Raw genomic sequence first — 71,582 nt, forward strand, 5'->3', positions numbered from 1 at the left:
AAATTTAACATACTGACTCAGTTGTCCTGCCTGTTAAGCAGGGAGACGCCCAGCAGCCACTGTGTTAAAATGACAGGAAGCGGATTTTACCACTCAGCCACAATCCAGTATCGTCAAGTTTTTAACAATCTCAAAACAAAACCGGAAGTTTAACTCTAAAATAAAAGCTGAATATTTTTGTAGGCTAGCCTTTATGGGTTTCAAAGGCTCGTCACCACTGGAGCCCCAATGATGGGCATTAGTACCGCAAGTACTGTACTTTATTCACAAAAATATCTGGTTGAAACTGAATAGTTGTGTTAGGATTTTATTTGGCACCCACAAAATGTCAACACCATACCGGGACCCCCACAAAAAAAAACTAAATCCAGTTTTCATAAATGTTCCAAATCATTACATTTTGTTCTTTTGCTACTCTTCAGTTGTAATTTTAATTGAGCAATTGTTTGGAAAAAGCTTGATTTATATTTTTGACTGTTTAGTAAAAAATAAAATCCCCTACACCAGGGGTCTTCAACGTCTTTTAGGCCAGGGACCCCTAAACTGAACGAGAGACCAAGTAGGGACCCCCTACCACATATAGCGTATACAATTGAGTTGCATATTAAATTGTGCAGAATGGATAAAAAGAAATAGATATTATATATGCATCATGTTTTTATGTTAAACATAGCCTACATCTGGAAAGCACAGTGACTCCTTGAGCTTAACTGTATGGCTACCAGAGACTAGCTTATAGTAAGCTTATCTTCAATGTTTAAATACATTTTTATCTTTGCTATTAAAATTTTGCATTTGTATTAATGTATATTTTCAGACTTATTTTAATTTTTGAAATTCAAACATTCAAATTTTTTTTTACATAATTTGGTGGCCCCCCTGAACTAACTCTGGGGAACACCATGGGATCCCGGACCCCCTGTTGAAGATCTCTGCCCTACACTGTTCATCAGTGATGCTTTTATTTTGATCATCGTACCGGAAACTCTATATCTTAAATCCGGGTTACTTGACGTGGCGTCGCTGCTGGCCGGCCGACCTGGGCAGAAATAGAAAGCCACGGCTGTTGCTTGGTTAGTTTGGTGCGGGAGACGGCTGCTTCTTCTCTGCATTTACAGGATTTAAGCCCTTAACAGTTAACTTTAGCGTAAATACTTCGCTGAGTAACTCACAAGACAATGAATGGTAAGTCAACGAACGGTTCGTTGGGGGGAATGGCCTGTATCGAGGGTCTGCCCCCCCTGCCGAAGAGTCTGAGCGGCTTGCTGAACTCGAGCGGCGGCTCCTGGAGAGACATGGAGAGGATGTACGTAAAGAAAACCATGATCCAGGACGATCTGAGCCGAGGCAGGAACAACGCCGACAACCTGCTGGCCAACAAGCCGGCCAACCTCGACGCTGCTCTGGCTCTCCTGCGGAAAGAAATGGTAACATTTCAGCGAGTATTCATTTGATTTGATTTGACGAAGGGAAAGTGCTCTGTTTTTCACCCCTGGTTTGTCGAACGCCGCCTTATCCTTCTGCGATGCACATTCGTATTCAGCCAAATTCCCCAAAGAAACTAGTAGTTTGATTTAGTCTGGCTATTGTACAAACTTACACGCCTCTTAGCACACCATTTCAGGCATTTCACAAATGATTAGAGTCTCCTGGTAAATTCGGCATACATACCATTTACCATACACTACATTACATAAATACAATAAGCTTCCAGGTATCATGGATCTCGCTTTTTGCAGCCGCCCACCTAGATCTTAGAGATAGACTCTGAACTGAACAAGCCCAAAATGACTAGCTTTTTGTGCATTGTTAGGACATTGTTTGCCGAGGTTATGAAAAAAAGCACTGGTTCCTAAAGTGTTTCTTTTTATATGCTTATCTACTCCGTATACAAAGTCGTTTAGCATAATAAGATAAAACGCCATTTTTTTTTTTTTTTTTTTTTTTTTTTATAAATAAATGGAGTCTGGCATTAAGAATACCAGATACAAGAGAAACCAAGATCAGGACAAGCTTTGCAGTGGATGAGACAAATTTAAGCCATTAGTCTTTTATACTAAGCTCAATTTAATACCTTTTTTAGCTTCAATGTAAAAGTTTTTTTTTTCTTGAGCTAGCATCACATCCTGTAGTGAGTTAGTGATTACATTTATTCAGGTGTAAACAGAGTGAGACACTTATTACACTCTTTTACACTCCCTTGCCAGCAGCAGGGATTTTCATAACAGATTTCCTTATCAAGGTAGACTCCATGGCTGTTGGTCAATACATAACAATAGCCTTTTCCTAATAGCCAGCAGGCTATTTTAGATGGAAAAAGGTCAAACTGCTGGTGAAACTCTATCCCTTTGCCATTTCGATTTTTGTTAAAGGCTTACTAAATACTATTTCTGCTTGACCTGCTCCTTAATAACTCTGCAGCACGTTCCTACTCGAGGCTTACTGCTCTGTTGTTGTTAATGTATTACTTTGAGTTTCAGTTTGTCTGATAAGTAGTTCATGTTCTATATGTTAGAATCTGTAAGCCGCACCCCAGTTTATGGAGCTTCGGTGCTCCGTTTCAGCGGTTTGACCTGAGTCTGGCTTACATGTCTGCCCATGGAAGACAATGCAGTGACCCTGCACTGTCAGCTGAGTGGTATGCGATAGAAATGCTCTTTTCAACCCTGCCAGTAGAGTTAGTTTTTCAGCCTTAAAGTCCCAATGTCAGATAGGGGTGCAGCTAAGGATTATTTTCATCTCCTCTTTTTTTTATTATTTTTTTTTATTATTATTTTTTTTTTTAAATGACATAAAATAGTTTTAAAGAAATTATCCTCAGGCCTCACTTGTTTTTGTCTGAGCAACAGTCAAAAAATCCAAACATAATCAATTTACAAATTTATATAACAATACTGCCAATTCTCACATTTTAGATGCTGCCACCAGTCAATGTTTTTCGGCATTTTTTTTGTAAAATAACTTTTTAATTAATCGATAATCAACATTTTGTTGATAATTTGTCCTCTGATCAAATAGTCAATGAATTGACTAATTGTTTTAGCTCTGGTATCAGTTTGTCAACGTAATTCGCCCGATTGCGGTCCGTAGAGCTGAAATGATAAGTTGATTTATTTCTTTATTGACAGAAAATGAATCGTCAGTCGTTTTTGATAATCGGATAATTAAAAGGCCAAAACTTGTTAGTTGCAGTTTCTTAAGTCTGAGGATTTGCTGCATTGGTACTAAACAAAATGTAGTTTTGTGTTTTGGACTGGTGGTCAGACAAAATAATGAAAATAGTCATTAGGCCTAGTTGCAGCTCTAGTTGTCTTGAGGCTGTATATCTAGAGTCTGGAGAACATATAGTGTAGTAGTACCAATCACAGATGATCTCAAAAAGGTCTTGTATGACTTTTACTTTTTTTTGAGATTGTCGCGGCCCAAAATGTCTGATTTTTGCGGGAGCTTTTTGCTTTTTGTACATACTGACGCGGAGTCTGGGACACGTGGGACTGCTGGGATTGGTTGAAGTCGCGGGAAACTCCGGTTATTGGTCAAATTTGCGGAATAGTTGCTGTGATTGGTCGAAATTTGCGAGATGCGCCAAAGTCACGGTGATAGGTTGAATCCGCGTGAATTGTTGCCATCGCGAAATCCTGGAGGGACTGAAATATACGTACATACAGTAAACATAGACACCTTCACCCCAATCACCAATATATATATAATATAATATATAATGCAGGTCTTAATACCACTATCTCCAGGTGGGTTTGCGTCAGCAGGACATGTCCCTGCTGTGCCAGCTGTGGTCGCTCCACGAGTCGATCCAGGAGTACAAGGGCAGCTGCCAGGACCTGAGCGCCGCCTCCAGCCTCAGCATGATGGAGAACGGCTACTTCGACGAGGATGACGAGTATTACCCGGAGCCTGGCGCCACTCCCACCGGGGAACAGCCGGATGGAGAGCTTGGAGATGGGATGGCAACAATGGCAGCGGACAAGAACGGGAGCATCATCGGCAAAGACGACAGCTGGGACTCCTTTCACATTACCATCTGAGGCCTCATTCTCAACTTTTTTTTTTTTTTTTTTTTTTTTCTGCAGATGGATACATATTTTGGGGGTGAAAGACTTGAGTTGCTCAGAAAGCCTTTTGGCCTCCAAGAAGGAACTGGTTGAGTAGGGGGTAGCAGTTTGGGCTATGGAATTACCATAATAGACTCCAGTTTAACTTCAGCTCCTCCTCAGATGAAACACACCTCTGCTTATGCTGCAGAAGGTTTATTATTTTAAATTTTTTTTGCAGCGTGACCAGGAGCTTCATCAGACTGCAGAGACGAGAGGTTTTGACAAGCAGCTTGCTGACACTCTCTCAAACTCAGGAGTTGAGATGGATTGTATTCCAAGACTCTATATACTCAAAATATAGGCAATATATATTAGTTCTTTTTATGAACAGCTCTGCTGCTGCTGCTTCTATATCAAGTGGTTTTGCTAGCCAGTCACCCTTTTTTGGCAGAACCTTTTTTACATATATAAAAATATATGAACAAAGTTGTATTTATTATATAATATAAATAACAAAATTTCCTGTTACTCTCTACTGATGTTTTGTACGGCAACTCTAAGTACAAGGGTGCAGCATTTACAGGTTGGGAATCCCAGAAATTGGATGGGACTTCTGAACTGGTGAAAAAAGACGATTGGCTGTGTGGACATGCCGATGGGAGACGGTGGTGTGTTTGTGTGTGTGTGTGTGTGTGTGTGTGTTACTTTTAAATGGTGAAATAATTCATTTATAAATCCAGAAGGTCGGGACAGATGTTGTCAGACCTGAAGAACGGAGAAAAGTCTTCATACCTGGCTCACAGTGAAAACATGCTTGAAAACCGAGTGAGGTTTGGTACAGGAGCGAGGGCTACACTTTCTGCCTTTTTCAAAATGCTCTAAAATGTAAAATCTTCAAAATGCTGAAGACGGATTTAACCTGAACTTTCAAAGCAGTTGGTGCTTGGACTCATTACGGGCAACTTTGACGCGTCACTGTTTTATGACTGGTTGGTGTAAAAGGCCCAGATGGTTTCGATCTGGCAAATTATGTTTTCTACTCTGCTGTGGGTAATCCCTTTCAAGATGCATTAGCTGAGCATAAGCCCAGTAATTACAACTTGGGTCTTGTTTTCATAGTTATGGCCATCGTTGCTATATAACAAGTTAATTGCTCCGAGATCTGAAAGTCAGACAGGGGAAGTAACATGAGCAGTTAAGTTGCCATGGGCAATATCATCATAACTGACAGAAACGATTATGGAAATTGTAATCAACATACAACAACAGCCATGTGTAGCAAGTGCTTACTAGCCAGCATCGGTTGAAAATAATTAGGAAAAAACAGGATCAAATGAGTTATTCAGCCATTTCCCACATAACCAGGTTTGAGACTTTTCTTCTTAATATACTATGCATATAATATATATGCATATCCATTGACCAATGAATGAAAGAACATACATCTGATTGGCTCGTAATGGTCAGTATAGTTTTTTTGTCCGAACAGAATTGTTCTCTGGTCATTGTGGCTTTCAGTGTTGCTCGCAGCGTAAACCGCTTTCAGGTCTTAACTTGGTAGCAACTATCAGCTGAATACAGGGTACCTTTTATTATACTTTGTATCCTACATAAAACTAATCTTATCCTAACAACATATACTCAGCAGCATCTAGCAGGTACCTGGAGTTACACTATACTGTACATGGGCTCGACACCAGGCTGAACATTATTTAAGACACGTCCGAGGGATGTCATGGATTTTTATTAACATGTCAACATACCTGGAAAGCTTCTACGTGCTGTTTAAGCCTCATCCTAAAACCGTAGGATGGGAAGTGTAAAAGTAGATGGGAAGTTTCCGTTACTAGACAATACTGGTCACTAACAAGATTGGGTTACACTTTACTTGAAGGTATCCACATAAGAGTGACATGACACTGTCATGAACGTGTCGTAAACATTATAAACAGTCATAAACAGTCATAAACGTTTATGACATAACGTTGGTTCGTTTTTATGGTTAGGGTTAGGGTTCATATGTCATGACAGTGTCATGTGTTCGTGACACTGTCATGTCACTCTTATGTAGATACCTTCAAGTAAAGTGTTACCCAAGACTGTAACAGCAAGGGTTTTTAATTCAAGAGATCCCGGTGGATCTCAGCTCGCTGTTTTGAAGAGTCCACAAAGGCAGCCTTATTTTCAGACTCGTCAGTATGGTTTTTCCGCCGCTGTCCTGCACCGTCTTTTCCTGCGACAGGCGAAGACATTGTGTAAATGTTTCTGCTACACACATGAATGGTCTTCCTTAATATCGACAACTCTACAGCAAAGGGTTTAGCTGTAGCTGTAGCACGCAACGCCACGGCTCAACACGCAGCAGCTGTTCTATCACTCAAACTACAAAAGGACTCGTCGACACCCACCTTCACTTTGAGAAGGTGTGGAGAGTTTCGGTGTTACGTTGTGTCTGTTTAGATCGTATGACGCCATCTGTTTGCAGGCTGGTCCACTGTTTCTGTGCTCGAGGAACACAAACCAAAGAAAGTAGAGCACTCAAAATGAAATGTATTTGGTTAAAGGGGCTGAAGAAGACCACAATGAACTGCTCTTGAATGGTTACATTTTACTTAAAAAAAAAAAGTATAGTACATAATGACATCTGATGTCTTGAAGAATGTCTTTACAGTTATCATAAAAATGTTGTCTCTGTTCTTTAGCAGTGATAGTTAATCTGTCATTGCCATGATAGTTATGCCTGTAGCCCTGTCTTAGAAACACTAATATTTTCAGAAAATGTCAACTTTCTGTCACGTGGGTTTTGTCGCTGACTGACAAGTGAAAGTCTCAGTTGCTTCATGTATTGTAAAACACTTCTGCATTTACACAGCTGAAGAGCCCTGAAGTCAAAAGTATAGTATCTGTGCGTACAAACCCATAATTTAGTGGCACAGACGAGACATTACACACAACCCCACAACACCTCCAACTACCTACTCACTTTTAAATCTTTGCCGTTAAAGGACAATTCCGGCGCAAAACGAACCTAGGGGTTAATAACAGATGTGTACCCACTCTGTCGTTCTCTGGGACATGTTTTCATGCTAATCGAATGTTTGTAGCATGAAGGAAGCTAGCGTGGACCGCTGATTAGCTTACAACGCTAGTATTCGGGGCACAGGGAAAGTAAAAACAAATCGCTATTTATACCACTAAAAAGTCTCACAATATCACCAGACTTCAACGGTAGCATAATGAGGGTCCCTAAATGTTAACCGAAGCATCGAGAACTTTGTAAGTGTACAGACAGTTTATTAAAAAGATATAGATTATAAAGGCCGTCGCGTTCTCGTATACAGGTGGCCGCCGTCTTGGGAGCTACTGTCTTTCTAAACTATCTTTTTAGTTAATTGTCTGTACATTTACAATGTTGTCAATGCTTCGGTTAACATTTATGCACCCTCATGCTACCGTTGAAGTTTGGTGATATTTTGAGCCTTTTTAGTGGTATAAATAACTATGTATTTTTATTTTCTTTGTGCCCCGAATACTAGCGTTGTAAGCTAATCAGCGGTCCGCGCTAGCTTGTTTCAAGCTACAAACCCGTTCGATGAAAACATGTCCCAGAGAAGGACAGTGTTCTGTCTGTTATTAACCCCTAGGATAATTGTCCTTTAATGTCCATAATGCAAGTTTCTGAAGAGAACCAGAAACCTAAAAAGAGTCTGCAATAGCGGACCGACTTCATCCTCTTAATAAGTTGGGTTGAATGTTTGCTCACTTTTACGTGTTACAAATCTTCTCAGTCCGTTTATGAAACTTAACATATTGTCTGTATATTAAACCTGCATATGAATGCTACCAATATTTCCAGTTAAAAATGTGTTTTATCCCAGCAACCTAATCTGAAGCTAATCAAAGCACATTTCGATCAAGCAATGTAAACAATGCAGCTTAAAAAAAAAAAAAAACTTGACCCCAGACGTTTTTATTGGATGTCAAACACAATTAGTGCCTTTGTGAACGTTCAGGTTTTCAGACCTGTGGTTTGCTGTTGAACATTGCAGACTGATCTCAATAATTGGCATATATGACACGCCAATTTGTATGCCATTTTGGCGTGTTATCAAGACGCATAATCGCTTTTTAGCGTGTTTATCAACGCAGTTTGGCCTCCGTTGACTTGCGATTGCTTGTCAATTTACGCCAAGTTCTCCTGAGAAAAGAACGGTAGCTGACCGGGGATTGTGTCACGCTTCCTAAACCCAACCGTCCCGTTCTTCTTATCCTAAACCCAACCGCGCTGTTGTTGTCCTGCGTCCCGTTATTGTTTTTCTAAACCCAACCCGTCCGCTATATACGCCTTGACATGCACGCAGATAGCTCAAAATGTGTATAGATAACACGCCACTTTGGCTTTAGAAAGTGTGTGTGTATGTTTACGCAAAGTTATGATGTCACGTTGAACATTCGGATGAGAATAAACCATTAAACAGTTTTCATTATTTGACTCGCTTGACGTGCACTAGGTTCTCAAAGCTGCTTCGTGTAGAATTTGAAACTTGATGACTTTTGCAACCTTCTAAATCTCCTGCTGGATTTCTATTCCATCAATACAAATCCCAGAAAGAGCTGATTAAAATTGGTTTAGATATTTGGAGCTTTACTCTGGTCTTGTCTAGGCTCTTTCCAAACGTCTGTTTTATTTTGTTTTCTTTTTTTTACTCTTCCGTCAAAGGCTCCTTTTTTTCATTTTATTGACGGGGATGCAGCTGTTGGGAGTGGCGTGTATTTTCTGATGCTTCCTCCCTCTGAAATTTTAGTTGCTGAGGCACTTCTCATCCTGTCTTGGTGGATGTCTTCCAGACATTGTACACATCAAACATGGACCACATCATACATTAACTCAGTTTCTTTCAACGTGTATTCCGTCAAAATCAATTTGAATCTTCTACGTGAAGCACCTTTTAACTTCCAAAACTTGCAACAGCCTTTAAAGTCAGTCACGTCACTTGCAAAATAAACGTCATGGTGCACTACTCACATGTTCGAACAAGCATCCGACTATGATTTTGCAACTGTTTGTGGTTGTTCTGTGCTAAATCTACCCCAAAAGTACAACTACCGGATCCTTTTTGAGTTGGTCTTTATTACACAGGGACACAGTGCTCCTTGTACATTAACTGCACTGCAACTCAGTCCGGCACAAGAGAGTAAAAAAGGTGCTTTAAATTGAACACCAGCAAATTGTACCCAACATTGTACTGTTAGCAGTTGCGTATTGTGTGATTTCTTAATTATACAACCCCCCTTTTTCTTGTGATCATTGGATGTGTAATGTGGCGATGTCATCTCAGGGTAAACTTGTGGCATAATGTTTTTGTTGATGGCTTCTGATAGGAAATTATCAACGTGTCTTTACCTTGGAGGGACAACAAAAAAATCTTAAAACGTTTGAACACGATTGTAAATGTACACGATGTGATGTCTCGCCCACAAACTTAAATAGCAACTAAGATGGGTTTATTTCTACGTCAATGTCTTGGTGCAAGTCTCTAAATCAAACAGCAAGCGCTTCTTTCTAAAGCCGCCATTTTGCACCAACTTTGAACAATCACATGAAGACATCACTTGTTCGAAGAAATGCATTTTTTTCTACTTAAAGTGGCCTCAATAGACCAGAATGCAATGCAACCACAAAGACGTCATGTGTTTTGACTAAAGTGAGGGGTGATCTGTAATCACAGTCACGCCTCAGTGTTCACCTCACACCCCTGCTGCGTTACTAAGCACTCTGGGAAATGTAGGAAGGATGTGGACACACAAAATAACTTGATCAGAGATTGATGATATTTAGTGGGAGTGTCAGAGGAGAGATTTATTCATGAAACAAGCTTATTTACATCGAGATGAGCTGTCAGATGGCCATGTTTCAGTCACCCATAAACGTTTTGATTCTAATGTTTGCTTGGCCACCTGAAAAAAGCCCAAACAAATGCATAAAAACAGGAGATTTTCACTAAAACCCACAACTATTCTCATTTAGCTAACCCGTGTGGAGACCTGGGTTTCATCAGTTGAATTGTAGCATTTAATCCGCCAAGAAAAACACAAGAAAGCCTTAGAGGTATTAAACGTAACATAATGTTTACAGCCGATTATTAGCATTGATGTAACTGAATATCGAGGTTGTTATACATCTTTTCTTATTACTTGTGCTTGTCTGCAGCCGTTAAATTCGTCTGAATCGGAGACCAGAAAAGTGAAATGTCTGACTTCATATTTATACTGTATATCATAATCCTTCATTAAATCACTATAGTGGAAAAAGGTGTTATTGTATTTTGTGATGCTAAACCTTTATGTTGTCTTCACGTCGACCATGAACTTGTTTTCCTTCCGGGGACAAAATTGAAAATGAACTTTTTTTGGCGCTTTTTCCAAAAGGTTTTGTCCCTCTTTTCAACTTTCTTTTTTTTTTTTTTTTTTTTTTTTATTAATGGTCAATAAACCTAATTTAAATGACATACCAAATTTTATGAGCAGATATTAGGAATTATTTTGACTAATAGTTAAGATCAGAGGATGTTGAGTGAATCACAGACTGGTTTATGTCTACATTTAGTCAGGATGCTGTTTTAAAAACAATTTAACATAATTTTTTTTTCAAATGAAAATGAATAAAACAACCAAAATTCAATGGAGGTAATCATTAATTTTACCTGCGAGGAATGTTGTATGGGTTGCATACAACGTACATGCATGCATCCAAGTTATTTTGGGGCATTTTAGTTGAAAGAAACCCATATTTCCGATAAAACAAAAAAATGTTTGACCCGAGGACAACACAAGGGTTAAGCAGAAGTGATAACGCCTGTGTTGTTGTTACCATCCTTCTTTACTCCTGTTCTTTGATCTATGAATGACCATACTACTGTTTCTTTGGACAATTAGTCTCAATGTTGTCATAGTTGTTCGACTCGTATGAATTTAATAAAGTGATTCCATACTTTTCAGGTTTGGCGTGAGCTTTTTTTTTTAAGCTTTCTACATGAAACTGAACCAATGTGCAAGTCTTGGTAGAAAGAGCATCGTCAAAGTCAGTATTCATCATCTGTGGACCAGGAATGTCTCTACAAAATCCCATGGCTATCCATCCAATAGTTAGTTGAGTTATTTCCGCCCGTATCCATTTAGTCTTGCCACTAACATGGCTACAATTATTTTTAAAAATAAAATAAAATATCACCTATTATCTTCATTCCCAAAATCCCTCCGTCTATCTAATAGTTCCATGCCGCTACCATGACTACAAATGAATAAGAAATAATAAAATATCAGCTATCACCTTCATTCCCCAAATCCCTATCAACACTAGTGGTGGAATGTAACTAAGTACATTTACTCAAGTACTGTACTTAAGTGCAAATTTGAGGTACTTTTCTTTTCATGCCTTTTTCTACTTCTACTCGCCTACATTTCAGAGAGAAATATTGTACTTTTTACTCCACTACATTAATCTGACAACTTTAGTTAGGTCTACTAACAGATTAAGATTTTTGCACGCAAAAGGCAAGGCAAGGCAGCTTTATTTGTATAGCACATTTCAGCAACAGGGCAATTCAAAGTGCTTTACATAAAAAACGATTAAAATACAAGACTACAAGTTACAGTGGCAGTATAAGAAATTAAAAATTAAAGAGCAGTTAAAAACAGTTAAAAATATAAAATCAGATAAAATACGAGATTTTATGGTGCTAGTATGGGACAATGTAGAAGCCGTTGCTCTATACACGGAACGGGCCGGACCCACCGGTCTTACTTTTTAATTTCTCTTTACATGCTTATATATAGATTATCATACAGTTTCAACAATGCAACTTCAGTATGAGAAATTAACAATTATACAAAGAAAGGCAACATCAAAAAAGAAAGTTTCTGGGAGTTTGTTCCAGATATGTGGAGCATAAAAACTGAACGCTGCTTCTCCCCGTTTAGTTCTGACTCTGGGGACAACAAGTAGACCTGTCCCAGACCACCTGAGAGGTCTGGGTGGGTCATAGTGTAGTAGACCTGTCCCAGACCACCTGAGAGGTCTGGGTGGGTCATAGTGTAGTAGACCTGTCCCAGACCACCTGAGAGGTCTGGGTGAGTCATAATGTAGTAGCAGATCAGAAATGTATTTTGGACCTAAAACGTTTAGTGATTTATAAACAAGCAAAAGTATTTTGAAATCTATTCTTTGAGGCACTGGAAGCCAGTGTAAAGACTTCAGAACTGGAGTGATGTGATCCACTTCCTTGGTCTTAGTGAGGACACATGTAGTTTATAAAATAGGATGATTTATTATAAATTAAACTACTCAACAATATAACAGCCTACAAGTCCAGCTGTAATGATCATAAAACACAGATCTGTTTGGATCGTTTCCAGTTTCTGAAATACGAGGATCTGTCTGCATTGAGTACTTTTACTTTTGATACATAAAATACATGTCCCTAACATACTTTTTCTTAAGTAACATTTTCATTGCAGGACTTTTACTTGTAACAGAGTATGATTAGAGTGTGGTATTGGTACTTTTACTTAAGTAAAGGATCTTATCAACACCAGTGAAACTCACAGCTCTCTCAGACCAAACCTTTTCCTCTCTCTGCTGCCCTACTTATTTTTTTCTCCTGAATGCATCTCACTCTGACCTGCATTTAAATGCACCCATCTGCATTTTGGTCTCGACTAGCTGTCGTGCCGGAGCAGTTCTGGTTTAATTGATCGTTACTGCAGCAGGATGTGATGGCTTTGAAGTACTGTAGCCAGCTCCTCATGCTGGGAGCTTCAGATGAATTACTGATGATGATAACACTGTTTATGTTTTCGTACTCCGAGAATCTATTTCAATTCCTACAAACCTCCCCGTGAGACAGAAGAAATGGGTCACGCAGCAACTGTTATTGCTGTTGTGTGAATTGTGTCCTTTGAAATCTCAGAGTCAGGCAGTAATAGTCAGAAAGGCGTTTCTTAAAACGTGATCAATCAGTTTAGTTCTCACTAATAGGATTATAAGGGCAGTCAACTCGGTTTTTCACTGAGCATTCTCACAGCTTGTTGTAATAAACCAGTGGTGTAAAGGTCGACTCCACTTCAGGTATCTGACGGCTATAGTTACTGATTACTTTGCAGATTAAGATTAAAACCATATGAAGAGCATACACAATATGAGGCATTCTTATACAGTACATTGAACCACTTAAAAGTATATCAAATAGGTCAAATTAGCTCCAATGCAAAAATGCTGCTTACATGTTAATGATAATCCTTGTTGTATAATATAGATTAATTTGCATGCCTGATGAATATGCTTTTATACTAACGTACACATTGCTTCTTATACTATATGTTTTACTCAAGTAACCCTTTTAATTGTAATAATGGCAATATTGTGATGCTTTGTAATTTTCTTTCTCTCTATTAGACTCTGATGTTAATGCTTTTTTTAAAGTTTCTGGCTTTGCAATACCAGCAAATATATCTTTGATTGATTATTATTTAATTTTTTTGCAAACTATATTAATTTGTGTTTAAATGTAAGCATTTTAATGCAAAATATTGTGCGTACTTAATGTTTCTCCCTCCACTTCCCTTGTCAGTTTGGGACAATAGACATTAAAGCTTTCCATTCAAATTCAAGATACTACGGTTTTACGTCAAGTGAAATGACTAAATATAGCCCAGTATATCAGAAAACAAGTATTCATTTAAAAGCTCTATAAAAGGGCTCTGGTGTATTCTTTGTATAAAGGCCCTCTATACTGACAGTTGTGCAGTGTGCATCATCTGAAGCACATGTAGTCTTTCTCTCTGTCTCTGCTCTGTGCCCTGGTCTCGTGCTGCCTTGTCTGAGCATGGGAGATTAGAGCAGATTAACATAATCTTGATTGAGAGAGCAAATCCAAGGTGCACATCACTCTCTCCCTCTCTCTCTCTCTCTCTCTCTCTCTCTCTCTGGGATGGGACAGATTGCCACATAAGAGCCGGGCTGTGTGAAGGCTTGTCTATCACAATAACACATGCATGAAAAATTTGCTTCTACAAAACACACTGGTGGTGATATTTACAGTTGTCAATTGCTGATTTTTGTTGACAATTCTTGTAAAAAATATATTGTCGGAGAGCATGTATACTTTTCTGCAAAGCTCCCCTTTAAAGCTATAGTGCGTAGCTTCTGTCGCCCCCATGAGGAACTCTAAGTAATGACAACAATTCTGTCGGTGCGTCCACATGATACAAGCCTTCCGTGAACGCGCTTCACCCCCACCCCAACCGCAGTTGCCTGTAGCCAAGGAGGACAAAATCCAAGGAGGATTAAAAAAACATGATGGACTCTTCAGAAGAGGTAATTATCTATCAGTTTCCGCTCGCACAAGTCGCCGGACGACACAATCTTCTGAACGTAGCCGTACTGAGAAATCCAGAGAGAGTTGTGTGGAGCTGATAGTCTTAATTAGCTTTGTAGCAACTCATTTGGCAATAGCTTGAATGTAACAGACGTTCATTAATATAAAAAAGTTACGCACTAAAGCTTTAAAATCTACTTTATACTCTTACTATTTACTATTACTAAACTATTATATTTCACCGTTTAGATCAGATTATGCTGCATATTGACCACCTTCTTTCTTTTTGTGAATAGATAATGAATAATTGGATGAAAAGTTACATCGTCTATGAGCTTCGGTCTGTAGTTATCAGGTAAAATAAAGGATTTTGTACAAGGAGGGTAAATTGACTCGAGGTTGGATTTACCCACAAGTTTCAGCTCCTTGGCTTCCTCACTGGTCCAGACTGGTAAGTGGCTGTGAGGTGACTGCTGTTACCGTAATCTGATTAGTCAGATTAAACCACTGCATGCCACGGTAATTGACCGGCACTTTCCAGATTCCACTTTTAGAAACTCCATCAGGGTTTGTTCACAAAAGACTCCAAACCCTGTGTCAACGAGTGATACAAACACAACATGAGTCCTTTTAAAGCTCAATTCCACTTTTGTGCATCAATTAAATAAAATAAAAAGAAGATCTGAAGAAAAAACAGGTAAGCAAGACAAATTCAAATTTGGTGTCCGTGCCTAATAGACCTCAGGAAAGTCTGCCGTAACCTTTAATTTAATTGATAAAGTGTGCATTTTGCACAGTGTTTTTTAACGTTAGAACTAATACACATAGGTTAATGACATTTTGAATTAAAACGAAAAGACACAGAGCACAAATTGTACAACTGAGCTCCGAACTGGACTGCTCTTTCTGCCGTCATTCTGCTGGGAGGATCTATGACAACACCGGTTCATCTCCTGCAGAATAAGATGTTTCGCTCAAGCTGATTGTGACATTTAAAAGCTTACACACACATTTAAAGCTTAAAAGGATCCAGACTGGGTTGCTCTCCACGGAGACTGGAGCACAGATCCGCCCAGGGTGAGGACACCTAACCAAACATTCCTCAAACGTGTGCTGTCTGCTCAACTATTCACAGGCTTGTAATAACATTTGGCATGTGCAGACGCAATACACACACACATGCACAAAAGCAAATCACGTACACATCTACGATGTTAAATCGCAAATATTTTATTTTGTCTATAGACATACTTTTATATATCACAGTTCCGAGCACATACTGCAGCGTTCATCTTCAGTGTTTCTCTGCAACTCTTCTATCACAGAAGTATAAGTCCCTATCAAACTTCAGGGCTTGTCTATGACAGAAAGCCACAGATATTTTAACATTATTACTTTTGGAACATTGGCAAGACAAATTAAAATTTTGCATAGGACAGAATATTTAGGATATTTTCTGACATGAATCTTCATTTTTTTTACATAGGACTTTTGTGCAACACACTTATTCTAAAGGCCACGACAAAACTTTTCCTCCATGAATAAAATGGCATCTTCAGGTCATTTGAAAAGGTACAGTATTTAATTTAATGGAGCCTAACATAGACTACCATCTTAAAGGGATAGTTTTTTAAACTGGGGTTTCATGAGGTTGTCAGTGTTTAAAGTGCCCATATTATGCTCATTTCAGGTTCCTAATTGTATTTAGAGGTTGTACCAGAATAGGTTTACATGGTTTAATTTTCAAAAAACACCATATTTTTGTTGTACTGCACATTGCTGCGGATCCTCTTTTCACCCTGTGTGTTCAGGTCTCTGTTTTAGCTACAGAGTGAGGCATCTCACTTCTATCCCATCTTTGTTGGGAGGCGCACATGTGCAGTAGCTAGGTAAGGATCACATCAGCTAGTTGTTTGTTTCTACAACTTCAGTCAGTAACAAGGCAGCATTAGCCGGGAGACTTCTTCTAAACGAGGGCCCACTTCCAACTTTGCGTGGAATACCTGCAGAACAGGGACATGGAAGTAGTTCTTTTGTAGATTATGGTGAACTGGTGTGTGTCGTAGCAGTGTTTTGCCATTGGGAACGAGCTAGCATGCTATGGTTAGCCACCTCTTCTCGGCTACTGACGTAGAAAGTCCTGTAGATTTTGAACAGCCCACCCGGAGACTGAAGGCAGAAGACATTCAGAAACCTGTATCTCACTCAAAACAGCATGGATGTTTTTTTCCAAATTTGTATGCGTGTGGAAGTCCAGGAAATCCAGGAAATGTTTTTTTCCTAATATGAGCACTTTAACCTACAGTAGATGGTGGTCGACACGTGCCCAGTTTGGAGAAGCAGGTGGATTTTAGCCACCTAAAACAATCTATATCGGTTTATAAGTACGCTCTATTTATAATATTTTGACCGCTTTATCTTGCCATCAGACAGCCCTTTGCGACGGGGGAATTGAAGCCGTTATATCAATCTGTGCTCTCTTCAAAACCACCAGACTCCTTTGACAAAAACAGTCCTTTTACCTACGCAGAACACGGGAGATGCGGATTTAGCGCTGCCTCAAGTTAGTTTGCGTTATTTTCTGAGTTTAGAGTTTTAAAGGGTTATTTCGGATTTAGATTCAGATATATCAACTAAATGGCTTTTACAGTGTATTTTTTGTGAATTTATAGTATTTAAAGTGCCACTTTACAAAAAAACAACCCATCAGACTTTATAGTAAAAGCGGATGAGTAATGTAATAAAATAAAGTCTGCTTTGGACATTTGCTTTACTGATTGACCGTTGCTCTGTTTACAAATGCATTCCAGTTACAGCGGTGGTTTTGTGAAGTTTACCCACTGCTGCTGGTTTGCATGTTTCACAATAATGACTTAAAATCAGATGTCTGGCGAGATACCTGCTGCAGTTTGGTGTTTGGTGGATTTTACTCAAAGTTCTGTAAGACCTGCAACAAATAAATGGCTGATCCTGACTTAAGAATGTCATTAGTTCCTGTGGTGAGTTGAAGTGCCACATGATGACAAAAGTAAAGAATACAGGAGGAAAATATACACTAGAAACTATTTTGCTAATTCATAATGGGTTTGTCATGAGAATTGTCAGATTTAAAAATGTCTAATGAACAACTAGTGGATTCATTGATTACTTGACTGCCAGAAAATTAATCTGCAAAAGTTTTGATATTCAAATATTAATTTTAAAGGTGCCGTAGGTAGGATTGTGAAGATCCAGGACTAAGCCAAAATATGTGAACATCGATAACTTCTCAGTCCCTCCCCCTTTCCGCTAAAGCCCAAAACATTCTCCTAAGCCCCTCCCCCCACAAGGGAGAATGAATGCGTGTGCAGGAGCAGTGATTGACACGCAGTTAGACACCCCCCCCCCTGGCCCTGATTGGTGCATCTGAACAGGGGGCAGTGGATTTTTGCAAATCTCACTCCAGGCTGTAGGTGGTGCCAGAAGAGCCAGACTTTTTTTTTATTTCTTGCTTGTAGTTCTACTGAACATTGGGTCAGTTTCAGCAAATATGACAGAAAGTTAGTTTTATAAGTCTTACCTACTGCACCTTTAAGTCAATTATTAAGCAAAAGTGCCAAGTATTATCTGGTTCCAACTTCTCAGATGTGAGGATTTGCTGCTTTTATGTGTTTCGTATAATTGTTACATATTAAATTACATATTTTAGGGTTTGGGACTGATGTAACAAAATATTGGTTACTGACAGCAAAAAACCAAACCTGGGCTAACCCGAGCTGTAACATGAGTTGCCCTTCTTCAAACACATTGACACATATAAGCATGGCAATAAATAATGGGATGTCAATTCTGTCTGCTTTATTTATCAACTTATCAACTCATTTTGTTCTCACAAATTACCCTGTGTGTGTGTATTTCTGTATGTGTGTGTGTGTGTGTGTGTGCTTCTGTGTGAGTGTGCATGTGTTCCTGTATGTGTGTGTGCGAGTGTTTCTGTGTGAGTGTGCATGTGTTCCTGTGTGTGTGTGTGTGTGTGTGTGTGTGTGTGTGTGTTTCTGAGTGAGTGTGCATGTGTTCCTGTATGTATGTATGTGTGTGTCTGTGTGCGTGTGAGTTAAGGTAAGCATTTCACCAATGAGCCAAAGAATGTGAAGAGTTTGCCTGGGTCCTGTCCAAACAGAGCAGTAGTTGTTGTGAAATTACAACCTCAGGGTCTGTGTTTGTGTCAATTGTAGAGTGGCTCTGAGAAACAGTGGTTTAGATCAGGAGACGTTCCCATGCGTTAGCTCCTCTCTGTATGTTTGTCTGTCTCAATAAAGTATCCAAGTCAAAATCTCACTTGAATCTTGAGCTTTTTGTCCACTTTAAAACTAAAATGAAAAACAGGAGGGCCAACGCCACCTCCTTGACATCCCTCCAAAATGAAGATTGGTCTTTTTCTCTATAAAGAATGCAGAAAAAAATAATAACAATGTCTCTTCTGCTGCTTTGTGTCTCCGTTTGACAACTGGCTTTGAGCAGCAAAAACACTTCAAAACATGTCCTTCTCCTTCTCCACTCCCATGTGTAGAGGGTTCATTAAAACCTGCCTCTTTCTGGCACAGGTCGGCATCCACGATCGCTTGTTTATCCCTGAGATAACTGACATTTGTCATTCAAATGTCAACATGTCCTGGATGCTCCATGGAAGCTTTCTACAGGCCTGAGCCACGCAGGTCTCTGACAGCAGGCCTAAACACACCGCCATCAATGAAAAACGTCTACTGCTGTTCAGGATCACTGGAGGGGAGAGAGAAGTAAGGAAAATTATGAATACACACTTTTTGTTTTCATGTCAAAGTCAAAGTATATTTATTGTTCCTTACAGGGAAATTAGTTTGCAGCAAGGATTCATACACAATCTGTGCAAATTTGCGGTCTACAGACAACAGTTTGATCCTATCTACCATTTAACATGAGAATGGCAGCAGTAACGAAAGAACCTTCTCTTGGTCCTCATAAGTGGCACTCTGAAACGACGACGAGGGCAACAGTTAAAACTGTTCATTTATGTACATCTTGGGGGGCCTGGGTAGCTCAACTGTACAGAGGCTCAGTCCTTGCTGCAGCGGCCGCAGGTTCAATTCCAACCTTGCGGCCCTTTGCTGCATGTCATTCCCCCTCCCTGTCCCCTTTTCATGTCTAAGCTGTCCTATGAAATAAAGGCCTAAAAAACCACAAACCATCGCCAAGTGTGGTGCAATTTCCGGAAATACCAGTTGGAAATACCAAATTCCCAACATGGCATCATGACTTTGCGTAAACATACACGCCACTTTCCTAAAGCCAAATGGCGTGTTATCTGTACGCATTTTGGGCTATCCATGTGTATGTCTACGCTGTATACAGCGGATGTAAACATACACGTGTTATCGCGAGAACGTACCGTACTATCGTGACAAAAAAAAAGGTTGGGTTTAGGAAAACAGCATTGGGAAAAGCTTTAGTAACACCAAAAAACAACAAAAAAACTACGGTAACCAACGTCACATGCTTAGGAAAACAATAAACGATTGGGTTTAGGAAAGAAACATTGCGGAAGGCTTAAAAAAAAAAATGACAACAAAAAAAACGGTTGAAAAACGCCACACGCGGGACGCGATCCCGGCTCTCCTTGGTAAAAGTCCTGCGTTTTACCCATCCACCACCCCAGCCAGCCTCCCTCCGGACTTACGTCCTTTCATACTACTCGCTATGGTAGTAGTATATATATATATAAAGTATACTCGCTATGGTAGAAGTATATAAAAAGACATTATGCGTCTTGATACGCCACTTTATGAGATCAGTCTGAAATTCCAGTAAGACGAAACAAGGGGAAAACTTGGGCCACTCCCAGGTTAGGGGCTGAGAAGTTCTATTCGGCCATTCTCTATTATGTTCAAGTATGAACTCATGACTGTCTCTACAAGTTGAGGGAGTCGAAGCAGCTGCATGATAAGGAAGTGTGTTTCGGGACCGTCCCCTTGGAAGGTCAACAGAAACAGGCTGAAGGGCCCCACACAAACCTTACAAACACACAACGACATCAACAGATAGACTATTCCCCAGAGAGAGATAGCTTGGACTGAGGTATTTGCAAAAGAACAAGATTTATGTTATGGCGCCATTAAATATTTTTGCATAACCCAAACTTGGCCTTTGCCAACATCATAAATGCCTCTTTGAAAAAAAACAGAGTGCCTCAGAGTTGGGATGGCAAGATGTGACACTACATTATGGTTGAACTGTACTGCCTAATCCGAAATCTCGTCGATTGACAATTCATTAAATGCTGCTGTGTAAGTCATAAAAGTCTCCCGAACCTTCTTCCTGTATCCAAAGTTAAGCTACTCCTGAGTTTTCGCTAACACCAAGCGACGTCCTGCCAACTGGTATGTACAGTAGAAACAAGTGGCAGTATGACATCAAACGGACTCCAAACTAAGCAGTAAAAAGAGTGAATTCTCTATGTGGTTGGACTTGGCATCAGACACATTTGTCGTTTGTTCTTTATGAATATGATGTACAGAATCTCCTCATCAGAGCAGAAGCCCAGAAATCACTGAACAACATCACATTGTTTGCTGCTCACAGGCGAGCTGCCAAATACAATGATCAGATTTATGTTTCCAGAGCTGCTGCTGAAGAAATAATTACACAACATAAGAAAAAAGGACTAAAACCGTTCTGTTATGTAATGTGTTTATTTTCAGTGACTGGGGGAGGGAGGTGGGGGGGGTGTAGTAGTAAGGAGCACCAGCAGCAGAGGGGTTTCAAACAAAGAGAGAGTTAGTTAGTTGCCACCTGCTGGTGTTTTAACCTAATGTCTCACATCGGGCCAACCTATACACCTTCACATCAAAAGGTTACTCCTAATTCCTCTCAAGTTGATGGTATTGGGTCAGTATTGGGTGCATTAGATTAAGAGTGACATTAATCCACTATAGTGATAATGTGTTAATTTTTTTTACAGATGTCGGCCTTTTTAAACAAATATGAGCATCATTGGTCACTCAATATTAGAAATCATCGCAATCTGATGTGGGAGCATTTTATTCCACAGTGTGTACCATCTGCCTAAAAGATGATAATTTCATGCGACTTTTCTTCATTATGGTTTTAATGTCCCAGCTGTTTTAAATGATCCACAGTAATAAGAAAACCATTTATGGAGAAGCTCTAATATACAAGTTTAATATATTGAATATTGGTACAACATATCTAATCTAGATTTGTATCTTCATGTTTAAACAAGATTACATTTTTTTTGTAATTAGTATTATATTGATTTTTTTTCATATAAACATTGTCACATTTTTCAACAAATCAAATAACTACTATATACAAAAAAAAACACACAAATCAAATGTATATTCCTACATTAATATGCACTATGATCAAATTTACGATCAACTAGTTAATAAGAGTCCCTTCAGAGCTGCGGCACTTTCAACAGTCAGCATTGTCCCTGAGTTTAAGCCTGGACAGTCTGGAGGGGGTCCAATTAAAGCGATTGGGAATCTTAAATAGGATTATTCTAATTATAAAAGTCTCTTGATAGGATTAACAGACATTTTGACCAGATGATGGGTGGCTGGGGGGTGGGGGGGGGGTTATGAATGTCTGCACCACATTTCATGGCAAAACATCCAATAACTTTTAAAGTATTTCAATAAAAAAAAAAACTCAGTTTGGTGGAAGAGACAAAGTCAAGAGATCGCCAAAGTCAGTACGTTTTCATCATGCGGGAAACATGAATATCTGCTCAAAATTGTATGGTCGACTGACACCTCTGTAGCCACGCCGAGAGCATGTTTTCATAGAGACTATTTTACAGTCGTTCCAGAGACACCTACTCACAGTGAGTATGTAGATTATCCAGAGAAAAGGGGCCATTGTTATTGGAAACAGATGTTGCTGCTGACTTTAAATATATTTTTTCCAACGCTGTGAGCTAAGTCCAATTCACTTCCACTGCATTGGGTAACAGGCATAAATCTCAGAAGTGTGTATCTAAAAACCAAAACTACCTGCCTGGCTCGATAACACCAGAGGTAAGTGAGGTTAGAGCTGTAACAATTCAAAATGTTGCTGCACAATTAATTGTCTCAGAAACAATTATGATTATATTATGATTCTGATTATCATAAAACATTTTTTTCTAACTGTATCCCCCGTTGTCATTTGTGTTGCTCTGAACGTGTTTCGGGTCAAGTGCCAACAACTAACAATAAAAAAAAAAAAAGAATACAAATATATAGTCCGACCAATAATCACTTATATGATTAGAGTTTGGCATATCTAAACAAAATCTCCACTTACCAGTCATACCCCTTAGGACCTTAGGTAATGTTAGCAATTCATCGCGGTTAGACAAAGAAAACTGTGATTATTTAAAAGAATTGACAATTAGATAATTATGTAATAATTGTTACAGGCCTAAGTGAGGTAATACCTTCCAAACAGATCAGTTCTCCTACCTCTGATAGCCTGCGAGTTTGAGGTGAGCACAAACAGTTTGATGAGGCCCAGACAGAGCGGCGAGTAGTCGTGCTCCCAGATGACAGCAGGGATGAGGAGGACCTTTCCGTAGCAGGAGAGCAGCAGGGCTCTGAGGAGCAGGCTGAGCTCGGGGGTCCCACCCTGCAGACGACCCGCCACCACCCAGAGGAAACACAGCACGCCGCCGCAGAACGCTGACAGCTCTACACCAACAACAGACAGACATGTCACACACAGACAAATTTAATGATGAGTTACTTTTTAAGCACAAAAGGTGTTGGATACTGATGAAACTGTAGTATCAGCAACATTCAGTCTTTAAAGAGCAACATTAGTTGGAAATAGTCAAGTAAAGTACAAGTACTTCAGAATTGTACTTAAATACTGTACATGAGTAAATACTCTGTTACATTCCAGCACCGACTGTAACAATCTATATGTTCCCAGTAGATAGATGGCTGTGGCGCTCCATGTTAACTCTCTAGGGCTGTAACTAACAATTTGTTTCATTGTCAATTAACCCTTGTGTTGACTTCAGGTCACATTGACCCATTTTTGATTTTTTGTTTTATATCAGAAAATATGGGACGTAGAAATAAAAGCTGAAAATGTGTAGAAGAAAAATTTAACAATTTAAAACGTTGGAAAAAGCAAAAACAAACAAAAAGTGTTTTTTTCAAGGTTGACAGGAAGACAACACAAGGGTTAATCTATCGATTACTTCCTTGATTATTCGATTAGTTGTTTGCTCTGTAAAATGTCAGAAAGTGGTTAAAAATGTGGATCAGTGTTTCCCAAAGCCCAAGAGGACGTCTTCAAATGTCTTGTTTTGTCCAGAACTCAAAGATATTCAGTTTACGGTCATTAGGGCTGGGTATCGGTTCAAAAATATTCCATACCAGTAACGATACAATACCGTGATTTTGATATTGGTTCCTAAACGATTTTTTCTATACCAATTTTATAAAACAAAAATAAATTACAACATTACTGCACAAATCTTTTTATTTATTTTTCAGCTCCTACTAAGAGAGCCCCGTCTTTGTGAGTAACGTAGAGTTTTTCCTGCATGCCTCTGCTATGTGTAACCTTAGACAGCCAATCACAGACATTATTAGATCTCGGTAGAAGCATGCTGCATGCTTATTGGCTCACTAACGCTGATAAAATTTACTCCTTAATGGTGTAGTATTGAAATTAGGTATTGCCTGACGAGGAATTTTTCGATACTCGATACTTTAGAGGCAATTTGGTCAGTGCCTAAAAAGTATTGAATTCTGTACCCAGCCCTAACTGTCATAGAGGAGAGAAGAAACTAGAAAATATTTACATTTAAGAAGCTGGAATTTTAAACTCAAACAGATAAATCGATTAATCTTTGCAGTTCTATAACACTCTAGCATACACTAAGGCATTGATACAAACAGTATTGCTCTAACAGATGTATAATGGAGCTCTAGGTTTTATCATCTTACCGAGGGCGGCCAATCCAAACATGCCGTAGAACTCCCATTCTTTGGTGTACCTGATGATGTCAGCGGGGTCGCTGCTCTGCTCGGAGCCATGGAGCAGAGACCACCGGAGGTAAGCCTCACACAGCAGGCAGAACACACACAACTTCCAGTGGATCTGGAGAGGTGGAGAGGAAGATAACACACACACGAAGTATACCTGAGCAACAATGATGGCAATCGTATTCAGATCTTTCATTAAGTAAAAGTACTAATACCACCCTGTGGAAATACTCCACCACAAGTAAAAGTCCAGCATTCAAAACATCACTATCAGTAAAATGTGGTTACATTATCAAAAGTAAAAGTGTAGTAAAGTTTCCCTGTTAGTTATTTACTATTATAAAGGATGCTTTTACTTACTGCTGCATTAATGTGTATGTTGCATTTTCCTGCCGTATACGTAGGTTTAAGGTTGTGCTTAAATATGACAGCATCATTACATGAACAATACCATGCTTGAAGAAAGCAATCTCCTGTAAGTGGAGCATCACACCACTTTTGATAACTTGTGTGTCCATCAGAACAGGCCTGTTATGTTATAATACCACGTTTAGATCTAGTATTGTTTTGAGCACATGTGCAAGGGAGTTCAAATAGTTGGATGTTACTTACATTCAAGCTTGTATTGAACAAAATGTGTCTGAACGCCTGCGTCTTGCACAAAATGGCATCAATCAGGATGATAACTGGGTCATATTCAATGTACTTGTCCACTGGCTTTTGGCACGACTCCTGGACAAAGACACACACACACACACACACACACACACACACACACACACACACACACACACACACACACACACACACACACACACAGTAAGTAAGTAAGTAAACACAGTAAATAATGTGTCAGCCCTGTATAGCTACGCACATACTTAGCTTTAGAAGGGAGTAATAACAGCTCTATGTTAGCTGTGTCATATTTGAGGCAAACCATGTTAGCTAGCATCTTCATCATAAACAGTTACCGAACCATTAAAATGCAAGACGTCAATAGTCAACGCACACATATGGTAATCTTCAGGATCCCGTTAGTGTAATCTCTGTGTAACTCCGATGCTTTTTCGTTACATTCAACACACCTAAAGTCATATTTCCCCATTATTTTCCCTGTACACTGCTAACTACCATAGACAGCTAACTACAAAACTAGCGTGACATTCAATCAAAGCGGAAACCAGACAGTTCCATACAGTTCTGCCTTCAAAATAAAAGTGCAGATTTCTTTGTAGGGTTCAGAAACCGGTTTATTGCCAGCGCGCTTTGGAGGAGGGTCTCGCAAAAAGAGACTAATAAACCTAATAGGTTTTCACATACAATGATTTTTCCTTGGTGTTGATAATAATTATATATAACAATTCCTTTATTTGTCAGGTGCATTTACAGATACGAATATGCGTTTTCTGCATTTAACTCATCCTAACTGATTGGAGCAGCTGGGCAGCCAGAGTGTTATTCCAGTGAATGGTGGTGCCACTGCCTAATCAAGGGCGATGATGGCAGAAGTTACCAGGAAACCGGTGCACCTGGAGGAAACCCACGCGATCATGGAGAGAACATGCAAAAGCCCCACGCGAACATGGAGAGAACATGCAAAAGCCCCACGCGAACATGGAGAGAACATGCAAAAGCCAAGTAGTGCAGTGTTTAAATCAAGCTACCCAACAGTAAAGGAGTTCAAGTACTCAGCATTGCTTACTTGCTGTGAGGCAGCAGCGCTGAGCCACCATGGCGCCGCCGGTCCGTTTTATATTATTTGTCAATGTATCTAATTAATGGTAATTTCTAAACTGAAAGTTTTGTAGTTTGGATTTAATTCGAAAACTATAACGGAATAAGTTCGTGTTTGTTCTGTCTAGCTTGACACTGGAGAAACAGGTTTGACAGCCGCAGACTCTGCTGGGAAATGTAGTTTAATTGTCCTTTCAGGTTGCGGTCTTTTCGCCTCCCGCAGACTCGCGCGTGAAGGGGGGCGTGTTCGTTCGGTTCGGTTTTGATCGAACTGCAGCAGCTTCCGCTCTCTGGCGTCACACACATGTAGCACAACATGGCCCCTGCCAGCCGGTCTGTTGTGGTAGCGCTCTCGCTGCTGTATCTGTGCCGGGCGATCTTATCCTCCGAGTATTTCTCTACTCTCACTTTGTTCAACAATGAGCTCCACAAGCAGGGATGCACCTCGCTGTCCGAGTGGGAAGAGTACGCGGCTGACTGCGGTAAAAGTCTCTCTTTCTCGGTGTTACTTTGCCACGTCCTCTCCGATTTCAACTGTCACTGTGGGACTAGCTTAACCGTCTCTAAGCTAATAACAACAAGCGGTGACAGCCCGGGAGAGATACCGGTAATGCTGAGATAAGCGCTGGCTCTTACTGGCGTAGAGGTTAAATGGGATCCGGAACCAACGATGAAAGAGAGAGTAGTAACGCAGAAGTGAGAGTGTATTGATGTGTACGTAACAGTTAGGAAACTAAACGAAAAACAAACTGCATGTTTTAGCTTAACACCAAACTTCATAAAAAAACAACAACGTTATTTGGGTATTTCCGTGCTCGACAGCAAAGTCACATTATTTAAAAGAGCATAACTGAAACATGTTTGTGATGGCAGTTGGCTTCTGGCGGATTCTGCCTTTAACTGATGCGCCCAGTTTATATTTATTTTATCAAATCTCAGCTTTTATGACTCACCGTTGAGGATTTAGGACAGGTGAACTGGTTGTTCAAGTTGACATTCGGGTGCGATTACTGATGCTTGCTAGGCTTACTGCACATGTGCTGAAATAAAGAGCTATTATTAGGGATTACTTAAATATTTTAAAGCACTATAGCAGTTTTGACCTTTTTATCATTGTTTTTTCCTGCCTCCTAGGCAACCAGCAGGCTCAGGTTAGCTCTCTCACTGTTAAAGTTATGTAATCCTTTTTGTGGTAATGCAATGGATACTTAACAAATAAGTCCCTGTCCATGCTTTAATCCATTTCACCACATACAAATTACGTAACTGATGAAAAAGTAATGTTATCTTTTTGTGGTAATGCAATGGAGACTTAACAAACAAGTCCTTGTCCATGCTTTAGTTTAGACCATATTACCACACACTTATAACATAACTCTGATCAACTCTAAAAGAGACATGGTGTTCACTATGGTTGCCATGAAAAATCCACCAGAAATGGGAAAAAAGTGCTTGTGCTTTCCAGTAAATTGTCTCTATACAACATCATTTTATCTATATCATTTAAATACTCATCGGTAGTTTGCCGTTTGGTCTGCAGAACTACGTGGAGTTATTCAAACCACACACAAACGCATGCCGCATTGAGTGGGGTCAGCTCTGCGTGACATCTGAGACGTTTCTTCTTTGAAATATAAGACTGTTTAAATATAACTTTTGAAAGACTAATGGATTGGCAGGATGGGAGTTTGTGAAAGTTTGAAACCCAAAATGTATTCCCGTACGTACATGTAATGGTCTGAAATACGTGGCTATTGTGCTGAGTGTTTGTTAGAATAATTACATTATCAAATAATAGCCCGAGACCACTGAAGATATATTAAAGTTCATTTTTACTTGTGAGCATAACAAGGAGGCAGTCTCCGCACTACGCAATAATACAGACAATGACCTAACGAAAAGCTCTCTACAGCTGCTTTTTATAATAAATGTAATAAATCATGATACAGAGTAGATGTCGTCAATTATCTTGTCAGAGTCGATGACGTCTCCCCTATCTGGTCTGGGAGGGCATGTGTGCCCTCAGGAACACACCGTGCTTAGACAGGGACATGTTATCTTGTTTAGAGTATTCGGTATGATATTAGTCTATGCAAACAGTTTAATAAGAACAAGAGGGAAAGTATGTATCATAATTTCCATAACAGTGTTTCCCATAATAAATGCTCAGAATATTTGTCTTTTCAGAGTCCTCCATTTTACAGTTGGAAGACCCAGACTGTGAAGAGGGAAGCAACCCGCCTTGCGAGTCAGTCTTCTCACTTAACGCAGAGAAGATCCTGGTGAGATCTTACACACACACACACACACACACACACACACACACACACACACACACACACACACACACACACACACACACACACACACACACACACACATTAATCAGATCCGCAGTCTTTAGCCGTTTCCTTTAGAAAAAAAAAAAAGTGTGGTTTTTAGTCTTAACAGCTTGTTTTTATCTAAATAGCACAACACTGCATGCTACATTTCTTGGTGACAAGCTCTCCAGTCTTTCATTTTTTTTATTTTTATTAAGTGAAAAACCCTATTGTTTGGTATTGATTAATTTACTCTAATGTATTGATGAAACATTACACTATGCTCATGTTTCAGTTTGATACTCATTCCTCCATTCTTGGTTTTGACAATCTGACACGTTGACAAGCATAGTAATTCATTACCAAACTGAAGTTGTGGTCTCTGCACTTGTAGCCACACAGTGGTGTCAGAGTGTACTGATCACACACCTTTACATCACTGCAATGTGCACATCTAAACATTCTGCCTTTATAATGTAGGGATTAGAGAAACAGGCTTAGCTTTTGAACATATGCCATATTGCCGGTGAGCAAGTTTGTTATTTTTTGATGATTTTGCTACTGTTACTTGTTATGTAAGGCTTTTAATTCTGGTGAAATAAAGTAGTCAAGTATTTGTCTTGTCACGTGTATTGTTCCGGCTGTTTTGGCAACCCACAATGCTGCCAGGGCAACATTTGCATTTGCATGCTGTCAAATTTGCTTCCTGTAAAGGTGTGTCATGCTGCCATTCTTCATTTGGGAATACACAGTAAATACAATGGAGCGCTGTGAGAAGGAGGAAAAGATGCAAAACCTGGAATATTTATTACAAAATATTATTAATAATATTTGTTACAAAAGTAAACCGCCTTGACATCTGAAAGGGTTTTTAATGTGTTCTCTGGGGCTTTGTGGATCAGTATAACCTTGGGCGATTGGCCGTTTTATCTTACCAAAATGTTCCTGACAAAGATTTTAATTTACAGCATTTTGTTCCGCATTACACGTTTGTTAAATAGTTTTTTTAGCAAAGTGTCACAAGATTCTTAAACTTTCAAAAGAAAAAAACGGAACAACGCCAGTTTCTAGCTTTTCCACCTCTGAGACTCAGAGTTATATTTATGTGTTTCTGCTCTATCCAGTAACTGGCTTCACACAGGAAACCATTTTTTCTTTTTTCTTAGCTTTGCATGCCACTGCTGCCTCTTGATGTACTCTATGTCTCTCTTTTCACCTATATGTGTTGTTGTTTTTTTTTAATCTTGTTTCCACCTCTCATAGAACCAGGCTAAGTTGTTTATAGAACAGAAAAAAATCCCCTTCCCTGTAGATAACCACAACACCAACGAAGAACTTGGTAAGTTATGATGTTCTAAATACAAACCCTGTTTTTTTGCTGAACGGATGCACATGGTTCTTTAATGTTCTCCCAGTTATTCATCATCATGTGTTCTGTCATTGCAGCTATAGGCTACGTTCTGATAGGCAACGGTCTTTATGATGAAGCCATCAAGCACTTCTCACTCTTATTACAGGTGTGTTTGCAACTGGAGAGGCAGATATTCAATCTCAATACATCTTTCAATATTGCGGCATTTTGCTATTTTGTCACCCTCTACGTCCCTTCAACCTAGAAACACAACTTTCTTTCTATGTGTTTAAGCCACGAATGTTATGCTAACGTGTTGCATGTTTGATTATAGGGCGACCCAGAGCTGGTCAGTGCCATCTATGGGAGAGGGATTGCTTATGGGAAGAAAAGTCTACAGGTGAGTGAAAGATGTGGAATACAGGTGTGCTGTTTTACCTTAATAACACACCATTTGTTTTCCTTTATACTGTTTTATGTTGTTCTTTCTATATTGTCTTTTATTTTGCGCTGTTTGTCCATTCCCTGAGATTCTTGTTGTATTTTTTTACGGTGCTCTAATTTCTGTGCACATGTGAAGAACCTTGTAACTCCTTGTGAAATACTAAGAAAGGTTACTCTCCCACCAATAGGGCTGGGAATTTTTCAATACCTGTACCGATACCAATACCATGACTTCGATACCGGTTCCTGAACGATTCTTTTTTCAATACCAATTTAAAGGTGCAGTAGGTAAGACTTATAAATCTGTCATATTTGCTGAAACTGACCCTATGTTCCAGTAGAACTACATGAAGCAGGTAATTTAAAAAAAAGTCCAGCTCCTCTGGCACCACCTACAGCCTGTAGTGTGATTTGCAAAAATCCACCGCTCCCTGTTCAGATGCACCAATCAGGGCCAGGGGGGGTCTAATTGCGTGTCAATCACTGCTCATGCACAGCATTCTCCCTTTTGGGGGGAGGGGCTTAGGAGATCGTTTTGGGCTTTAGCAGAAAGGGGGGAGGGACTGAGAAGTTGTTGATGTTCAAATTTTTTGCCTAAGGGCCGAGACACATCAGGCCGATTATCGGGCGTGGGACAGTCTGGCGAGGTCAGTGACTCAAATCGGTTCGGTGTGTCCCGTGTCGTCGTCCATCTGGGGGGCTGTCGGCGTTCATTTTGGCCGACCTGATGTGTTCGGTCGGCGGCAGGGCCGTCGGGACTCACCCGGAAATGACGAGCGGAATGAGGTGACTAGAGTCTCTCAAAATCTGATGAAAATCTTTTAAACTGATCTTTGTTGAGCTGAAATGAAGACAGATTCAGCAACTGCACGGCCTATTTCTCCCTTAAAATGTTTTCAGAAACACGTGTCAGTGAACTATTTTAGTACAATATGAGATCATATTCTGAACGGCCGCCATGACAGTCCAGGTCTGAATATCCGGAGAAAACAAACCCATGTGACGCGTTCGTCCAATCAGCTGCCGGTTTTCATTTCTTGGGCGACATTACAGATTAGCTCCGCCTGCTGTGATGGAGGTGTATTACGTCTCGTCTCCTCTCGTCTTTTTGATGTGTCCCGAGGCAGTTTTTTGGACCTCGGGGACGCGACTGATCATATCGACGGGGTTTTCTGTCAACGGTCGGCCATCGGCTATATGTGTCTACACCATAAGTCCTGATATCTTCACAATCCTACCTACAGCACCTTTAATAAAATCCATTTTAATAAAATCCATTTTAACAAGAAGAAATTACAACAGTGCGGCACAACTTATTAGTCTCTGTGCGTAACATAGAGTTTTTCCTGCCGGTCTCTACGACGTATACCGTTAGACAGCCAATCGGCAGCATTGTTAGATCTTGGTAGAAGCATGCTGCATGCTAATTGGCTCACGTACGCTGATGAGATTTACTCCTTAGGAATTGAAATTGGGTATTGAATGACGAGGCATTTTTCGATGATCGATACTAAGGAGGCAATGCGGTCGGATCCTAAAAAGTATTGAATTCCGTACCCAGCTTTTCCTAGCAACAATTAAAATGTACCACATCAATCATGAGCAGCTTTTTCTTGTCAGCCATTAAAGTGTCTTCAGGTCCATAAGAGCATTTACAATGTCATAAACCAAATAATGAAGTTATGGCTAAAGTTAAGTTATCATTATTGCCCTCATTAAGATATAAAAGGTTTCTATCCAAAATAATATGGCAGAAAATGTTGCTGCTCGACTATTTATGAGAAACGCACACCGTACAACACTGTGCTGTAGAAGGCAAGGTCTTCAGATTATTCACAGCAGATAACTCATACTATACTACTTATTAGCATTAAGAGTTGAGTCTGCTGATCAAAAGTTTAATTGGTATACTACTGTTCATGTTTTTATGCCAAAATTTGATTAAAAGCTATTTGGAAGCATAGGGAGTTGTCTGTATCTGTATGCATTTTCTTCCCTTTTTTTTTTTTTTTTTTTTTTTTTGCATGCTGAATTTTGGTGACAGCAGCAGTGTCAGGTAGACTCAGAATGACTCAGTGTGTCATTTAATGAATGCAAATTCAATGTGTGCCCTCCAGAAAGAAGAAGAAGAAGAATAAAAAAAAAAAAGTCTGTACAGCAGTTTTTACTTGTTTTTGGCTCTGCTCCTAGTTGTATACACTACATATTAACATATTAAGGGTTATGTCAACAAAATGTAACTGCCCCCCCTTCCTGTGTCTCCATTCCAGGACATAAAGAATGCTGACTTGGCGTTGTACGAGCTCAACAGAGTCATCACCCTGGAGCCCAACTGGCCAGAGGTCTACGAACAGAGAGCAGAGGTGAAGCCCCGACTCTGTACACAGAGAGTCACTCTTTATTAGGGTTTGACCTCTGACGCTCCTCCAAAAAGTATGATGATGTTATGTTTTTAGAGAAGATTCCAAGTGCTTTTTACACACTTAAAAGACTTCAACTCTTGGCGACAATAGATATCATGTATCGGATTACATTTCCATTCTGATTTCCATACTGTTTATAACTGATCATTAGTCACCACTATATCTGATCAATGTGTCAGCGGAGCAGCATCACTGGCTTCTTGATGACACGTCATATGCAATCAGAAGTTGTAGTGTGGCAAAAAAAGGACAAATGCAGTATGTTCACCATATTTCTAGATTGTGTTCAGATGTGAAAGGAGAAGAGGCAGTCATAGTTTAAGATGATGATTGAGATGTTAAATTACAATTCGGCAAATTAGTGCAGTTGTAAAATTGAGGACTGCAAATGTAGAAGTTGTGAAATGTTATTAGCGTCGGTGGGTGTTTGGTGTTTTAAGCCCCCAACGTCACTAGGATTAGGCAGTGGTTAGGGTTAGGTGCCTTGAAGTCAACGGTCACAGCGCTGCCTTGAAGTCGACGTTGGGGGCTTAAAACACCACCGAGCGCGTCTGTGTTGATTTAACCCTGTGACAGGAGCACAAGAAACAGAAAAACACACATATTGTTATAAAGTTGTAAATATTCAGTTGTGAATTAACGTACACTCTGTAGTTGTGTACGGCACTAGCCAGTAATATTTACACGCAAGTTTATACTTCACCAACAGACTTCACACTGCGAGTTTGAAAAAATGTCTTCTCACTGAGGTTCCACTCTTTTTTATGGGCTGTTTCCTCTTTGTGACCCTTAAGCCACTTGAATACATCTCTTGTGTAATCAGTCTGCATGCAGCTCGCACAAAAGCAGTTACACAACTCTGTCTGTGTCCTGACTGACACTGAATGTCATTTAGCATAGTTACATTTTTTTTTTATTAAGATCAGTTAAGAACAAAGCATCAGCACAATTCAACAACTTTTAAAACCCAAAGGCCAAGTCGATAATCTGATTAGACTTTTGAGTCGGCCTTAAATCCTATTCTTCAAGATCCTACCTGTTATTGTTTTAAACAATAATGTTTAGATTTACTCCCTCCACCTTTTCCTACAAGACAATAGTCTATAGTCCTCTAAGAGGAAATCCTGCACATTGAGTATCAACCAGCTGTACATCAGTGTGATTTGCTAAAAAAAATAAATAAATAAAGGAATGATCCCAAACTTATTTTCAGCTGTAATAATCATTTTTTTGCGTATGCATCCTCAGATCCTGTCTCCTCTGGGTCGTATCAGTGAGGCTCTAGGTGATCTGACCAAAGCCATCCAGCTGCAGCCCTCAGCCCGGCTCTACAGACACAGAGGAACACTGCTCTTCATTTCCGAGGTTTGATTATCAAATGATACTGTACGTGCATGCCTTCACGCCTCCATATGCTGATCCTGTTCCTTGCCTTCCCACCAGGACTATGTGGCAGCTATGGAAGACTTCCAGCAGTCTTTAGAGCTGAAGAAGAATCAGCCTATCGCCATGCTGTATAAAGGCCTCACCTTCTTCCACAGAGGCATGCTCAAGGTAAGTTGATCTCTAGCTCCTAATTGTTGTTGTCTATTTTTTGCCAGCTGACATCTGGTCATTTGGTGTATGTTTTAAAATTCCTTACCTTTGGTAGCACAAACCCCCCAATATTTTTTTTGTTTTACTTTGACTTCTTAAAAGGGACTCTAGTGCAAAATCAGCACTTTATTTGTGCTTTCCATCTCCTTTTGTTACTTCGTGACCTTTCAACATCACAAGAGGCCTTTGTTTAAACTGCTGTAGCCGGTGTCCTCTTGCTGCCAGAAACATGACCTAACATACAACTTTTGGGTGCTTAGGGACATAGATGTGGGTGAAAATAACTTTAAACCAATCCACTTCTTTTAGAAAAGCTGTGTGTTTTGTGGTGGAATAGGGCATTAAAAATGCTTTATTATATTATGTTTACAGAACACATAATTAAGACATATGGAAAAAGTTTAAATGAGATAAAGATTTAGGAGGACATGATATCAACAAGGACATGCACCAGACTGAAGCTCATGGTGTTCCATGCATATTTTATGAGCAAACCTAAGTGCAACTTCCGTTTTTTAATTCATGTTTGAGCAGCTGCAAGTAGTGCCTGGGTTGATTTTAAGTTTTCAGATACCATCCATCCGATCACAAGTGGACAAGAACAGAGGTTTCCCTGAGTGCTGGGCCTGCCATCTAAATTGTTGACAGCTAATCTCTGTCTGGGCATTATATCCTTTGATTAAAACATCTAAACTTTTTTTTTTTTTTTATTCACTGCAGCAGCTCAAATAAATCAAAAGCCATTGCTCCGTGCACCATGAGGACATTCTCTCCGATTCTGCCTTCAAAAGATGAAACCTCTAGATAAAATATTGCTTAACTCTTAACTGTGTTGTTATTTTGTAGTCCGTCTAGGTCTAGTTCAACAGCACATTCAGCGTGTTTCTCACACTTTGACACATTGATGTCAGAGTAAGTGGAGTGCAGAGCAGAGCAGTGTCTGCAGCTGTTTAATCTGCAGGTTTTTAGCTGCAAGGCTAGTCTGCACGGCTCCTTCGGTTGCTGTGTTTTATCCAGTCACACGTTTTTTTTGTTGTTTTTTTAGGTTTTCACTTCTGCTTATCCAATATCCTGGGGGAAACCCTGTACAGCACCTACAGAGACAACCCTCTGAATAAACTGAAAAAAAAAGAGCCCATCGTACATTTGATACTTGGATACAGTTGTTCCTCTCATGATTAAGAGCAGTGTGATGCTCTCTGAATGTGACAGTTGGACTTGAGTTTTGTTTGATGATGGTGGAATCTGCTGCAGCTAATCCTCGTGGAAACAAAGTCAACATTGCACAATCTGCTTTCTATCAGTTAACTGTGACTGTGAGGTATTTTCTGCGAGAAAGGAAAATAGTGTGAATATGCCCTTTGTCTGTTGCCCACTTCCCTGTTCATTGCATGGAAACAAAGGATTACATAAAGAAATGTTATTTTATTTACACTAAAAGTTCTTTGATACTGCTATGTAGAAGGAGTTTGATGAGTATGCAATGTTTGAGTCACACTGTATCCACATCTTCCCTTTTTAAATTTCCTGTTATCTCTAGTGTTGTCACTCTGAAAGGTTGTTGTGTTTTCGGTCACCAGGAAGCCATTGAGACATTCAAAGAGGCGCTGAAGTTAAAGTCTGATTTCATCGATGCTTATAAGAGCCTTGGACAGGCCTACAGGTACTGCCATTCTGTGGTATTCACTGGAAACTTTCTTTTTTTTTACCCTACGGAAATTGGAGTACCTACCTTTCCCTCCGGCCTCTCTAACAACATGTGCACTTTTGCTCTCTTGGTATCTCTTCTTCCTCTTTCCAGAGAGCTGGGTGATTTTGAGTCGGCGATGGAGAGCTTCCAGAAAGCCCTCATGTTGAACCAGAACCACATCCAGTCTCTCCAGCTCCGAGGCATGATGCTGTACCACCACGGCTCGCTGCAGGAGGCCATAGGCAACTTCAAGGTGGGGGGATCCATAGTTGAATTAAACGGCTTGGTCCTCACCTCCTCTCTTAGGCTAGAGCTGGGTGATATGGAGAAAATCAAATCTCACGATCATTTTGACCAAATACATCAATGGCGATATTGAAGGGTTCACTATTGATGCTTTCACAAATATTTACACTGAGAGTTTTGATAAATAATCACCAATAATGTGGATACCATGGCAACTTATAAAACAGTGAGTAAGTCCAGAAAATGACCTCACTTCACTGTAATGCAGCCTTTAAAACCAGGAAAAGACAACACGTGTGTCATATCACGATGTTACGATATCCAAAATGTAAGACGATATCTAGCCTCATATATCGATGTCGATTATAATATCGATATATTGCCCAGCCCTATCTTAGGCTGTGTCATTTCTTACAGTCCTATCTTGTATATTTGTTGCCCTAATACAGCACTGAGATTTAAACTTCCTTTACACCCTGTTAGGGAGTAACGCAAACCAGCTGTGGCATCCACAAGTTCATTAACTAATACTGTATAATACCTTCAACTGTGTACATCCAGAGGTGTCTTCAGTTGGAGCCCTACAACGAGGTGTGTCAGTACATGAAGGGGCTGAGCCACGTGGCGATGGGACAGTTCTACGAGGGCATCAAAGCTCAGACTAAAGTCATGTTGAATGACCCTCTGCTCGGACAGAAGGCCAGCTCCGAATACCTCAAAGTCAAATACCTCAGAGGTGGGTGTCCCTGCATGCACACACATACGAACACATGTAAGATACCATAATAGACATATTTAGGGCTGAACGATTTGGGGGGAAAAAATCGAATAGCGATTTTCCTGCCAGATATTGCGATTAAGATTCGATTAGTGATTTTTTTATTTTTATTTATTACCTACATATTGCACCTTCTACGATCATGTTCAATTAAGTAATAACAAATAAATGAAAGATCCACTGAAAACAGGACATTTCTGTAAACTAGGGGTGTCCCCGACTAAGGATTTACACATTCGAATCAGAATTGACGAATCTTTCTATAGTCGACTGATAGTCGAATCGTGTCTGTCTGTCTGTCTGTGTGGGTGTGTGAGTGTGTGAGTGTGTGAGTGTGTGAGTGAGTGAGTGAGTGAGTGAGTGAGTGAGAGGCACGACACTAGTCAGCAGGAGGGTAACATGTAAACCGCAGGCGCGTATGGACGCGTATTTCGCATCCGCCGCATGCATAACCGTCTCTATTTTGGGAACTGTGTATCCTGGCTCAAGTGTGCGCATTAATTCTTTAAAACCTTCACCGTCCACAACATTCACTGGCCTCATTGTGAAGCGAAATAAACTCTGCAATTTTGTCCGGGATTTCTCTTTTCCTTTTCTCGGGCAATGGCGGTCTCAAATCTAGCTTTCTTTGAGTTAGTTTTGGCGCAGCTCCGGTCCTACTACTACTACTACTACTACTACTACTACTACTACTACTACTACTACTACTAGATGAACTGCTGTCGTCAGTCTGATACTGTGGGTGGAGCTAGAAAAAAAGACATATTTAAAGCAACATATTTTAAGTCCCAACATATGATATTGCTATTCATAAATTAAAAGCGCCATTATATATGAAAAAGTGAAACGTGTTTATTGGTAATAAACTTACCCGTTTTAAGTGGAAAGCCATGTTTGTTGTTGACGAGTGGTAGGACATGAGCTGTTGGCACAAGTTGCATTTTACTTTTTTTGGATCATCTTTTACCATTTGAAAGTGCATCCACACAGAGGATTTTCTTTTTCCAGACATTGTTAAGTAATGTTAATCTCCTCGTCTGATGCTCCTCGTCTGTCACGGATCAGGGAAAGTGAAACTTAAATCTTTCACAGGGGTGGTTGGATTTACACACACACACACACACACACACACACACACGTAAAAAATATTTATTGAACTTTTCTTTCTTTCTTTTCAAGTTTTTTTTTTTACAGCATTATCATAATTAAAGGCTGTATATAACTTAATATAACCCTACAAAACCAGTAGTCCTGTGTGAAATTAGACATTGAGCACCCCCATATTGCCAAAATGGTATGATCCTCGTTTCATAATAACACCCGCGAAGATCCGACTGTGAGATTGGTGGTCGAATCAGGCTCCGCATATCGATGCATTGAATCTTCGACTATTCGGGGTCACCCCTACTGTAAACAATCTGTGATATGTAACATTATTCCAACATTTATCTTATGAAAAAACAACAGTAAATATAATAATGAAAGGAATAAACACGTTAAATCAAATGTTACACCAAATATTCAACTAACTTATTCACATTCGATTAATCGCGGTCTTCGCGATTAGCTAGTCTTTTTCAAATCGCGATTTTGATTTGAAAGCGATTTATCGTTCAACCATAGACACATTCAAATGTTTTTATTGCACGGCTTTCTTCTGCTGAAAGTAGGGCTGGACGATTAATCGAACATTTATCGACATTGAAATTCTGAAGCTGTTATTGAAGTATTTTTCCCATGATGATAATTTTGATTTCTCCTTAAAAACATTCTACCGCGTGTGTAGTCACGTGACTTTGCCCGGACCAGTCAGCTGCATGGAAAGCATAATGGAGGATAACTCAAACACCGAGTCAGAGTCAACTGAGCAACTTGTGCCCCCCAAAAAAAACATTTTGGCTTCAGAAAAGATGATTTTAGTGATCAATTATCGTTAATTTATCGTTATCAAGGTAAAATGTGCACTTAATCGTTTAGGTCTTATCGTGCAGCCCTAACTGAAAGGCTCTGTGTTTACTGTCAGTTTTAAATCATGTGCACGTAAACTATCAAGAACCTCCTGCTCTATTAAAATGCTTTCATAACAACTACTTAAATTACAGTTTGTTTTGAAAAGAAGTTTATTTCCAAAGAGTTTCACCAGAGTTTGTACCACGGGCACTTTTTAATTTTTATTGCCTTTTGATGCATGGGTTTGTTTGCAGTTCCAAATGAACTATTTATACTTCACATACGTAATGACAGCAACAGTGCAGCTTAGCTAAAGATCTTGGAGTTTGAGTTATCTGTTAAAGATAACTCAAACATGCATCTTCTTTTAAAAAGAAGATGCATGTAAATAGCTTCTTAGTGATATTTGCATGGATATCAATATCAATTTAAACTAAGAGAGGGAGGACTTTTATGATATTACAAACGCTTGTTTAACATACTAACAACGCAGAATTGTTCTGAGAGTCATCAATCAATACAACTTTATAGATCAACAGATATACAGTATACACACAGTAGATGGGAAGAAAGAAAAAATGCTGTTAATCACAGTACTAAAAATGGTCAAAAGCTATACGATAAAAAAAGATTTAGCAAGCATACTATGGACAAATTTAATTTTATGTAATTATTTTGTCCATTTGAAAGAGAAAAAAAAAAGATATCCCAAAAGAAAAATTGCGTCACTTATTGTATTTACTTAAGCACTTTTTTTAAGTTTCTTATATAATAATACATTTGTTCTAGAAATAAATCCGTACTAGTCATTTTATATACGATCTTATTCTCTCTTCCTGCTTTGCCAAACCTTGTTTTTCTATCAGAGTACTCTCGCTACCTGCACTCTCACCTTGACATCCCAGTAGCAGAGTACAACGTGGACCAGGACTTACCAGGGAACTTTAAAAACCACTGGGCCAAGAACCTGCCTTTTCTAATAGAAGACTATGAGGAGCAGCCCGGCCTGCAGCCACATATAAAGTAGGTCTGATGGGTCCGTTACGGCTGATTCACACCTGCAAGCTTTAATGATACGTCGTTGTTTATCCTTTATTAACCTTTATTCATAGAGCATGTTACAGCCAATCAAAGGTGTTTCAACTACTAACAGATAACGGTCATACATTTACTTGGCTTTATTTGTGTCCTGCACTTCACCTCAGGTGTGTCGTCATCTCGGATATCACTATCCAACGCCACCCTAATTTCCTGAGCTGAGTGCAGTGTGTAGCAATTTTCACGAGCCCAGAGCTGAGGCAAAGTGTTTTGTGGTTGAAAGCTAACACCTGCCATATGAAAGCTGCAGTGTTCTTCAGGCAGGCAGCTGTTTATACGCCAACATCCGCAAACCGTTTCTTCTGTTTTACAAAGACGTTTCAGATGGTTGACAGGCAGCCACGGTACAGTCCAGAAAAAAACAACCTCACACTTGATGAAAGCTTTGATGAAGTACATCCCCTATGTCTTCCTGTGTTTGTGGTTTGCAGGGACGTGCTGCCGCAGAACTTTGACAGCTACAGCAGTGACGTTCAGAAGCTGATCTGCACAGCCGACCACCTGGGGGCGCTAATGCAATACGACACTCCTGGTTTCTTACCTAACAGAAGAATACACAGAGGTACCACTGACGAAGGCTGTAGTTCATGCAGATACTTTAAGTATTAACAACAGCAGTCCAAAAATTCAAACAAGAGTTGTTTGTGCTTTTTTTCAGCCATGGGTTTAGCGACCCTGGAGGTGATGCAGGCCATGCATCGAACATGGAGCAACTCCAAAGTGCGAGTCAACGGCAAGACCAGGCAAATGCAGTGGAGAGACATGTTCGACATAGCTGTTAAATGGAGGAGGTGAGAACCTTTTTTATTTTTATTTTTTTTTAAGAGCAACTACACACCCCTTTTTACCTTGAGTAAAATTCTAATTGAATTTTACGAATTCAAAAAATGAATTCAAACCTAGATGTACAGTACACAGTATGTCAGGGGTGGGGGGCAACGTGAAGGATTTTTCCCATATTTTGGGAGTCTAGAGCCGGGGTCTTCAAGGATTTTTAAGCCAAACACTCTTTTACTGAAAACGAGACGGAACAGGGACCCCCCTACTGCATATATTGTATAAAATTAAGTTGCATATTAAACTGGGCTTACAATAACGTGTAGGGCGGCCTAAAGCCTTAAGACATATCTTTTTTAGTGCATGGAATACTAAGCTATTAAAATATTAGTTGTTGGTATATTATAAATCATGTTTTAATGTAATAGGCTGATTTATATTTGCTAATAATATGTTGGATTTTAAGGTCATGGATTTTGAATTGCCCCTCCAGCACAAATAAAGTTATTTGAATTGAATTGAATGTTAGGACATTAACAATTAACAATAATTTGGAGGCCCCCCTGCAGTAACCCTGGGGGCCCCGGACCCCCTGTTGAAGATCTCTGGTCTAGAGGACAAAATTCCTGGATGTTCTTTGGAAAAAGACAAACAGTCTGCATAGTACTAAACTCTATAAACAGTGATCAGTTGACGGTACAGTGCAGTGTACGTAGACATCATTTATTAACTCAAAAAGGTGGATTTAGTGTTGAGTCCCTCCTTAAAGCATCCAAATGTTAGTTTAGGTTTGCCAAATGAGGAAAAACAAGAACCCAAACGGCTAAAAATGTATCGTATTCCAAGAGAAATTAAGTGCAGATCAGGAGCAACTGTGGAATCCTAATCATCTCCAGGAAATAACCCTAAAACACGCAGGAATTAAGAAGAAGAAGACCGATGTTGATTCATGATAGCCACCATTTTCTTATGTTTAAATGGTCTTGGAAAAAGTCTAGAAGCTCATATTCAGCTATGTCCTTCTGTGGTCACCAGAAAAGTTAAATGAAAGCACAGAGAGCTGAGACGTCACTAAAATCTCTAAACTGTTACATTTCAATCACTTGTGTGTTTACCATCATGGTTTGCTTATAGCATTACATTTACAGTGGCACTAAGTTTATGAACCCATGCTAAAGTTGACTAAAAAGAGGAATACAAAAATCATCTTTTGGAAATTGATCTTAATGCCTTAATTAAAAAACAAATACCTATAGATTGGCATGGGGTAGATTCCATAAAATCATCTCTCTATCATCTCTTTATCAGGATGTGTAGTATCCAGGATACTATGCATCCTGATAAAGTTCCCTTGGTCTTTGGAATTAAAATAGCCCCACATCATCACATACCCTTCACCATACCTAGAGATTAGCATGGTTTTATTTCATTTTATTTATTATTATTTCATTAGCCTAATAGCTGGTTTGATTTGCATTGAGGGATGATCTTATGTAAAGTACCCCATGCCATCTCTAGGTATGGTGAAGGGTATGTGATGATGGGGGGCTATTTTAATTCCAAAGACCAAGGGAACTTTATCAGGATGCATAGTATCCTGGATCCATGAAATAACTGGCCTTTAAAAATAAAAATCTGCCTGCCTCTATGGGAATTTAACATAGGGGTGTACTTAATTATGCCCCCTGTATTTTAAGGAAGACCATTTATTTATTTACGATACATTATTCATTCACAAAGAAACAGATTTTTCCTCATTTTTTAAATTAAGGCATTAAGATCAATTTCCAAAAGATTTCTTTTATTCCTCTTTTTAGTCAACTGTAGCATGGGTTCATAAAGTTATGAGTGCCACTGTATCAAAGCAAATGCAGACACAGAAGAAAGTACAATTTTCCTATGTCCTTTTACATTACGTTTCCAACAATTAAAGTCTGATTGGATTTCAGTGTTGAGAGACTAAACGGGCTTTTCCTGTGTTGGTAGGATCGCGGATCCAGACCAGCCGGTTCTGTGGTTAGACCAGATGCCCGCCAGGAGTCTGAGTCGAGGCTTCAACAATCACATCAATCTCATCAGGTAACAGCTCGGCCCCCGAAGACGGTGTCAGACGCTCTCATGAGTCCCCCTGGGCGTCTTGAATTTCCACGTGTCCTTGCTTTGGGGGGGTTTCTCAACTTTGTAGTGAGAAAACATGCATTTAAAGTCTTTGTAATCCGACCCAGTTTCTTCAGGTTTTTAATGCACTGTAGCCTCGACTCTGACAAGCTCACTGAAAGCATTTCTTCTTCATACAAAAGCAGCTTTTTTTTTATATGCTTTTTTTCTTTCTTTTTATTACTCAGAGGACAGATTATCAACATCAGATACCTGGCCTACTTTGACAACATCCTCGACTTCATTAAAGACAGAATATTGGTGTATCATGGGTAAATATCACCAAAACATAATCCAGTTTCTATCTTCTGTGACTTTAAAAACATCTCAATATTCTGCACTGTCTGAGTTGCTGCCATATTTGAAATTCTTTCCTCCTTTATATCATTTGCATTCATTGAAAAACTCACTTGAATTGGAGAATTTCAAAATAACTGACTACCATCAGCATGTCCCACCTAAATGATATATTGTTATGTAAATATGCTTTCCTACTGCATTATGAATGAATGATGTTTTCCGTTTTGCATGAGAGTATTTAGGAAGTGTCTTATTATGCAAACATATAAGTTAATATTTATGCTTCATCCGTTTTACTTAATCTTCTGTTTTCTTGCTGCTTCTTTAACTAACGAGTTCCTGTTTTGTGCCTCAGGGCATACAACCCCCGAGGACTGTTAGAGGTCCGCCAGGCTCTTGAAAATGTGAATAAAGTAGAAGATCTGCTTCCTATAATGAAGGTAAGGACGAAAAGTGGGAAGATTAGTCAAGAGTGATGCAAACGGAGAGATGAAGATGATGTGTGCATGTCTAAATTAACTGGATTCAAAAAATTAAGTTAAAATGAAAAGTTTATATATCACACACTCAAGGTCCACTTTCGTATTTCCAATCGTGACAAACGGTCATCATCAGCAGATTGCATAGTTGCCATGGAAATAAGTAAGTGTACCTTGGGTTGAGAGTGTTTTGTCAACTGCTGAACTCTCAAGCTTGACATTCAGCGAGTTCATGTTAAATGTAATCGGCTGATTTTATATTTGCTAATAATATGTTGAATTTAAGGTCATGGATTTTGAATTGCCCCACCAGCACAAATAAAGTTATTTGAATTGAATGTTAAGACATTTTATTAGGGGCCCCGGACCCCCTGTTGAAGATCTCTGGTCTAGAGGACAAAATTCCTGGATGTTCTTTGGAAAAAGACAAACAGTCTGCATAGTACTAAACTCTATAAACAGTGATCAGTTGACGGTACAGTGCAGTGTACGTAGCCATCATTTATTGACTCAAAAGGTGGATTTAGTGTTGAGTCCCTCCTTAAAGCATCCAAATGTTAGTTTAGGTTTGCTAGATGAGGAAAATTCATAAGAGACCTCTGAAGCAGCACAACGTCTCGCCATTTTTTTCATGTTTGTCTTGTAGCCGTTCAGCAGTGAAAACCCCAGGTTGGTTGGTTGTTTGTGTGTTTTATTTCCTGAAGCAGTTCAATAGTAAAACCAGAGATGGCTTCACGGTCAACTCCAAGGTGCCGAGCATGAAGGATCTCGGAAAAGAGTACGACGGTTTTACCATCACCATCACTGGAGACAGGTACGATGAAATGACGCTGTGCCTTTTTGTCCTTTTTTTCTGCTGGGTGATATTGGGAAAAAAAAAAAAAATCAAATAGCATGATTTTTCTTTTCTTTTTTCTTCTTTTTTTTACAAAATTGTATGTAGGGTTGACTATTGGTGCTTTCACAAAATCTCAAAACAATGAGTGTTTAAAGGCAACAACAACCAAAAGCTGGAAAGTCTGGTAAATTCAGAAAATTCATATATCAATGTTGATATAACATTGATATTTTGCCCAGCCCTATGTCAGCCAATCAGTTTTTTTAACAAAGACAAACACCAAGATGGGTTATTATTTAAGTACATTTTACTTAAATTATTTAAGTAAAATCAATTGCTGATATTTTGTCCCCATTTGAAAATAATGTGAGGATAAAATAACTTTTCTCTTTTTCTTGAAAATTGATCAATAATAAAATGAAGTGCGTGGAGTTCCTCAAAGGTACAGCAGAGCTAAAGAACATTTAGATATGTAAATGTTTGCAGGTGTTTTAAAAGTCATTATTACAGCAGGCAATCACAGTTTCCAGTTTGTTCGATGAGAGGAGGAGGAGATTAAAGTGACTTAATTTATAATAATTTATAGATTCCCCCCAATTTCTAAATCCCAAGTGTGAACTTGTTTTCTGTATTTTAGGGTGGGCAACATGTTATTTTCAGTGGAGACTCAGACGACAGAAGAGCGGACGCAGCAGTACCAGTCAGAGATAGAGTCCATCTACAAAGACCTCACCACCAAAGGAAAGGCGTTAATGCTCTCCACTGAGCTAGGGGTAAGATTCATATCCATTACAGTGTCTCCTTTTTAGGATTTTTTTTTTTTTTTTTTTTTTTTTTTTTTTTTTTTAAGTAACCCCCCCTATTGAAGATGTTGCAATATGACATGACATTTTATGAGCAATACATTGAGCAATACATTGATTAATAGGGAAACTAATTGTGAGTGGCAGCCTGTGTTGCAGTTGTATCTATCACAGACATGTGTTTTTATTTTTGAGTAATTGATCTTTAAATTATTCTGCCTGCGTGGGTCATTGCAGCAGGAGATGGTCCGAGAAAAAATGACCAGAAACTCAAACAGGAAAATAGTGAACTTGGCTTTAAACGTGTTAAGCATTTCATCTCATTCCACGTCGTCAGTCAGCACAGCCGTTACTCAGTGCCCACTCAGCATTTTGCAATTTCAATTCTCTCCTTTTTCTTCCCTGTGCTGGATTATCCCAGATTTCAGTTTTCTTTCTAGGGAGGGGGACTTACAAATACATCGCTCTACAGGATTTTGGCAGAATGTATTCTCCAGCTGGTTGCAGTAGATGACTTTCACACAGTGAAAAACAGACTTTTAGAAATGCCATGAAGCCATAAAAGAAGCATTCTGACTTAATAAAAAAAAAAAAGTCTGTTCATGGCTCAGTTTCTCTTATTCTGCTTTCTGTTATTGTTACTTGATTTCTACACTGACAGCTGTGATGACACCAACAATGCCCCTATTGTTGTAACAACTTAAACGAGGTTATTGACTGATCTGAAACCGATACCTGGAACAATATGAATGTCTACTTTTTGTTAGGTCTGCAGCCCTCTCTGCTTTCACCCTGTGGTGATCAACCGAAAACAAAGACCATACACAGTGGCGAAAATGAAAGGAAACTCTTGCTCCCGGCCATTTTATTTTCTTTACAGTTGACTCTGCGATGACTTTTGTTCTTTCAGGATGCAGACGCCGTGTGTAACCTGATACTCTCCTTGGTTTATTACTTCTGCAACCTCATGCCCCTCTCCAGAGGATCCAGGTAATTTCTCAGGGTTACCACAGGGGTCATAAAAAATGTCCTTAAAAAGTCAAGTATTGTGTTCTAAAATCTTAAATAGTTTTAAACCGGTCTTAGTTTTCCTACATCAATGCAATGCTACCTTTTAATGCTCTTTTTTTTTTTTTTTTTTTTTTTTATATATATAATTCTGTGGTGTTGTAGTTCTTTCTTTCGCTTAATTTAGGGCTCAGTTGATGTTGTGATAAAGGTCTTAAATTTCATTCGTAATGGTCTTAAAAAGTCTTACATTTGACTTGGTGAAACTCGCAGAAACTCTGTTTCTACGCTGGAACAGCCTGCAGGCGTTACGTTTTTAATATTCAAAAAAATATTAGACGAAACCTGCTGGGCTATAGGTTTTAGCACTCTACATGCTTGAGCTTGATTTGTACTCAAAGAAGAGCATGTTCTACCTTTTAGTGTGCTACAGAGAAGCCCAGGTTTTAAAGGTGCTGTAGGTAGGATTGTGAAGATCCAGGGCTTAGCCAAAGAATTTGAACATCGCCAACTTCTCAGTCCCTCCCCCCTTTCTGCTGAAGCCCAAACAGTCTTTTAAGCCCCTCCCCCCACAAGGGAGAATGAATGCGTGTGCATGAGCAGTGATTGACATGCAGTTAGACACCCCACGCCCAGGCCGTGATTGGAGCATCTGAACAGGGAGCGGTGGATTTTTTTCAAATCGCACTACAGGCTGTAGGTGGTGCCAGAGGAGCTGGATTTTTTTTTTTTAAATTACCTGCTAAACATCGGGTCAGTTTCAGCAAATATGACAGAAAGTTAGTTTTATAAGGCTTACCTACTCCACCTTTAACTGTAATTATGACGCTCGTGTGTGTTTCCCTGCTTCTCCTCAGTGTGGTGGCCTACTCCGTCGTGATGGGGGCGCTGATGGCCAGTGGGAAAGAGGTCATCGGCAGGATCCCGAAAGGAAAGGTAAACATAAGCGACCTTTCAGACGTGCACCGCCACCTCTTACTAGGTCTGACCCTGTCAAATTTCCATTATGACTTATGCGTAACAACATGTTAGACAAAAACACTTTCAACATGGCACACGTCTAAAAAAAAAAAGGGCGGTACTGTGTCTGAGGGGGAAAAAAAAATACAGTACCTAAAAGACTAGCTGAGGATCAGTGACGCACATTTATTCCAGTCGTCTAGAAGAAAAAGCTTAGCTTAAATTCTCACCCATGTTTGAACCTGCCACGCAGACACATTGTTCCACAAACGAGGCAGGAAGAAGAAATGTGATCAGGTGTCAGAAAGCTGAAAAGCTTTTTCAGCCAGGAAGCTTGTTCAGCGTCCTCATAAATGTCCAAGTTTCTGTTTTCTTGACTAAAATAACGTCTGTTGATTTGTGGATCTTAACGAATGAATAAAATAAAATGAGAGAACATACAAATAACAAAAACTGTCCATTTGATGAGCTTCATTGCAGACATCTTGCTGCTAGTGAGGACTTGTTTTAAAAGAGATTTTAATTTTTTTCATTTTAATGATTCATAAAGGCCTTAAAAGTCCAGTGTGTAACGTTTTTAGTTGTTCATTATCAAAATCTGTGTTGCCCGTTCACAAACTTGTCCTTTTTCATGAATATTTACTTCCACCATCAATTCCAAGTATTCCTTTTGGCTTGAAATTTTACATTTGCATTCGCATGAACTGGGGTAGACGCTCCATATTCATGCTCCATCTTGAAATACGTTAGCCGGTAAGGGACATACAGGACATACTGCTCTGCCTTTCGCGTTTTCGCTGTCACATGATAAACTCACAGGTGCTGCTAATGCTGCTAACGGGTATCGTAGCTTCCTGGCCCCGGCTAGTTTGAAGAAGGAAACATGGAGGACCACACGTATTCAAAATCCAAATTTCAGGAACGGGAGTCTTCTTCTTCGCCCAGAAAAAGAAAAAAGGTTATTGAAAAGAGCAAGAGACCGGCGTCATCAGAAAAAACACGTGAAGGCTACCGTAGCTGTTCTACCTACTTTGAACTGCGTGGCGCAAGAGAGTTGATTGCGATATGTGATCTCAACGCTAGATGGGAGAATTTCCCACACATTGGACCTTTTTAAGAAAAAGCGATAAGTAGGAAGGAAAGTGAGGGTCATGGTGCCAGTCTGCACTACAAATCAAGAGCGAGACCCTCAGATAAATATTTTTCTGATGAGTTGGTTTCCAAAAGCCATATTTAGCTGTGCAAAATGCCTGCTTGGTAGGAAGCGAGGTCGAAAAAACGTTTTTTCAAATGTATCTTACATTGAACATGCATCCGCAGTATGTGTCCTCTAAACTGTGTTTGTGTTTCTTTTAATATCATCTCAGCTGGTGGATTTTGAGTCCATGACCACACCCAGTCCAGACAGCTTCAGTAAAACAGCAAAGCACTGGATGAATCTCAAAAGGTAAGAAGACACACCGCATCTCTTGATTTTAATATCTAATTATTATATAGCATTTCCTTTTTATTTGCCAACTACACTTCCATATACGAGGAATGTATCCTCTGCGTTTAACCCATCCTAACTAATTAGGAGCAGTGGGCAGCCATAGTCCGGTGCCAAGGGACCAACTCCAGTTGTAATGCCAGTGCCTACGCCAAGAGCAATGTCAGGAGTTAACTAGCAAGCATGTCTTTATGGTGGGAGGAAACCGGAGCACCCGGAGGAAACCCCACGGAACACAGGGAGAACATGCAAACTCCACACAGAAAGGCCCGGACCGGTACTCAGCAGTGCTAACCACTGAGCCACCGCGCCACCAACCGTTGTTTGTGTCACTCTTCTTGGCAGAGACTTTTATATATATATATATATATATATATACATACATATTTTTACTTTCTCAACAGTTTACCAAGTTGGTACCAGAGTCTTCCGTCCGTAGCGGAGACCTTCCCGTCCACCAGAACGATGATCGAGGTTCTCAACACAGACTCGTCTTCACACTGTCCAAAGAAGTCCTAACACAACTTCTAAACGGGAGAGAAGTCTGTTTATTTTAAGTCTTAATAATGGAGCTTCTACACCGGGCAGAACAAAGGGGCCCGTCGTCTTCTGCAACCCAAAACTCCAGAAGCATCTTAGCTTCCATGCCTACATTTTAAGTTCATCGTGTTACTTGACACATTTGGGAAGCAGGTCTCTTGGTCCTGGCTAGAACTGAGGTGATATTACAAATTCAAAATATTAGTTTAAGGAGGCTTTTCATCTGTGAAGACGTGATCATTATTTGGTTTGCGGAATTCATTTTTATTTTGGTATCAAATCACCTCTCCGAATCCTGCTCTGTTCTCTGTCATCCTCCTTCACACACACTACTCTTAAAATTGTGGTAGGCAGTTTATTTTTGGAGTTGTTGGGGGAAATTCCATAATCTTTTTAGCATATTGTAATTTAAGTGGTCTGAGAGAAATGGACTTCTGCATCTCCTTCTGGCTCTGTTTTTTAGGCTTTAGATTATCTAGCCCGTGACGTGAGACTTAGGCCAATCACAGGTCATTTCAGAGAGAGAGATCCTATTGGCTGTTCTGTGCATGCATTGCCCGTGCAACAGAGAGAGGAAGAGCTGCAGGAAGTGGTCTTTCTCTACAAATTCTGGCATTATTTTTGCTTTCTACCCACTGTAGCTTTAACTCTAAATTTGTGAAAGTTTGGATGCTTTTGTGTCCCATAACAGGACACCTGTGTATCAACTCTCTGCAAGTACATTTAATATTCTTAGTAAGCGATGATGGATCCAGTTCAGTATGATGTTCCAGTGCAGCAGTCAACTGTCAACATCCAGGCTTAATTATTTTATAATAGACTTTCAGCTCACAGAACACATTTGTCCAAAGTATAGCATGTTTATGAATTCAATATTGAATCCGACTTTTGTTCAGGTACAACAAACAACAAAAATCCGGATTTTTCTTGGTGCTACCTAGAATTGCTCCCAACATTTCCACACTCCAGCTGTTTGGAGAAGATGACAGAGAACGTCCTTGTCACAGTTTCAGAAGTGATTCTGTCCACCCACTCGTTTTCTCTGCTTCATAGGCCTCAAGCTGAAACACCCAAAGCACACGGTCAGAAACGACAAAACCGTTTTTTTTTTTTTTTTTTTTTGAACGTTCAAGTTTTTGTAATTGGCACTTTAAAGCTTTTTTTCTTTTCTTTTTTAACCACTTCCACACACACACACACACACACACACTTCATAGAAGGAGTTCTGGGATAAAAACAATATAAAACTAAAAACCTTCAGGGCTATTGAATTCCACTCGGGGTGCTTGAAGCAGTCTCTTTTTATTTTGTTTTCTTATCGGGTATAGAGGCCTGCTTTCCTTTAACGTGACCAATAAAGGGTTGGTACTAAGATGGGTTGGCTGCTGAACTAGTGTGAGAGCAACAGTCAAAGGTTTTTTAGAGACTTTTCAGAGAGTTACTTGTTCCTTTTTGTGACATGAAGTCCTCACAGAGTTGTCAGTAAATCGATTAGTCAATCTACAGAAATCAATTAGAACTAAAGAGATTCATTATTCATCACGCAAAAAAAATATCAACGTCAACTTATGTCATTATAAATTACTTTTCAGTTTTGGACTGTTTTGAGGACACACAACTTGAACTTGGACCTTGCGAAATCTCTCGGAACATTTCCTGATATTTTCTGAAGTATTTTGTTGCGTTGTCTTTAATACTCTTTTACATTTACAACTTGACACTGCAAAAAAAACAGGAAAAAAACATCAGGTCATCAATGCAAACTTAATAGTTGTATGTCTACGAAAAGAGAAAAAGGAGCAACATATTTTAGAGATTTATCTTAAACAGCTTTTTTTCATAATTTGTAGTTTAAATGATTAGTTGCCGCCCTAGCGTTGTGTTCTTCTGTTTACTGTGGCAGAGAGACTTTAAAATGTAGCATAATAAGCTGCATTCAATTACATGTCTCATATCAAAATGAATAAAGAGAAAAAGCAGCCTGGTTGTTTTATAGTAGTGTGATTCGAAAAGCTGTGAAACGGTACATTTCAGTTTTTAAAGTTATAATAAGTAAACATTGAAATGTGAGTCACATAAATAAAGACTCCTGAATGTTCTCTGACATCTCTGACTGTTGGGCCTTGTAAAGGATTATTTATAGACACCACATACTGTTATCGTCTTTGCTATCATTCCTTTAGCTTACATTAGATGTCATCTGTGTCTTTAACATCTCTGGCTTTTCTTATGACCTCATTGATTAAAGTTGCTTCTCTTAAAGGTCCCATGGCATTTCACTTTATGAGGTTTTTTAACATTAATGAGTTCCCCCAGCCTGCCTATGGTCCCACAGTGGCTAGAAATGGTGATAGGTATAAACCGAGCCCTGGGTATCCTGCTCTGCCTTTGAGAAAATGAAAGCTCAGATGGGCCGATCTGGAATCTTCTCCTTATGAGGTCATAAGGGGAAAGGTTACCTCCACTTTGCCCGCCCAGAGAATTTGGTATAAATAAGGAAAGCTCATTGTGGGACTGGCTCTAGTGGCTGTAATTCTGCACCAAGGCTGAATTTCAGGAAAGAGACTTCAGATACAGTATTAGGGGACCACTAAGGTCTATATAAAAGAGACTTCAGATACAGTATTAGGGGACCACTAAGGCCTATATAAAAGAGACTTCAGATACAGTATTAGGGGACCGTATATATAAAAGCATCCAAAGAGCACCATGTCATAGGACCTTTTAAGAGCAATACTTCGGAGAGAAAAGAGCTAATATCCCTCCAAATGTCTTACTCCTCAAACACTGTCTGTATATATACATTTTTTTTTTTTTCCCGTTCCCTGCACATGCGACTGAGTTTACTTTGCATGGCCACAGTTTCTGTCTTGTCAAGCTCACAGATATTGCAGAAAACCTGTTAAAGAAATCCTCAGAAAGACATTTAATTGGCTGTAAATAAAAAATAAAAAAAGTGAATCACTTATGTGGTTTTCTCTGTATGGTATCCTCTGTAGTGAAAGTTTATTAGTTCAAAAAGTTACGAGTCTGTTAACGAGATTGAATTCTGGCTGCACAGAGTTAAAGAGTTTTTATGGTTGTTGAACGTGCACAGATACAAAGATAAAACTGCTGCTGTTTTATGTTTTTCATAATTCGAGATACAAATTGGGTAATACTGCAAGGGAAATTATTTGGTTATTACAAATAGGGCGGGATGTTTTCAACCCTGTGAAATAATGCTGTGATATCGAGGCTCCATAGTGTGTAATATGCAACTGCTGCCTGTATTTTTTAATGACTCATCAATGTTGGTTTAAGCACAAGGAGGAAACAAGCTCAGCAGGGAAGTATTCAGTCTTTTGGAAACTTTTCTTTTCTTTAATTGTAACTGTAATGAGTTAGAGGCCTTTTAATGCTCAAGTATCCTCACTGAAAGTCTTCTCAATGCTGCAGTAGTTCTTAATTAAATGTCCAGTTTCCTAATTTTGTCATTTAATTAGATTCACACAGGAAGGACAAGATTTGATCTGTTCAATGGCATATCTAATATATCCCCTGCTTTACTGACAGTCTGCTTTGTGTCACTTTTTCTTTTTCATATCAATGATTGTGCTGACTGGTTGTCATTTTCTTTTCTTTTCTTTGCACTGGGTGACCCAGTCGTTAAGTGCTTTGGTGGGCCCTTTTAAGCGTAAAACTTGAAGGAGGGCATTTTCTTTAATTGAATGAGTGAATGTTCAGAAGTCAATAAAGCTGGTTGACAATTTTAACAGGCTCTGTACTTCTTTTTATGGTAAACCTTGAATATTCCAGGAAAATCTACTAAAAAAATGCCATTTTCTATCAAAAAAATATGCAAGTAAAATAAACTAATAACACATTAATAAAGGAAATAAGTGTGCTACATGAGATCAATTTAGTATAGATTTTTTTAATCCTATGTTTTACTAATATTGGTAAGACAGCATGAAGGTATTAAAAAAACATTGGTTTTGTGTTAAACAAATAAATAAATACTAGCCTATAAATCTAGACGCACCCCAGCAGCAGTAAATGTAAGTTGCAACCAGGATCATCATCCACACATTTTGATGTGGGTCTGGCTTGTCAGGCTACATGAATACATGAATGATCACTAAATCTAACAGCCCCCAGCAATTGAACGGGAGCCCAATTTAAAACGTACTTCCCAACTCGGTGTTGAATCCATGGATGTATTAGGAGAATGGTTGAATCCCATACAATAGGGGTCTTCAACGTTTTTTAAGCCAAGGACCCCTTAACTGAAAAAGAGACGGAGACGGGACCCCCTACTATATATTATGTATAAAATGAAGTTGCATATTAAACTCGGCCTACAATAACGTGTGGGCGTTCTATACATAGCTTTTTTTTTTGCATACTAAGTTTTGAAATTGGCTAATAATTGTTGGCATGGTTTTATAAATCATGTTTTAATATTAAACATAAAGTACATGTGGCACAGTGAACCCTTAGGATGAACTGTATCTGTGGATGGCCTTAGTGACTACCTTACCTATAGGCCAGTAAGCAGTGGGGATTTATATTTGCTAATAATATTTTGGATTTGTATTTACTGATGTTCATTTTTGAAAAAAACTTAAATTAGCAATAATTTTGAGGCCCCCCTGCAGACAACCAAGCAGGACGCAGAAGGTAGGACAGACAAAGTTATGTTTAGTAGTGACAGACTTCATTGAAAGTTTGAACCTTTTAATGTCTTTTGTTGCCAAAAAAAGAGATATAGACACTACCCTGGTTATGGCTTCTATGTAGAGTGAATTGTTTTTGTCTTATGAGTAATACGGCTAACAGAATTTAAAGTAGGATTTCATTGTATGCTTTAATTATGATGTACGGGCGTAATACAACGTGACGTGAGGGCTGTAGTAATAACATGGTAACCATTAACAAAAGGCAAGATTTTACTCCAATTTGTGTTCCTTTATGTTATATGCACGCCGAATTGAAGAAGAGATACGATTAATTCGGGTATGATGTACAGATTAGTTTTATTATATATGCATTGTTCCCAACAAGCACAACAGAATTAAAATGCATGAAATGTAATTGAAGTCTGCTGTTAGATTTTTTGTTACGTTAAGATAAAACCTCACATATAGTTTAAATGAATCGAATTTAGGGCTGCCACCTCTTAGTCGATTAGTTGACTAATCGGTCGTTTTGGTCTTAGTTGACTAAGATTTCTTTAGTCGATTAGTGATTTTTTTATGCTTATTTTTATTTCCAGACGTGTCCTCATTCCTTTTGGAAGATGGCACATTCTTATGTTTGTGGTAAAACAATATAAGGAGTTTATTGAGGCAAAACAGTGAGTAAACTACATTAAACCAAACAAAATGCACACAAAAAAATAGATTAGAATACAGATATCAGGGGTGGGACAAAATTAGCTAGGGCTGCTCCCTCTTAGCCGATTAGTCGACTAATCGGTCGTTTTGGTCTTAGTCAACTTAGATTTCTTTAGTTGATTAGTCATGTTTGATGTTTTTTTCATGCTGAATGACTTATTTCCAAGAAATGTACGAGCACATCTCTGGTAAACACAAGAATTAAAGTGCTACTTTTGCATGACTCTTTGCGGAGAAACTCAGATTTACAGATCTGTCGATTAAATCAACTAATTGATTAGTCGATACAATTGAATGAGTGTTAGTCGACTGAGAATTTCTTCAATCGAGCACAGCCCTAGAAATAGCGTTACGGCAATATGTCGTACTTCTTTGTGCTATACGAAAAGAAAATAACATTGCGCCTTGAACTTTGACCGTGTTGCTCATATGTGCTGTGCAAAGGATTGCGGGTCAGAACAGCCAAAAAAGCATGCTGGCTTTCATACTGCAAAATCGGACTGGATATAGTAGCACATCCTGGTACTTTTGGCATATTGCTGTTGACACATTCTGTATTGGGACATACTAAATCTTCTTTCTGGCATACTAAATAGTATGGTAGTATGGGTATTGGAACGCAGGGTCTGTGTCCCATGATGGTCTAAATGCTGTTCCACACACTTTGCATCCTTTTTAAGTTAATAATGTCATAAATAAAGCTTGCTGTTGATGCCTCTTTATCAAAGAACTCTTCTAATTTTTCCAGCCATGTAGCAGTGAGAGAGCAGGTGGAGGAACTTCTGCAGCTGGAGGTCTGTATGTGTCCTTTGTGTACCTTTTTGTCTTTTTTTTACATTTGGATTTAGTTTATAAATTTGGCATATTATGACTTCAGCAGTAAACAACCAGATTCAAAAATATATTTTCAATCAATCAAACCAGTCTATGATTTATTTTGTGTGTGTGTTTGTGTGTGTGTGTGTGTGTGTGTGTGTAGAGTGAGTGGGACTCCTTCCTGCAGAGTGTGGACAGAGGTCTGCAGACAACAGACGGACAGCTGGCAGGAGGATAGATAGCAGACAGCCTGAGCCCTGATACTGCGTTCACGGAGTGGAAAGTGAGTTCACACTGCCGGTCACAACAATAGATAGGATGAAATATAGACGTAGTATCCGTGATGTCACCCATGGGTTTCTGAAGAGCCCAAATGAAGCTCAGAGTGGGGGGCTCCAGCTGTCGCCATCTTGGCAGCGTCTGCCTAACTCCTGACTAATCCAAATATGGGTGCGGAGGTGGAGCGTGGATGGAGCCGAGGCAGGGTGAATGAGGCCTACAGTCTATGCTCGCCTCTTGTGACGGCAGCCACCTGTCAATCTAACGCCGTTAATTATGCGCAACCTTAGGCCTGAATATCAAACGGGTGAGTAATAAAAAAATGAACCACCCAAACAGTTGTCTTGAAGGGTGAACTTCGCTATAGAGACCAAAACCGTTTTTTTGTACCAGGCTGTAAACATGTTTAAAGGGATGTTTCGAGGTAATTTCACCCTAGGGTCCTTTGCACCATGGCCTCGAGCGAAACAAACGAAGAGCTACAACTAATGGCGGAGAATCGGAGAATCGGAGAATCGGAGAGCTAGCTAGCTAGCTAGCCGCGGTAGCAGCAGAGAAAAGAAGCCTTCAGTCAGTCAGTCATCACTCCCGGTGTACTTACAAACTTTCCAATGCATCGTTTTATGAGTACAGAACCTATTTGTACTACTGTAGAAGCATGGTACCATTCCGGCCATTATTAGTGGGGTAATTTACAAGATACCCCTTTGGATCCATTAGCGCCTGCACTAAGCTATTCGGCTGATAGCGCTAACTCAACCAATCTTTGATCAAGGGAAAAAAGCTTCTTGGGGGGTGTTTGGCTCGAGGTCATGGTGCAAAGGGTGAAATTACTCCATCCCTTTAATCCTGCTGTAAAGTTACTCATTTTAACATTGGGGTCTATGGGGAATGACTCCCTTTTGAAACCAGCCTCAAGTGGCCATTCGATTAACTGCAGTTTTTGGCACTTGCGCTTCATTATTCAGCACCAGCGAGGTTGCCTCTTTTTAAGAATGTAATTGAATGAAGTTGTGTTGTGTGATTGTTGTTTTAAGGAGCGTGACTCTGGGTCAGTTCCTGGGTCAGGGTCAGAAGCTGCTGCTGGTCCTCATCAGACATTTCAGATGACTGCCGTGACAAGACCACGTGGCCGAGCTGGAGGCCAGTTAACCTTCAATCTGATTGTAATTATTCATTCATTCACTCAGATAACCGGCTCTTCTCTGCAAGAAAGCACATAAGAAAGCGTTTTCCAAAATGTTGAACTATTCCTTTAACCACGTGGACTCCTACATCTTTTATTTCAAACTTCGAGTTAGAAATTATGTTCAGGTTCGGGCCAGGCTCGGTCACATCAGCGTGATAAGGCATTGAACATTTTAAATTTAGAAAAGCTTATTATGTAGGTACACATTATGGTGACTTATACGTGTGTTAATGTGCGCTTGTTGCCCCGTGTGCGCTGATGCTCTTATCTGTTGACATTTCCGAATGCCTTCCTACAGTTGCTTAATAAAAGCGGGCTTTCCACACAAACAAACGTACGTGTCATTAGTATGAGAAAAAAAAACGAGATTTTAACCGTGTTGGGCTCAGGTCGGGCTTGGACATAAAAATGTGGCCCGATCCGCACTCTAGTCCAAACATGTTTCCACGGCCTTGCAGCCACTGCTCATTTACTTTTATATCACTAAAGTACTTGCAGTTAAAGAAAAATGTGGAACTACTAACTAATACAACAGATCATCATGAAGCTACTTAGGCTTGGAATCAATTTTCATATTTCATTTTGTGTGTCTGTAGGCTCTCCTGGAGGCTCGGTCAGTGCGGGTCTTAGTGGTTTATTTCGGCGGTGTGGAGGGGGCACAGGTGTGGCGAGAGCAGACTGGATGTACCTTCGACATGCTGCTGGATCCACAGAGAAAGGTCAGGATGTGTGTTTTCTAATCTAAACACCTTTAGAACTCCCTTAAAACAGTGGCTCCTAGAAAACCAGATATGCACTCACTTTTGACTGTTGCACATTTCATCACCCATACACTTTCACTGTTGTCCATGTCTTTGTCATCATGTATTTTTCTTTTCTCTTGTGTGTTTGTTTTGTCAATGTATAAGTCACCATTATGTGTACCTTGAGTGCTGTACGACTGCTGGCTGTCTCTATGTTAGTCCTATGTCACCTGCCCAGGGACTGCAGATGAAAAGTAGTTTATTTTTACTAATTCTGGCATATTTACATGGTGTTTTTTTATACAACAATGTTCATAAATATGCATGGTCCCTATCAAATAAACCAATAAAATGAAATAATCAACTGACTAAAACCCAGTTAATTTAAATAACATGATATGGAAATTCTAAAAAAACAAACAAACAAAGTAGGATTTGTCTTGTTCTATAAAATAAAATAAAATAAATCAGATTACAGCAGATTAAATCTGTGTCTGCATTATATTATAATGTTTATATATTTATATTTAGTGCCGGTGGGCCGGTGCATGAAACTAGAATTGGCTGTGACTTGGCACCAACAAGCTGAGTGATGATGTGTCCTGAAAGCCCAGTAAGCTAGCGCCTCCAAAACATTCATTCTGAAAAATCAACCACCAGATGTTAGCAGATGTGAGATGGAAAGCAGAAGATTTTCCACATGCCACAGAAGTGATCGTCAATCATGATGTGTGTGTGTGTGTGTGTGTGTGTGTGTGTGTGTGTGTAGAATACTTTTCATATTGCTGAATCTAAAGCCGATGTTTTTGTTATTCCTTGTGCTTTTGGTTGTAAAAAACAACAACTGCCAAACTGTGTTTCCGCAGAAAAGGGTGCACTTTTCTAACAGAGCAGATGTCGTCTCTGCCACAGGTATACGGGAGTTTTGGCCTCGGCTCGTCCTACGCCAAGGTGATGAGGTTTGGCTGCCTGCTCAAGTACTCCGAGTACGGAGCTGTGGACAGAGACTTCCCCGATGTCCCCCATCACCTGCTGGAAGATATGTACCAGGTACAAATGGATGACACAGCAAAAACTGTGACAATGAGGTGCTAATGTAAGGGCCTGAATCAGTGATGTAAACCGAGGAAATATCTGCCAAACTTCAGGGCCGGATTTACGTGCGTTGGGACTCTGGGGCAATAATTAGCTGCTGGACCCCTTTTATTAACTCCTCGTTACCCCCTTCTCTGTGCTGTGCATAGTAATCCTGCCTTTCCAAACTGAGAGAAAAGACTTTGGTTTATAACTGCCTAATTCTGATTTGACCAACAAGGAAACCCCCTGAAGTCAAATGCAGAAACGTTTAAAAAGTAAGTTCTTAAAGTAAGCGCAGTGATCAGTAGCATTATTATATATTAAAAATGTTAACAACTAAATCTCAAAACAAATAACTAAAGACAATTCTTGGTTACAGTTTAAAACACAAGAAGATTTTCATCATTTGTTTAAAATATAATGTAATATAATAATTGTTTTAATACTTTAGGGCTCAATAACAGACAGTATGGCTCGTTAGGATGGATGTGATAGTAAAGGTAGTCTATATCCACGCAGAGAAAATCTGCCGGATTTCACTCATTTAGGCCGGATATCTGTTGCCTTGGGCTTCCTTTGTGTTGGCATTTTAAACTCTGGTGGATTTATGAGGACTATGGTTAACTGCTCCTCAGATCCCCTCAGGGTAAATCCAGACAGCTAGCTAGACTATCTGTCCAATCTGAGTTTTCTGTTGCACGACTAAAACTACTTTTAAACGTACACATGTTCCACCAAAACAAGTTCCTTGCGAGTCTATTTTACAGCGGCACCGCAGCTTTTCTCCAGTGCTTAGCACCGCCCAAGACAATTCTGATTGGTTTATAGAAATGCCAATAAACCAGGTTTTCCTATCATCCCCGAATGCTGTGTGAAGTAGCCAGACTCTCCTCTAGCGCTCTTTGGAGGAGGGTCTGGCAAAGCGAGACTATAGTAAAGGTAAATGTCATTTACTTAAATGAAGTCAAACAGTCTTAATTAGTCACGACTATATGATCCTTATACTTGAAACAAATCCAAGACATTCCATTCTGTATATAATAATATTCAGGCTGCCATCTGTTAATATTTCTCTGTGAAAGCACTCCCCCTTTGCATGTGATTGAGTCGTTTGATTCATGTTTATATAAAAAGTATTGAATGACACTGATTTAATGTGTTTACATTTTTTTCAGATGGGAGGTGACTTTTTGCTGGATGACACAGGGAGGGTCCTTCTTTCTCACCCGTCTAAAAACCCAATGGACAGGCCCGAGTGTGAAGGCCGTCCTGCAGGCCGTGGACCCTTCAGGCTCCGCTCTGTGAAGAAACTCCAAGCTGTCAAAGATATGTGAACATTGGAGACACTCAGGGGGTTTAAGTGGTTACATTTGTTTTCACATCGCTGAACACCGCAGAGGAAGAGCAGCTCTTTGACTCACGTTTATGATGTCACGTCTCGCACTCATGACACCGTGAAGAATGCAGAACTGTAAGCAAGGACAACTGATCTCCTTTGTTGTGTTAGTGTTGTGATGGGAGCATTTTTAAATTAGTGGATTACAGTGTAATTCAATATAAAGTTACTTTTATATAATACCAATGGTATTTAACTTAAAAGAAAACTGATTTTAGAAACTGATTTAAGCAATTGTACTGTAATCTGTAGTTAGACTGTACAGCATTTCTTAAAGGTGCAGTAGTAAGACTTATAAAACTATCTTTCTGTCATATTTGCTGAAACTGACCCTATGTTCCAGTAGAACTACATCAAGCAGGTAATACAAAAAAAAAAAAAAATCCGGCTCCTCTGGCACCACCTACAGCCTGTAGTGCGATTTGCAAAACTCCACCGCTCCCTGTTCAGATGCACCAATCAGGGCCAGGGGGGGGTGTCTAACTGCGTGTCAATCACTGCTCATGCACACGCATTCATTCTCCCTTGTTGGGGGAGGGGCTTAGGAGACAGTTTTGGGCTTTAGCAGAAAGGGGGGAGGGGCTGACAAGTTGTCAATGTTCAAATTTTTTGGCTAAGCCCTGTATCTTCACAATCCTACCCACGGCCCCTTTAAGGCTTTACTTTAAAGATGCATTTAGCAGCTTTGGATTTTGGCAGCCCTAAGTGGCAGTGAGAGGTAACATTTGGAAGGGACAAATTACTACTTTACCCAGAAATCACTCAACATGACGTTACCACTGCCTACTTCAGGAAACATGTTTTCCTCCATGTGACTGGTCAGGGTAGAGATGAAAGCTGCAGCTGCATCATTTGATTCTAATTTATATACAACATACATTTTAGATAATATTGCACTTTGTGATTTTAAAAAAGTAGAAACAATATATAATTGCTGCTGTGCTACAAATCTGATCTGTTCGTATCTATGAATAATATAAGCAAATATGTACTGTGAGCAGCTTGGTATTAAAGTCACTCAGGATGATAAAGATTTCTGAGGAGCAGGGCTATGTATCAAACCTTAGACTAGAAATTAGCCTTGGCTATGAATCCTAAATGCAACACATCTGTATCATGTTACTGTGAGTTGTTACATGTTTATTTTTTTTTTGCATCGTCCCTTACAAATCAACTCATTCATAAAAAATAAAAGAAAATGTTTTTGTTACTGAGTGAAATGCGTCTGTAGCACAGTATGGAGTATTGGAAAATGAAGTTCCAAAAACTGTCATAGAATATCTGGTCAGTGGGGCGCCTGGGTAGCTCACCTGGTAGAGTGGGCGCCCATATATAGAGGTTTACTCCTCCACGCAGCGGCCGCGGGTTGGACTCCGACCTGCGGCCCTTTGCTGCATGTCATTCTCTCTCTCTCTCTCTCTCTCTCTCTCTCTCTCTCTCTCTCTCTCTCTCTCTCTCTCTCTCTCTCTCCCCCTTTCAAGTCTAAACTGTCCTGTTTAGACTTGTTTTCTTATTATTTGATCAGATTGTTCCCGATTTAAATCCACATCCTCCAAAAAAAATTGAGAACTTTGGTTTCTTTTGTCAAATAAAAAAGGGTTTGGTAGAAAAAGCCCAAACACACGTTGATTTATATCTTCAAGAGGTTCAGTATGTGCTGATTCTGAAGAAAGCGCCTCCAGCTTTTCATGTTTTCCCCCTTTTTTTTTGTGGAAACTTTGAACAAATATTTAGAATTCCAGGCGTGAAATCACAGCAGATTCCTAACTGGTTTACATTCATATCACCGCAGCTGCATGAATAATATAATATTTATAATACCAACATAATCTGATGAAGTCAGTAATTTAAATAGCAATACATTAAATTGTGCGCATTTGAGACAAGTTTGACCTTAAAAACTTACTTAATACTGTGAAATATTTTCATGGCAAATGTTTTCACCCTACATACTGACACTACTAGACCCTGCTACACTAATTGCATATAGAAATGAAATAATACTTGACATTTATATTAAAACACATTAGGTTTCATATGGAGAGTTTAAGACTCTGAATACAACCAAAGTGTAGAGTGTCTTTTAAAGGGCAATAAGTTATTTGAAAATATAATTGACTTTTATTTCTAATAGGGATGCACCGAATCCTAACCTGACTCCGCCAGATGGATTGCTTTGCATTTGCTCGGCTTATTCATCTGGGAACTTACCGTTGGAGAACTTTTGGGAAGGGGCGAAAATACTGGTTAGCTGATTGGATAAACCATCTGTCTATCACCACCTATGAAGAGGTACATGCCCTCAGATCGCAGGTCGTTGATGCCCAGCCATACGGGCCAGTCCCCCGGGTGTCGGTAAAGGATATTTGCCGTTTGCGTAACGAGAATTTAGGAATAAAAGGCACCATTTCAGGTTACTGGTCCATATTCCAAAAGAAGGATCCGAGAGAAAAAAGCATTAGCAAGCGGCTAACAGAATTAGGGCTATCGCTGTCTGGTTACTGGGTACTGGTTAGCTGATTGGATAAACCATCTGTCTATCACCACCTACGTTGATGATAGACGCTTCTCGTTGGCTACCGAGGAATCCAGGATTCGGTTGAATATTGGGCTTTTTGAGGGGGTTTGGTTTCTGCTGAACCTTAGAATATTTTTCCACCGAACCCTACGCTTGCACTACGCTCGCTACGCTGGTCAACGTAATGACGCCGCCGTTGATTACGAGAAGGTGTTTACTTAGGTGGACCATTCAATGCAGCAGGCTGTGAGAAAGTGAAAATGGAACTTGTGAGCAGAAAAAGTTGTTGTTTGGCAGTACTTTCAGTCAAAAGGTGATTCAAGTTGAGCTACATGTTCAATTTGCAATGCCGATTTGTCTCGTGGTGGCAAGGACCCTAAATGATACACAACATCACCGCTGTTAAAACATTTGTGTATGAAACATCCGAAAGAGTACGAGTTGTGCATGAAGGAATCTCCAGACAGCAGCCAAAATGCAGCAACTTCAGGTAAGGCAAAGGAAGGTCACAGCTAAAAACTTCTTCTTTTTTTTTAAATGAAAAATACACTGCTGTGGATGTGTTTATTTCATTAATGTGTTAATGGACTGAGGATGGGAGTAGGATTCGGCTTCGGATTCCGTTTCGGATTCGGTCTTAACTAGTGGATTTGGTATTCGACGGAACCCCAAAAATCCGGATTCGGTGCATCCCTAATTTCTAATGATCAATAACTGGAGGTCAAAGTTTAAGGTAGTAGTAAGGTGGGATAAGGAGTTTGTTTTAAAGTGCCACCCTGTCATCAAACTCGCACAGATAGTTCATGGTCCGATCGCAGTAGTGGTCCCACCAGTCGCCATCGTCTGACGACATCGCCACACAGTTCTCCCGCCTCCCTCCGTCCGGCTGGCTGGACAGGAAGTGTTTGCGCCACTGGAAGTACGAGACCCGCGTCCCATCGTCAAAGAGGTACATGCCCTCAGATCGCAGGTCGTTGATGCCCAGCCATACGGGCCAGTTCCCCGGGTGGAAGAATGACTTGACGTAGTCCGCGAGGGCCTCTTGCTCCTTGCGGTCGCGCGGCATTGCAATGCGGCCGCCGCGTTCCAGGCACTTTCTGGACGCTCCGGCGTAGTCCTCATAGCTGTTGTACACAAGATAGCATTTGTATCCGATCCTGTGGCCCTTCTGGCAACCTTAGAAGCAGAGAAAAACAAGACGGATGCTTTATTGCACGTTTAGAATTCAGAGATGTATAGCAACGAAGTAGAACTACTTCACTACTGTACTTAGGTACTAAAAGGCTGTAGCTGTACTCTGTTGGAGTGTTATTTTTTTCTCCTACTTCCACTTTTACTTGAGTACATATTTTCTATGAGTTTAATACTTTTACCCCGATACATTTTTTTTAGTAACGTTACTCGTTACTGTTGTGAATTCCTCACTCTACGGAGACTGTGTAGGTTACAGTGTGTGTAGTTACGGCTACTGTAGTTACGGCTACGTTAATTAAGTAAAGATCTACTCTACTTGTATGCTGTACCGTATTAGCTCAGTAGAGCATATGTATGTTGTGTCTCTGTTTTACTCTGTTTTATATAGCAAATGTTACTAGTGTATATCTTTTGTCCTTTTATTGTAATTTCTACCTGCCAGATGGAAATTAGCCTTTGGGCTACAATCTGGCACTTTTACGTGTACTGCTGTACATGTTCATCAAATGTGCATTGTCCTGAAATAATAAAATTAAATAAATAAAAATCTGGTGTGCGCCATCGCTACATCTTCATATACAGTCTATGATCGCTACGCAGTAACAGCCGTAGGGACAGCAACGCTAATTAGTTAGTTTACATTGCAACGTGTTTAACGTTACAGGTGTGTCAACTGCAGCGGCTGTGCAAAAAGGCGTCGGGGTCCTGATCAACCTGTCGGGGTTGTATTCGCTATAACAACCGCCTCGCTCTATATTATCCCTGTACTTGTTTGATTGGTGTATCATTGCGCCACCATATCGTCCTGCGACGTTAGATCAGAAGCAGCTAAAGTAGGCGTATCTGTCTTCTTGTCTGCAAGCGGTCAATTTTCACAAAAGAGAGTAACGCGAGTAACAAACTCATTTAAATTTCAGTAATTGTAATTGCGTTACTTGATAAAAAACAAATATTTAGTTACATGCTCGTTACCGCTAAAATTAGTGGAATTACAGTAGCACGTTACTTTGTAGTGCGTTACTCCCAACACTGCTAGTAAGAGTAAAAAAGTTGAAAGTTGAGCTCTAACAATATATTCAAACTTTTGACTGCTTTCTTTAATAACTACATAACACAATACTTGTACTTTTACTTTCAGTACTTGAGTAGTACATTTTAAAATAAACTACTTGCAATACTTAAGTACAAAAAATGTTGAATACTTTAGTACTTCCACTTAGGTGTTGTGCAGTATGTGTCTCTAGTAGTTTATACATGTCTGTTAGAATTAGAGAACCGAAAAAGACAAAAAACCTGCATAAACAGATCTTTTTTTGGCCACTTGGGGGCAGCACAACAAGCTATAAACGCAAAATGTACATATTATCACCATACCAAGTTTATTGCAAACTGTTGCTTGTGTTAAACAGCAGACCCTGAGCTAAATTAGCATTGATTCTGTGTCGTGTTGGCATTAAAGTAAATCTGATACCTTCCAGTCTTCCCGTCTCCTTGCGGTTGTCCTTGCTGTGCTGGTAGACCTCCTGGATGCTGTCCTCCAGCTCCCCGACTTTAGCTGCCATGTTGGTGATGGCGAACAACAAAAACAAGACATTAGAGTCAGTACGGGACATCTTTCTGTTGATTTTTTTTTCTCTCAATGGGATTGCACCCTTACAGCTTATTAGGGGTATTAAATGTTAATGGTTAATGGAGGGCGCCAAATATAGTTAATCCCATTCACTTTCTTTCATTTTAATTCTTTGTTTTGTTTTAATTCATCTTGCTTCATTTATCCTGTGCTATATCAATACCAATTTTGAACAAATTTAAGTAGCATCTTTCTGCAATAGAGGAATCTGCAGTTTGAGGACCGCATTTCTAGGTAGATATGAGTCACTTCTTCATCATATATGAAGGCGTGACTCACCTCATAAGCAACGAGATGTAACCTTAACCTTAACCCTTCATAGCTAGCTAGCTACTTTCATTCGGGAACTAAGGTCTTAGGGGCGCCACATTTATCCTGGATTTATCCATTTCACAATTCAACTGACTGACTTAGTAAAAAAGCTGGATATAAAAAAGTGTACAAAAAGATTGGTGAAAAGGTAAAAAAAAAAAAAAAAAAAAAAGTCCAGGAACAAAGAGAAATGTGGAAAATTTGTGGGAAAAAGTGATCATCTTACCATCCACCCTGGTCAGACGGTCCATTAACTGGCTGACTTTAACATCCAGGGTGTAGTGACCAACATTCAGCTTGTGGATCGCCTGGTCCATACTGGCTAGTCTGGACACTGGGGAATAGAATACAGTAGGGTATGATAGAGGAGACAAAGGAGAAGAACAGGAAAGAAAACTGAGAATCCAGCTGTCTTGCATTAAAGAAATATAAAATATTACTGTGATTATTTAAAGTACAGTGATAAGTCTAATAGTTACTATTTAGACTAAAATATGATGCAGATATTTCGCACATTAATGTCACAGTGTTTGTATAAAGGAAGCTGTAAACCTGAACTGAGACTCACAGACATAGTTGTATGAGTTTTCAAAGTCTGACACTGGGCTGGTTGGCTCTGGTTCAGGCTCTGGAAGAATATCAGGAACGTCCCCTCTCGCCTTCTTCACCTCTGGCAGGGATGCCTGAGACACACACACACACAAACACACACACACACACACACACACACACAGAAACAGACAGAGAGAGAGAGAGATGAATCACAATGTCAACATTTCTAAGATGCTGTTTTCACATATGAAACCAAACCAAGCTTCCCCACAACCAATCAAAAACAAGCTATCTGATGCAAATGACCTCCCCGGGCACATCTGGACCGGTCTCGTTTCATCTCAGAATCTCAATGTTCTAACCGGAGAAACAAGTTTCAGCGAATCGAAGCATAACATTTAGCAAAATGATCTTAATGTTTGTTATCTTTTTGCTCGATTTAGCTTGACCTGACTCCCTCCTACACACGTGTACAGCACAGTACATTAAGAGCATTGGGAATGGATACAATGTTTTACCCAAAGAAACAGGCATGCAACAGTGAATGCAACATCTCCATTAATCGTTTTTAGTTTTAAAGTTAATTGAGTCCAACACACAAACTGTCCTGACCTGGTTTGGTGTAGTATCGGCCGTCCCTGTAGGAACACACACACTCAGAGAACATAAACACAAGAGAGTGAGTGAGGTGGCAGCCGGTCCCATTTTCTGCTTCCTAATAACTCTGCTTTTACTTCAGCAGTAAAACTCTCTCTGAGTCTCTCTCTGTCTGTCTGTCTGTCTGTCTGTCTCTCTCTCTCTCTCTCTCTCTCTCTCTCTCTCTCTCTCTCTCTCTCTCTCCCTCTCTCTCTCCTCTTTCCCTCCTGACCCTTGTACTTCCCCCAGAGATTTGATCCAGGACTCAGTAAAGCAGGAGCAGCAACAGGAATCTCCCATTAGAAATGTGACTGAGAGAAAACACACGGAAGCCGCAGATATTTAAAAAAGAAACCCAATTCAAAATCACATCCCTGTGCTCTGCCTGCTGTCTCTTCTCTGTCTGCCTTGTTCAGGATGCCTCTCCTCTCTCGCCAAACAACAGGAAAGCTCTTTGTTTTTGCTCCCACCTCCCACCTCCCATTTCCACTCTTTGTGTGAACAGCAGCTTTGCAAAGGCCGGAACACATCACAAGTAATGCACTTTTTAAGGCATTTTAAAGGGTTTTATTTTAGCCAAAGGATAATTTCACTGTCCAAAAAGCCTTAAACTGAGAGGACTTTATCGACCCATAAAGGAGGATTTCATCACTGTCCAAAATGACCAAATAGCTTCAAAATAGCCCTGTTCTCAATATTGTGACAATGCATTTTTATTCAGTTTATCCATCTTTAAATTATCAACTTAAAGGTCCCATGGCATAAAAATTTCAATTTATGAGGTTTTTTTTTAACATTAATATGCGTTCCCCCAGCCTGCCTATGGTCCCCCAGTGGCCAGAAATGGTGATAGGTGTAAACCGAGCCCTGGGTATCCTGCTCTGCCTTTGAGAAAATGAAAGCTCAGATGGGCCGATCTGGAATCTTCTCCTTATGAGGTCATAAGGAGCAAGGTTACCTCCCCTTTCTCTGCTTTGCCCACCCACAAAATTTTGCCCGCCCATGAGAGAGAGAGAGAGAGAGACATCATGGCTTTCAAACAAGCAAAGTGGCAGTTGGTCAAGGCCACATTACATAATGCTCATAGCTCAACCAACCCAACTCAAGATCTACTTACTATGTTTTTCTGCAGCTTTGACCTGTATGATGTATCAGTGGTTGTAGTTTGCTCAGTTGTCATGGAGATGGACCTGTTAACATACGAGCTCTGTGGCTGTTATGATTTTCTCTATAACAAAATAAAAATAAAAATACAAATAAAAAAGACAGTTAAACTAAATAAAACTCCATAATTTCCAATACTGAAAAACATCTATTTACACATGCAAAAAGGAGTAGGAAGAAGTAAAACGGATGTACTCCTATCCCTTTAATGTTCAAATTGCATGTTGTTTACTGTAAGTATTTATTTCTGGCTTAAATGTTGGCTGAATTCGGTTGCAGATAAAAAACACTGCATGCCTCTTACACATGAGCACAGTGTGGTCATAAACTCACTGGCATGCACGCCCGCACGCCCGCACACACACACACACACACACACACACACACACACACACACACACACATACACACAGCCCTTGTTTTGGGCTGAATATCAGGCCTGCTTTAATATAAATAATAATTATAAATAAATCAGTGGTAAGACCATTATGGAGTTATAATCTATTCAGGGGAAATTATGACATACTGTACAATAAAAAGTAAAGTATGTGCATGTGTGTGTGTGTGTGTGTGTGTGTGTGTGTGTGTGTGTGTGTGTGTGTGTGTGTGTGTGTGTGTGTGTGTGTGTGTGTGTGTGTGTGTGTGTGTGTGTGTGTGTGTGTGTGTGTGTGTGTGTGTGTGTGTGAGAGGCATGCCAGTTAAAATGCCACAAGAATTTAGTCTTCCAGGGAAGCCGAGGCAGGGCTCTGGGATCTGGGGACTGGGAGGAGCTCAGACTGGGACTGGGAGCATCTGCTTTCAGCAAAGAGGGACTGATGTGTCTGAATCTGAAAGACAGCAGCACATACACAGCTGTTCCCGTACACAACAAAGTCCAAAACCACAAACTTTTTTTATAGACTTCAACTGGAAAAAGGTGTTCATTCTTGTTTTGACCTTGGTGGTTCCTGATGATTTCCCACTGTGAACAATGGAAGTAAAAAAACTAGGGCTGAAATGAGTGGTGCTTAGTCAGTCAACAGAAAATGAATCAGAAACTATTTTGATAATCGAAATTAATTGTTTAAGTAAAAATACCAAAATCTTCAAGTCCAGCGTCTGTGACAATTTCCAGCTTTTCTTTGAATTATGTGTTTTTAGATTTTGGACTGCTCATCAAACAATAAAACCCAATTTGAAAGAATAGCTGATGATGAAAATAATTCTAAGTTGCTAATCTAAATCAAACTTTAAATGCTAGAGCATTTGCAATAGTAGAACAAAGAATGTTTATTTAATGTATGAAAATGACATGATAAAGCACCCCCTTAAATTCACACGGTCTCCCCACAAGATTAATGTGTTAAATGATATGACCATGTGTGGGTCTACATTTGAGTAATCATACATAGGACTGAAATGCAGATGTTTCCCATACTTCGATCACTAATGCAACGGGGTATTCCGTCAGTACAAAAGCATGTGGATGACTTAATCAAATTTCCAACTAACTGCAGATCTCTCAGACCTGCACCATGCTTCTAAAATAGGAGAAATCTTAGTCTGGTGCACAGCGAACTCAGTATCTGTCAGATCAGTTCAATGGTTTTATATTCAGTTTAATAACATGTCTGAGGAGCGGGCTGCCTTATTAGCCTGCTAGACATGAGGTAATACAATAATGCTCCTGTTTCTGTGTCTACTGTATGATTTTCCTGTACTCAAACATTTGTTGCATAAAAAAAAAAAAAAAACAGGTGAGAGGGAACACAAAGCAGCCTTTCAGAGTGTGGAAGTGTTGGGTAGTGCTGCAGGGAGGCGGCTGGACTGGACAAAGGTGCCTCAGTTCAGCTAGGGATGATGAACACAAACATACAGTACCTTAAGGAACAACACTGATACAGGATGGATTTAGATTTAATCTGTTTATGGTTATTTTGTTCTGATGTGGAAAATCTTCTCTGACCAGTTTAAAGTCCCAAAAATGTTCACATTTAGTGTTTTTTACGATTGTGTTATGTAAAACCAAATAAGTGAAAAGAATATAGTTTAACATTTTGGGTAATAGCTTAGCTTAGCTTAGCATAAAGACTGGAAGCAGTGGTAAACACATAGACAGTATATAATGGACCAACAGAGCCCGTTGCTCTGGACGGAGACCAGTGATGGATATTAGAAGCACTTTTCCGGTGAGCGCTGAGCGTTACTGCGCAGCCTCCAACTGACAGAGACAACATAAATGTGACGTGAGCAACGTGTCTGAAAGTTGTAAGTCTTCTGGTAGCTGTGCCAAGAGAAATCTCAATCATTCCCAATCTTGCAGAGACAGAGAGTGTAAGTATATGTAAGGAGATAACATAAGCACAGGCTAATTATTGCTAACTAACATGCTAGTTAACATTAGTAATTAAACTTAAACAGCTAATGTAAGTCTAAACTGCCTGCGAGCTTCTCCTGTACTATACGGTAATTCCTCTACTGTGCGACAGTAAGTCACGTGGTTATGACACAGTCGTTAGCCTATTGTTACAAAAACGTCTGCTACGGAGCCATAACTTGAGGTACAAGTTAATGGAGCCTTTTATACATTGTCGTGTTTCTTTAGAAATAAACAACAGACAAATAGAGTCTTTAAACGCTTCAGATGTGAAGTTATTCGCTGTCAAAGTGATGTCAAAATGAATGGGAGTCAATGGAATGCTAACGAGAGGTGATATTGTTGTAGCATGAAAATGGCGCATTGGAGGTTCGAGTTCTGAAGCGAAGCTTACCCCCCTTGGGTAAACAACAACTCCCTAGCCTGGGAAAACCCTGACGAACTTCCGGCAAATTTGAGATTTGCTCTGCAAGTCAGTCTGGCCAAGAGCCCATTCAAGCCCATTTCCAATTTTTCCAAATCGAGGCACCAATCACAACCGTTGAGGCGGCCTTTACACGATGACGATAGCGCAGCGACAGCAAGCAGCTTTTTGTTTACATTCAACATGACGGCCACCGAAGCGCAGCAACCCGTTGATGCCGCGGTCGCTGCTGCGTCACCCGGATCGTTGGTCTGATTGGTTGAAGGACTAGCCAATTGCGCCCAGAGGCATTTGAGCGGCATCCGTTGGTGACGCCCCTTTGGGAATGGGCTGCGAATGAAGCTTGCCCTGACCCACTCTCAACTGAGAAGGGTCTGGTGTCAACCAGGCTAACAACTAGCCTGACACCCCCTACCTGAACCTATAAAGCTAACTAATTGACATGTTACATCTCGGGGGTTTTTCTCATTCGTACAAAAACTTAAGTTTAAA

At 39.8% G+C, this 71,582-nt stretch overlaps 4 protein-coding genes across 8 annotated transcripts; 2 read left to right on the forward strand and 2 right to left on the reverse strand.

The window, feature by feature from the left end:
• Window positions 1-1,017: 1,017 nt before the first annotated feature.
• On the forward strand, window positions 1,018-5,994 carry fam89a (family with sequence similarity 89 member A). Its single transcript, XM_028605618.1, has 2 exons — window positions 1,018-1,427; window positions 3,750-5,994. The coding sequence occupies exons 1-2, from the start codon at window positions 1,179-1,181 to the stop codon at window positions 4,041-4,043; spliced, it is 543 nt and encodes a 180-aa protein (XP_028461419.1). The 5' UTR covers window positions 1,018-1,178; the 3' UTR covers window positions 4,044-5,994.
• A 12,501-nt stretch (window positions 5,995-18,495) lies between these two features.
• arv1 (ARV1 fatty acid homeostasis modulator) lies at window positions 18,496-25,649 on the reverse strand. The gene is made up of 5 exons (XM_028605159.1): window positions 25,454-25,649; window positions 25,057-25,176; window positions 24,406-24,559; window positions 22,909-23,133; window positions 18,496-19,186 (listed from the first exon to the last, which is right to left on the reverse strand). Exons 1-5 carry the CDS (start codon window positions 25,547-25,549, stop codon window positions 19,059-19,061), a joined length of 723 nt encoding a protein of 240 aa, XP_028460960.1. The 5' UTR covers window positions 25,550-25,649; the 3' UTR covers window positions 18,496-19,058.
• Window positions 25,650-25,925: 276 nt separating this feature from the next.
• Window positions 25,926-49,797, forward strand: ttc13 (tetratricopeptide repeat domain 13). 5 transcript variants are annotated; one of them, XM_028605154.1, is made up of 23 exons: window positions 25,926-26,187; window positions 28,366-28,460; window positions 29,763-29,838; window positions 29,946-30,016; window positions 30,185-30,250; window positions 32,565-32,657; window positions 33,966-34,082; window positions 34,161-34,271; window positions 35,894-35,976; window positions 36,115-36,256; window positions 36,811-36,985; window positions 39,844-40,000; window positions 40,507-40,637; window positions 40,734-40,866; window positions 42,839-42,931; window positions 43,198-43,281; window positions 43,665-43,749; window positions 44,493-44,602; window positions 45,264-45,399; window positions 46,340-46,419; window positions 47,295-47,373; window positions 48,765-48,844; window positions 49,291-49,797. In XM_028605154.1, the coding sequence occupies exons 1-23, from the start codon at window positions 25,941-25,943 to the stop codon at window positions 49,403-49,405; spliced, it is 2,559 nt and encodes an 852-aa protein (XP_028460955.1). In that variant the 5' UTR covers window positions 25,926-25,940; the 3' UTR covers window positions 49,406-49,797. The 5 variants fall into 5 exon arrangements, with proteins under 5 accessions (XP_028460955.1, XP_028460956.1, XP_028460958.1 ...); XM_028605155.1 differs by having other exon boundaries at window positions 44,496-44,602; XM_028605158.1 differs by lacking the exon at window positions 25,926-26,187 and adding an exon at window positions 26,355-26,660 and having other exon boundaries at window positions 44,496-44,602.
• Window positions 49,798-63,400: 13,603 nt separating this feature from the next.
• On the reverse strand, window positions 63,401-67,561 carry clec11a (C-type lectin domain containing 11A). Its single transcript, XM_028605815.1, has 5 exons — window positions 67,123-67,561; window positions 66,527-66,641; window positions 66,185-66,292; window positions 65,488-65,571; window positions 63,401-63,998 (listed from the first exon to the last, which is right to left on the reverse strand). The coding sequence occupies exons 1-5, from the start codon at window positions 67,213-67,215 to the stop codon at window positions 63,586-63,588; spliced, it is 813 nt and encodes a 270-aa protein (XP_028461616.1). The 5' UTR covers window positions 67,216-67,561; the 3' UTR covers window positions 63,401-63,585.
• Between the last annotated feature and the right edge of the window lie 4,021 nt (window positions 67,562-71,582).

This window comes from Perca flavescens, chromosome 18 (assembly GCF_004354835.1).
Source record: "Perca flavescens isolate YP-PL-M2 chromosome 18, PFLA_1.0, whole genome shotgun sequence".
Taxonomy (NCBI): domain Eukaryota; kingdom Metazoa; phylum Chordata; class Actinopteri; order Perciformes; family Percidae; genus Perca; species Perca flavescens.

Bases quoted from the DNA above. Each gene is read 5' to 3' on its own strand.
- fam89a (XM_028605618.1), top strand. From the start codon at position 1,179: ATGAATGGTAAGTCAACGAACGGTTCGTTGGGGGGAATGGCCTGTATC. The intron at 1,428-3,749 runs GTAACATTTCAG...CACTATCTCCAG, and splicing joins CTCTCCTGCGGAAAGAAATG to GTGGGTTTGCGTCAGCAGGA.
- arv1 (XM_028605159.1), bottom strand. From the start codon at position 25,549: ATGGGGAAATATGACTTTAGGTGTGTTGAATGTAACGAAAAAGCATCG. The intron at 25,177-25,453 runs GTGCGTTGACTA...GTCTTTGTCCAG, and splicing joins TCCTGAAGATTACCATATGT to GAGTCGTGCCAAAAGCCAGT. The intron at 19,187-22,908 runs GTAGGAGAACTG...TCTCCCCTCCAG, and splicing joins AAACTCGCAGGCTATCAGAG to TGATCCTGAACAGCAGTAGA.
- ttc13 (XM_028605154.1), top strand. From the start codon at position 25,941: ATGATGGCAGAAGTTACCAGGAAACCGGTGCACCTGGAGGAAACCCAC. The intron at 30,017-30,184 runs GTGTGTTTGCAA...GTTTGATTATAG, and splicing joins ACTTCTCACTCTTATTACAG to GGCGACCCAGAGCTGGTCAG. The intron at 40,867-42,838 runs GTGAGAACCTTT...CTGTGTTGGTAG, and splicing joins ATAGCTGTTAAATGGAGGAG to GATCGCGGATCCAGACCAGC.
- clec11a (XM_028605815.1), bottom strand. From the start codon at position 67,215: ATGGGACCGGCTGCCACCTCACTCACTCTCTTGTGTTTATGTTCTCTG. The intron at 66,293-66,526 runs GTGAGTCTCAGT...TCTATTCCCCAG, and splicing joins AAACTCATACAACTATGTCT to TGTCCAGACTAGCCAGTATG. The intron at 65,572-66,184 runs GTAAGATGATCA...CCAACATGGCAG, and splicing joins CCGTCTGACCAGGGTGGATG to CTAAAGTCGGGGAGCTGGAG.